The sequence below is a fragment of the Erigeron canadensis genome, chromosome 5, assembly GCF_010389155.1.
Source record: "Erigeron canadensis isolate Cc75 chromosome 5, C_canadensis_v1, whole genome shotgun sequence".
NCBI classification, from domain to species: Eukaryota; Viridiplantae; Streptophyta; class Magnoliopsida; order Asterales; family Asteraceae; genus Erigeron; species Erigeron canadensis.
The window spans coordinates 30,791,988-30,849,239 of record NC_057765.1 but is presented as its reverse complement, the minus strand read 5'-3'; the positions used below and the strand labels follow the sequence as shown (position 1 = coordinate 30,849,239).

The following is a 57,252-nucleotide window of genomic DNA, read 5'->3' as shown; positions in this document are numbered from 1 at the left end:
TTTAACAGGGAGTATAGATATTTATTTTTTAAAAATAAACTAAAAATACCACTATCTTCCACATGGTTTAATATAGTCAAATTTGGTTTGACTTAACATGAAGCAATCCTATTGGGGAGTGGTGACATAACATTTTGGTTTCATTTTCACTACTCTTTCCACTCTTTAGTCCTTTCTGATGGCAAAATCTTCGCCTAAATGTTGACAAGATATATTGAGGCTAAAAAATGTTATTATTGGACTTTCAATATGTTTGTCAATATCCTTGTTCGAAATTTTAGCGGAGGTATTGAAAACAATTTGTATAAGTGAGTCATGCTTTTTTTCAAAGTTTTTTTTTTTTTATGTATTCGTAATATATTTATAATAGTTTATGAGTTTTGTTAATGACAGTCCTTAGGGCTGTCAGTATTAGTTAATTTGATGCATTAAAATTTGTACTTTGTCTTGCGAAAATTCAGGGGGACGGTTATTGATATATAAAGTACTACTTTTTATGTATGTAATAAGCTGTTAATGACAACCCTTAGGACTGTCATTATCATTTTCCTTTATAATATACTAAAAACTTATGTGAATGTACAAGTATTTTATGCGTGAAATGTATAAGTTCTTATAACACATAAATACATAATATTTTTTACTATTCTTTCATTTTAACCCCTTAAACTTTCTATTTTTTAACTTTTGTCCCACATTAAAGTTTTCGTTTGTATTTTCTTGATACTAAATTTTGGATTCTCATATTTTTATCAAACAACTTTCACACAGTATGGTTTTACTTTAATTTTCATCTGCCTTTTTATATATCTAATGTTTTTAATATATTCCTAGAAGCCTATGTAAATGTACAAGTTCTTTATACATGAAATATACAAGTTTCTATAGTACATAATAATTTTTACCAGTTTTGAATTTAACCCCCTAAAGTTTCTATATTTTCACTTTGTCCCAAATCAAAATTTCATTTTTATTTTATTGATACTTAACTTTTTGGTTCTTATATTTTTACCAAGAAAACTTTCACACAATTATGGTTTTACTTTTAACTTTTATCCGTTTTTTTATATCTAACGTTTTTATTATATAATAAGTTTTATCATCTTTACGTTTTACGTTCATGTAATATTTAAAGCGTTCATATAACGCATAATAATATTTACCAATTTTCATTTCTCCCTAAGGTTTCTATCTTTTAATTTTTGTCCCACATCAAAGTTTTCGTTTCATTTTCTTGATACTTAACTTTGGGTTCTCATATTTTTATCAAACAACTTTTACACGTTCTACCTTTAAACATTTGATTTTTTATATTTTCATCCGTCTTTTTATATATAATACATTCATGTAACATTTAAAACATTAATATAATTATTGTTTATACTTTTATATATCTTATTATTAATTTTTGACATTTTTTTATTGTTATTGTTATATGTTTAGTTGTTTTTTTTAAATTTCGGTTTAAATATTTGACATAAATCCGGGTCTAAAATATTGTCGTGTAAAAGCGTATCCCGCAACAACGCGCGGGTTAAAAAACTAGTTGTTTTTAATATAATATGTATGATGATATGAAATGATAATGTTGATGTTTGATTACGATAGGCTGGGGTAACAGTAACATAAGGTCAATATATTGGTTAAATAGGCTAGTTCAATATACTGGTTAAATATGTTAGTTTAATAACATGTTTTTAAGATGACCGGTATAGTTGGAGAGTTTGATCCAATGGCTGGAGATGAAATCTTGCAATATTTATGACTCTATTTGAATTGTGGAAATCTTCATTTTTATAATATGTAGCACTTTAGATGATAAGAACGTGGACTTCGATCATGCCTTTAAAAACTATAGAACTTTTAAGTCATGAACGTGGAAAGATGACTTTAATAATAATTATATGATTAAAAAGGACTTGTCAGTTGTCACTGACCTACTACCTTTGTAGCAAATTAAGTCATTACAAGTTTACAACTAAAAAACAAATTTCGGATTTATTTTTTTCTACAAGTCGTAGCTCGATTATTGCGGTAACATATTTGTGAGGTTTTGTTAATTCAGACCCAACTATGATAATATATTATAAAACACGTGTTAAAGTAAAATAAATAAGATAAGATTTTGATTCTTATATCTTGATAAAATTGATGCATGAATATTCACGAAACACAAGTATATATATTGATGCACGATAATTTTTATGATACATTGTAACTTTCAATGAAAAAAACCTATTATTTTATTTATTTTACTTTAATACTTATTTTATTCTACCTAAAACGTATAGACATATATTCTATCATTATTGACACTTATCATTATATGGTGCTCAAATGCAACTTAAAGCCCATCTTTCTAAATAAAAAATACATTTATCTTTTTATATGTAAGATAAATTAAAAATAGAATTCAACAAAATCTTTATCCTTATATAATATAAAAGTTGAGTTATGAAATAATTCTAGAACTTAAATAAACTTTCTTCATAATTATTGTTATAGCTCTAATTATAAAGTTTACAAATGTATATAGCATGAGTATTAAATTATTCATTTGTTATGTGGTTTATTAGTGATATGTGCATTAATGGAAAAGTAGTAATTGATTATATTGATGATGATTAGGAAGTTGAAAGGGTGGAATGTGAAAGAAATGTTGGAAGAGTAGTATTATACTGATGATGTTTAGGAAGTTGAAAGGTTGGAATGTGAAAGAAATTAAATGATGTATATGTGTATGTAAAAAAACGTGAGGTTTGTGATAAATAGATATATATGTTTAATGAAAGTTTATTGATTTAAGGGTTATAGAATTTGTTTGGTTCCTGATTAGGGTCTATATATATATATATATATATATATGAGGAAGTCATCCTTCACTTCCCACTATGAATCTTCTCTCCTAAAAGCATTTAGTTTTCGTAAGTCTCTCTAAAGCAAAAAAAAAAAATACATGTTTAATTTGGGAAGAGTAATGATATTGTTGCAAAACAACCTAAGGAAAGGGATGTTATTTTATTAGATCAACTTCACAAAGAGTCTTCAGGCCCAATTGTTGTCATGATTTGTAGGCGTTGGGATGTGATCAGCGTGAAAAACAAGTACATGATTACCGACTTCATCATGTCTGATGAAATAGTTTGTAGGCAGTATTCTTTTCTATATAGATGTTTGTAAATGATATATTTTCCCAGGTTTTAATGTAATTATATTTTTGCGTTGGTAGGGGAATGTCCTTCATTGTTTTGTCAAGGCTGCGATTGCTTACCGATTTAAGCCACTTCTGGAAGAAGGCTCTCTGTAAATGCTGAAGGACTTTAGTGTGCTGCCGAATCATCAAAAATGCAGGATCATGAAACATGTTGAGTTCATAATCGGGCTTCATGGTTCAACCATAGTGAGAAAGGCAACTGATATAAAAAAGTTGAGTCATGAATCAACTCCAAAACTAAATTAATCATTCTTCATATTTGTTGTTATAGCTCTAATTGCATGGTTTATAAATGTGTGTGACATGTGTAGTAAATTATTGATTTGTTACGTGATTTATTAGTGGGTATGTGCATTATTGGAAAAGTTAATAATTGATTATCCATGTAAGAATTAATGTGAAGTTTTAAAATTACATTGATCATCCTATTGAGGATGATTAGGAAGTTGAAAGAATGAAATGTTACAGAGACTAATTAATTCTCAATTGATACCATATTTTTAGATATTATTTTATTCATATATAAGTACATTTAAAGATTACACTAAAAAACAATCAATAACAAATGTACACCAACTAGCGTATAAAGGGATGGCAAAAAAAAACCCCGACCTGATGGGGAAACCCGATACCCGATGAGGAAACCCGATACTTCGGGTCACGGAGTGGAACTGACCCGATATGATAAATTTATATGTTATTTATATTTATATCAATGTCAAAGTTAAAAGTAGTATACGATCTACGTGATATTATGATAATAAATAGTTATTATCAATACTGATGGTGTCCTTTATCATTTTTAGAGAACATACTCAGTTAGATGAATCAAGTAAGACATGTCTGCAAGTTCTTGTATAGTAAAACATATTGAAAAAGATATAAATTAAGCAACCATTTAAAATTAACCTTTGAATAGTTTAGAATCAGTCTTCGTTAGTATTGGAACACATTCACTTTTCGGGTCGGATTTCGGGTTTTGGGCAAAATTTTATTCCCGATGGGGTCCCCGATAAGATACCCGCCGGGTTTCGGGTCGGGTTCGGGGAACACTTTCCTTATCGGGTTCGGGTATGATACTATCCGTCCCGAACCCGACCCATTGCCATTCCTTGCGTATTACATACTTTTTGAAAATCAACAATAAACGCTAATTAACTTAATTAATTATTAGTAACAACATATTATACATATTATGGAAGTAACAAAAATTATAAATAAAAATGATTATCACCCTATAAATTAACCTAAAACTCATCTTAAAACTATTAAATGATGTCATGTGAAAAAATAAGTAATTAAACTCATCATATACAACATCAAGTCAATGCTCCATAACTTTTTTACACACAACTCAACATTGTTCTTCTATAAATTATTTTTAAACCACACACTAACAATCAAAATAATACTTTTTAAATACAATTATTACACAAAAACAAATATAATTCATCCCGGATGTACAACGCACGGGTCTTAAGACCTCATAATTTTAATAAATTACATCTATTAAGTTTTTTTTTGAAAGGTGAATTTCGCTGAAAACTTCGTGTCGTGATTCGACAGCGAGAGGTCTAGCATACGTTGTCTTAACCAGATCCGCGGTAGAGAGCTCCTTCGAAGTAGAAATGTCTATTTCAAATACCCGATGGGGGGAAAAGCCCCTACTAATCCGCCCGAAAGCACGACGATTAATAGGAGTAAACCCTGCCCCTTTAGATTTGAACCTGGGTTAACCCAAGCTAAACCCTCATAAAGAGACATCCTTATGTCTTCCCTAAAGCTTAAACACAAGACCTTATATATGGGGATGGTCTTTCAATCATTGAGCTAATGCAAAGGACAATTACATCTATCAAGTAATTCAATTATTAAAAAAGTTATGGCTGAACATACACGTCCATTTATTTAACTTATCTGTTTGTTTTGTTTATGTTGATTTGGGTAGACCACAAGCTTAGCATAGGTTGACTTTGCCTATTCTTTTATTGTTATTACTAGGATATATGGATCTCACATGACACACAGATATATTCACATTACCAATACATTATTATATAAACAATTTCTCTCAACTTAATCATACTCACTATAATTTCAAAATGAGAAAACTGGTTGCAAATATAGCATGTTTCTCTGCTTTCTTTCTTTGCCTGTTAGCTTGGAATGTAACAGGGCGCTATTTATACTACAATGCTGGTATTAAGCAGGTTTCAGATGGTTCTGACAAGACTAAAAAATCCAGCTTGATACGTCTGAAAGGATCAGATGGGTCTGAAGAGCAATGTGAGCAGATGTATGGATTTTTGCCATGTTCAAAAAATCTTCCAGGTCATCTGTTTCTCATTGTGGTATATGAATACCTGTTGTATCATGGAGAATCGTATGCTGGTGGTGACGGACGGATTTTTGGTGTTCTTGGCAATAATTTTTTCGGCGCAAGTGTTTTCCAGCTTCTTGATTCACTTCCAGAATCTTTGATTCTTCTAGGTATATACTTATATGTATATGTATATATATATATACGCGGTAGAGATCCAAATAGAAGGTTCTTCTAAGAGAAAAAAGGTCCGTTTTTTTTTTTCACTTTTTCATTCTTTTTTAATTAACTCGAGCCATAAAAATGTTTTTTAAAAAATTAAAAAAAAAAAATTCTAACATGAGTTAGGGAGTTAAACATGTAAGGGTACGGTACGGGCTTCGCCCTTAAGGATATTAATAAAGGGTAGCTAAGTGGGAGTGATAGGTCATAAAGGGTGATAAGTCGGGTGATCGGTGATGGGATGATCTACCAAACGGGTTTCGCCCTTAGCTATCATGGCTCCGCCATAGACTGAGAGGCTTCGTCTATAGCTTACGGGCTACGCCCTTTGAAAAAAAATATATTTTTAAAAGTTATATGGAATTAGTTAATTAAAGAGAGAACGAAAAAAGTGAAAAAAAAAAAAGTTCAAAAAATAAGCTAAAAAAAATAAAAAACGAACATTCTCTCCTCTCCTTGAGTACCTTCTCATTTGATCTTTATCCTATATATATATATATTCGCTTTGATATGCCGGTGGCATCGGTTGAAAAACAAAATTTATTTATCCAAGACCATCTTGTTTATTTTTTCTTCTTTCTTCTGCTGTTGACATAGGTCTAGTATTAAAGAGGCATGGGCCTAGTATTAAAGAGGCAATGATGGTGGATCCAAGTTTGAAATGTGATAGATATCTTGTTTTTTAAACAGTGATGATATATCCAAATTCGATATAGGACAAGTTTTAGAAAAATAGATATGTAACTTGGCTAGACAAAATAAAAAGATGGTAAAGTTAGAAGAATATGTGTTTTAGTAAAAAGTGATGAAATGAAGAGGTGTTGTTGACAGGTGTGTCAGATTTCTGACATGGCGGTGACATGGCAACATTGATGAAGGAAGTGACGAATTCATTGTTGGAACTTGGAAGTTGTTTTATAAACAAATATTTTCAATCTGTAAATCAAATAAATTTTAAAATTTAAACTGTTACCAGTAGAAAGATTTAAGATTAGGATTGGAACTTTGCAAAAGGTTTAAATAAAGGCTATTAAGTAATTTATATTCCCGGACAAAGCGAGTACTTTCTAAGTTCTCGAAATGTTTTTCTGTTATGCTATGGTGTAGAAATGTTTTTCTGTTTTCCTGTTTTACTTTTAGATAAGCTGGCTTGTTTACAATTATACTCTTAATCAACTGACTGCAGCATCTGGACTCTCAAGTAGTAAAGAAAAGGCTCAAGACTATGTTGTTACGGGTGTTGGGTTGCTAGCTGGATCTTCAATATTACTTCTCACCGTTCTATGGGGGGTATGCTTCATCTGTGGCAGAACAACATTCTATGTGAAACCCGGCTCTAAAGAGAAAAATAAAGTGCTGCAAATTTTTACTGGTTGGCATTATTAATTTCTCCTAACTATTATGATTAAAAGCAGTGGTTTTGTAAGATAGTTAGATATGTGATCACTAATTTACGAGTTTTATATCATTATATCTTTCCAGGTTCTGGTATTGTTACAGATGCAGAAACCAGTTATCATGCCAAAGTTATGTTCTTTTCTCTAATACCATTTTTAGTCATCCTACTACCGAGCGTATTTGGTTTATCATACTCTAGTCAAGCATACAAGAATGTTGTTCTTGTGTCACTTTGTGTTTCAGTTGTCTGCTTAATCTGTTACTTCTTTTATCAGGTATACATTAATTTCCTTTTCATAAAGTTTCAAAAAGTATATCATATGTCAACATTTGATCTTGACTTTCCCTTTTTTTTTAGCTTTTTGATTCAAGAATTCAGAAAAGAAGACTGGAGTATGCAGAAGTCGAAAGAAAAGTTGAACTGCATGTACCGTTTTATGAAGTTCAAGCACTTATGCTGGACAGGGAAAAACATCTCATGTTGAGACAGAAAGAGATGGAGAAAAAGATGAAATATCCAGAGGCAAACAATGACAAAACAATGACCAGGGACGATTTTTATAATACATTCACAGAGTGGCTTGATGTCACAAGACAATTAATGGATGATCCTTATTCGTTGGATAAATCAGGGACGGAGTACAATCAGGTTAGTGTAGCAAAATTAAAACTAGTCTGAATTTGTTCTATTTGAGCTCCGTTTCATTAATATCTCGTTTAAATTTGTTAGGTTGTTGTTCACCCTTTGACTTTAACATGTAAAAACCACTTAACTTTGCATTCATGATCGCAGAGGAACTCTGAAAATATTAGTATTTTTTACGCATATCCAGAAGACCAGAAAAATTACACGTATAGTATTTGTGGTTTAGAGCTGAATGTTGAATGTTTCAGGTTGCGGAACTGCTGCTTGAAGATAAAAATAAACTGATAGAACTAATATCCCTTATGATGGAACGGGCTTCAGGACAAAAATTGCTTAAAGAAGATGGAGCCCGAGATGAATCTGCCATAGATAGGTGAGACAAAGCTACTTTGAAATGCATTTATCAGGGTATACAATGATTATTGGGCTCTAACTTCATTTTTTTTTTAGATTCTTTGAAAGGATTGATTCCGACGACGATGGATTTATCACACGAACTGAACTGAAAAACTTTATTATGGAAGTCAACTATGATGAGATACTAATGGACGATGAGATAGCAGAGATCATAATGAGACATTTAGACATTGATGGAAATGGAGACATTGATAAACAAGAATTCAAATCTGGGGTTGCAAAATGGCTCAAAGAGATGGATTATGTAGTTTCACATAACCAGCAAAGGCAGTCACAGAACAACAACCGAGTAAGTCATATCATGATCACAATTTCAAGACTGTTGCTTTGTTCTATTGTAACAAAGGTCAACAATCTATATATTTTGTACAGGATGCAGATAGATACCAACGGGCTGAAGCAAAGGCAAAAGCGGAAGAAAAGTTCAAGGCAATAGTATTATTGATAGTCGGCATCTTTATGCTAACAGTCTTGGCCGAGCCTCTGGTGGAAAGTGTTCAACAATTTTCTGAATCTGCAAGGATTGAGCCTTTTTATGTGTCATTCATCTTAGTGCCATTGGCTACAAATGCAAGAACAGCCATTGCGGCCATTAATGCTGCAAGTCAGAAGAGGCATCTAACAACATCTTTAACTTTCTCCGAGGTTTGTCCCACCCTTTATTATGCATTTGTTACTACGAATGGAAAAATGATAAGGTCAAGAAGATTAACTAAAAGTTCAAGATAGATTGGAATCAGCCCCAAGTAACTTTATTATTGGTCAAAACAGGTCAGGTTGGGTTGACCGGGTAATTAATTTTCCATTTTTCATGAAATTTATTTAAAGAAAAATTAATTTATAAATTATGATTAGAATTATTTTACTATTGATACACTAACTATAATGTAATACTATCTCCGTCAAATTAAAATATTCTGGTTTGACTTTTTTGGTGTTTCTTTTTTAACTTTGACCGTAGATATATTTGTTTGTATTATATAATACTTGATGTAAATTATATGAACGGATTTGGTTTTAGATGTATATTCATTGATATAACTTTCATCAAGTATTATATAGACCAAACAAAATTATCTATGGTCAAAGTTGAAGAAAAGAGACTAAAAAGTCATACTGTCATATTAGGACATTTAAATTGGAATAGATAGAGTATACTTTCATAAGGAAATTTAAGAGGTTGTAAGTTTAACAAATCGTTGGGGGTCACTTTCAACCATTTCAACACGTTCCACTTTCACCGGGTTTTACGTTTTAACCCATTTGACTAAAATACAACCTGAACAACACATTCAATAAATGGGTTGTGATTGCAATCTCTTGTTTATACTATCCAAAAATTGTACTCTAATAGTAAATGACAAATTCAGTTTGCTTATATATGCAGATATACCACAAAGTGTTCATGAACAACATCCTGAGTTTTTCTGTTCTTGTCTCGGTTATCTACTTTCGCGGATTAACATGGCATTTCTCAGCTGAGATTTTAGTTGTGGTCATCATTTGCATCATTATGGGACTTCTTGCAAGTTTCAGATCCAAGTTTCCAAATTGGACATTGCTCATCGCTTTCCCTCTCTATCCATTATCTTTGGTAGTGTTTTACTTTGTTGATGATACTTTCCACTCCGCTTGAAACGTGAACTATATCTAGAATATGCATAATAATATCCTTGTCCATCCGATGGTTACACTTAGCAAAGGAATCAATTCCTAATGTTGTAATAGATTTTCAACTTCAATTACAAAAGCTGGTTTGATTGTAAGAAGCATGTTTTCTTAGCATACTATGCGGTGTATGAATTCCAAACAACGTCTAGATTGAGCAAAAGAGCCAATTGTGCTTGTATTGGTTGGTTCATTGGAAACTGTCTGTCTACGACTTCCATTGACTATTTTTGTATCATATTAAGGATCTTTTGTATATTTGTATCACATTATGTTGGAGAATCTTTTGTTAGAATTCATGTTATCTCATTTGGCAGTCCTATAGAGAATGATATTGCTACAACAATATTTAGCCATCTATAACAATACCTGCATTATACAGTTGTACATTGTACAATAAAACTTATACATTTGTTGTAGATGACTAATTAATGTTGTAGCAATATCACTCCCCGTCCATATATAACTTAAGACCTCACAAATTGGTATCTTGGTGAAAAATTGACTTATTCATTATAGTTTTGATTTATAGAAAGTTTTTCAATTTACATTATTTCATCGACTATTTGTGTGTCATATTATCACTGTGTGCATTATGTGAAATTTCTAATTAGCAATCAAAAATGAATCTTAAGGCAACAAACTAAATGCAAGCTCATTGGTGTTAGCCTGTTAGGTTAAGCATTAATTCGGCTTAATCGTTTGATGAGTGTTTCGATATTGGCTCAAGCTCGATCTGAGAGTCGAGGGATACCATCTTTTGATATGCCCTTTTTTTTTTTTCTGATTCCTCTCGCTACAAATGCTAGAAAAGTGGCAATACATACTACATCTTTATTTCATTATATTGTGGAAGACCGAAGTAACTCCAAAGTGTCAAAGTTCTCTAAAAACAAAAAATGTTATTCGAAGTCCTGAAAAAGTAGTTTATAAGGTCTTTTTTTAAGACTCTGTTAACACTATTGAGTGTTTGAAAGCTTTATAGTTGAGGTTTCATTTTCTGCAGGTTAAGAACTTTTAAGGTTCTGGAACCCTCCTACCTACAAATCTAGTCCAACAGTCAGCTTCCGAGAATCCTTCACACCTTCAAAAAAGAACCTCATTCATGATTGTAAAAACTGAGCCAAAAATAGCCATGGATCGTGACACTTCTCCTTGTTCTCACTTGGAGCTTATCTTTTGCTATTACTACTATATGTTTTGGATTCAGTTTCAGTTTCTTGTTCTTTGTTTTATAACTGAGATTCAGGTACCTTCAGCTCTCATTATATGATGTTGCTTTAAGCTCATTCTATCACTACTATATGTGGTTGCTTATAGGGGTTTACTTTTGTTAATCTTATCTAAACATTGTATGATCTTATTTAAGTTAATAATATCTTTTGTTATATATGGGATGTGTCATAATTTTCAGATTTTCTTTATAACATTGTTGTTTTACAAAGTTACTTTTGTTAATGCTAACTGGTTCTTAGAGTGTCACATACTTAGATGTTTCATAACTCTGCTTTCATATAATTGCTACATTTGATGCACCACAAGTTTTCCATGAAGTTATTAAACAGCTATGATAATTTGTGGTAGGTTTTTGCAACATTTCTTTGACACAAATGGGTGTTTGTGATTGCTTTAAGAGGATAAACTGCACTAAGAAAAAGAAGGTTAACACGCCCTTTAAATTCGAGGTAACGACTTATTTTCAGTTTTAACAGAGTTTCAGGCTAAAAATGAACGCAGTTTACGCTATACTTGTCTTACAGTCGTTAGCAACTCTCATCCTCCCTACATTAGTACATTTGGTCCTCCGATCCCAACTTTTTTATACTTCCTTTAAAATGGAAATACCTTTTGACTTTCAAGGTCAAACATCTAGTTTTCAAATTCAAATTTTATGTCACAGATTTAACATCTTTTTTCTATAATATAGCCTTTGTCTTACAGTTTCATGTAACTATAAACATCACCAAAAAGGATTATTATGAAGAAAGGAATTTCTATTACATTTATGTCGTCGTTGACCCCAAAAGTCAAAGCACAATTCCTCTTTTGGAGATATGTACAACTGATGCTCCATATATGATATATCATATTCAGGAGGATACGTATCACACCAACAACAATAGTGAATTTCTCTCCTCTAGTAGAGAAGTTTTTGTTCCTAGTTTGGAAACCGAGATAGTGGCTGCAATTCAAATCCAAACTGCATTTCGAGCATATAAGGTATTTATCTATGCTACATTTCCATTTTTGTAGTCCCATTTACTTGTAATGAAAATAGAATCCACAAGGTGTGAATGAGTAAGATTGAATTGTGTGTCATTCTTGATAGCTCATGTTTTTGTTAATGACCATATGATAGGCAAAAAAGAGACTACATTATCTCAGAGTAATTTCAAGATTTCAGGCACTGAATAGTAGGAATGCTCTTGCAATGCAAGCTTCATCAGCTCTTGATAAGTTACATTTTTGGAGCAAAATCCAGGCACAAATAGGTGCCCGGCGCCTCAGGATGAAGCAAATGAAGCTTGAAGATCGGTTGAAAGTCGAATCCAAGCTTAATGAACTTCAGGTATTCGTCATATATTACTCCGTATAACTTCCATGATCATATGGTGGTTCATTGAGCTACATCATTTTTGTATTATTACAAAAATGATACTCGTATTTGTTAGCAAATAAATTAAATCTTCTTCGGTAGCAAGTCAATTGTAATTAGCTTTTAATTAAGAAAGTCATTACTCTGAAATCTGAATATAATTATAAACTTGCATTAAAATTAATAAAATCTTTAGTTAGGTGGTGAATTAAGCGAATCGAATTGATTTGCCAACAGCTATAACTTTATGTGCTCTTTTCTTTTTAAAACTTTACTAGATTTTAGACCCGTGTCCAACACTGGACACGGGATTTATGATATTATCAATAGTAGATTTTCATACATTTAAGTCATTAAAGCTTATAAATTTGAAGATATACGATTCCAAGTGTTATACTTTACAATTTGTAGTACAATAATCATATGTTCGTCACTGTCATTATTAGTTGATACATATTGATGGAATTCTTTGTCGTAGTCATTCCACAAGGAACATGCTATAATAGTTTATCTATTATAGAATTTTTGAAACCATTTTACTCATAATGTGATATTATTATGAAAGATAATTAAGAATTAAAATATAAACATATTTGTGATCCTTTACCTGACATCAAGTATATGTATTTAATCATGATGCGGGGGTCATAAGACGAATTGGTTGATTTTCAATCAACTGTTCTATGATAATTAGATAACAATTAGGATTGTTTTCATATTATTTAATAACAATTATGACTCTTGATTTGAATGACAATTTTAACTTCAAACATTAAGACGCAAAACTAATATATAAAAAAAAGAAAATTATGTAGCTTTTTGATTGAGAGATAAAATGCTTCTTAAATGGAGTTAAATATTGGATAATGATTATTAGAATTTTTTAATTTATAATTAAATTAAATGATGACATAAGCGGGAGTCAATTGAGCGATTTGATTGGTTAATAAGTTATTAACTTTTGAAATAATTAATTTAATGATTATAAATTTTGTAAAATTCTCTCAAATTGATGGCTAAAAATAAATATAAATCAAGTATTTAGAGGTAAAAAATGTAAATTATTGATGGAAAACAAAAAAGTATAAATTAATGAGACTTTTTTCTACAAATTATTAATATAAATAGTAATATAATAATATATTTGGATAATGATTATTAGGATTTTTTATTTATAGTTAATCTAAATGATGACAAAAGCGAGAGGCAATTTGATGAAATCGGGCGATTTAATTGGTTAATAAACTATTAGTTTAACTGCCTTATATTATATATTAAGATAAAATATTTCTTGTGGTAGCACAAAAATAATAATAATAATAATAATCCAAGACAGACAAAATTAAAAAATCATTGGAATTTTTTTTTAAGATCAGGAAAATTTTAAAAATCCATGGGAAAAATTTTAAAAACCGTGGCAAAATTGGATTTTCCAGAGGCATTGACCGCTCTTGTCTCCATGTTTTTGGTATTATTTTTATGTCTTAGTTTAGTCTAAAGTTAACTAGCCCACCAACAATTCATAAATTCATATGGCCCGACCTCAATTATTAGCTACGCCACTACACACACAGCTTAGTTTAGTCACCATTCAGTGTTTCAGTCTCCTTAATGTTACATGAAAAATGAGACAACAAAACTTGTGAGCCCTAATGAACGGTTCTCATCAGATAAAACGGTGGAGTGAAAGTGAAACCGAGACAATAGAGGAAAATAAGTTGAAGAGGCAACAATTGGTGAAAGCAACTAACAAACGTGAACGAGCATTGGCATATGCATTCTCTCATCAAGTACATCTCACAACATTTTTAGATATTTCTTGTTTCGGGTTTAGTTAATTTAAAGTTTTAATTTTGGTTGTATGTCAAGTGGAGGGCAAATTCGAACCGGTATTTTGGTCAAGCTTATTATGATTTAAGCAAGGAAAGTTGGGGCTGGAACTGGATCGAGCAATGGATTGCAGTTTATCGACAGGAGGATCATGTTGTTGTCCGACCTGTGGTCTCGCCACGAGCTAGCCTGCCTAATGTAAAACAATAACAAAGAGTTGTACTTCCGTTTCAGCTACACACCAAATTGGCAAATTATTGTTCTTGTCAAGATATTTTGGACCATGTTCAATATTTTAATTTAATTTAATGATGTACTTTTTTTAATTCATTACAAATTTTCAATACGAGCACTGACCGTATTCTATTCATCTTTTTATCAACTAGCATTGTACCCGCGCGATGCGGCGACGGTTTGGTGGTAACGACGACGACTGGTGGTGGTGATGGTAACGAACTGTTGTTGGTGGTCGATGTAAGTAATTAACTTTTTAATGTAATTCATGTAATATATATTTTTGAAGACAAGGGATTGGTGATGTAAATTAATTTATAAATGGTAAAATAGTAATTTTTCATTTAACATTTTTATAAGAGAGAAAGTAATAATTATTATAATATAGAATAGATAAGTAGCACATATTAGCGTCACATCAAAATACCTCCTTTAACCATTAACCAAACACTAATCCCTTGAAGCATCCGTAATCCATCAGTAACCAACTACTAGACTTTGACTCACTTATGATCCATTATATATATTGTTTATGTGAGGGGAGAAAAAACAAACAGATTAAATGACATACACCTTTTCGTTTGTCGTCCCACTCGTGAATCCTTCAATATATTATGAGCCAACGACGAGTCATAACTAATGGTGTTGAGTTATCGTTCATTAGATGACATACCAAGGACGAGCCAATTACTAACTAATGTGAGGCTCAAATGTAACTTATTGTTAGAAAACAAAGTTGTTGAATTGACAAATAGATAATACCTTTAACTTGTAAGCAAATATGTTGTATAGAAAAAGTAAGCAAGTGATATCCGGTGCGTCTTTTACATTTACAACGTTGTATGGTGGAGGTTGAAATGTAGATAATCTAATTTTTTCTAGGTTCTACTTAAGGTAGAAAAAAATCTCCGGTCTTGCAAGGAGTATGGATCAAACTTTTGATCTTGGTCTTTAGAGAGTGAAATATTTAACACTTATCCAATGTTGTTGATTTAACTTCTATTGAAATGGGTTATCTTAAAGGTAAACATGGCCTAAAATGGAATAATGTACTTTAATATCATTTGTAAAAAAACAAACACTATTAGAAATTACTCGTATATAAAAGCTCTTGATATTTTAGTCTATACATGGAAATTGTAAAAATGTTTTTTTTTTTAATAAATAAATTTTAGAGAAAATATGCGGGGGCGGTACTAAAGGGGGGCAAGGGGGTCCAATGCCCTCCTCTAAATTTAAATTTTGTCATGTATGTTTAAATTTTTCATAAATTTTTATAAATTTTCTATAGGTTTTTAACATTTTGCCCCCTTTTAGATTTATTTTTCATAAGTTTTCTAAGTTTGTCCCCTTTGAAATTTTTTTCTAGTACCGCCTCTGAAAATATGTACATTGAATATAAGATAGGAAATGTGTTTCGTTATGTAAAAGAATTAACAACCACAATTTTAAAATGTTTCAATGATATGAAGACTGAACAAGTATGTATGCAAACATTGAAGATAGTCTTAAAACATAAGATAGATAATGTGTTTCATTATGTAAATTTTTAACAACAATATCTCTATTCTATTTTATTGGTTTCACATTTTTCTATTTTTTACTAAGATTACTTTTTTTGTTTGAATCTTTTCATGCTTCCTAATAGAGCCGGCAATTTTCGACACGGACCTGTTAGCACGACACGACCTGGTTTTTTCGTGTTTCGTGTCTTAACAGGCTCGGACCTATTAAAACACGATAAGACACGATAAGATAAGTAGTATAATATACGGACATGTTAAGACACGTTAAGGACCCGTTAAGGACACGATAAGACACGATAAGACACGTTAAAACACAATAAGATACGTTATCAGGTCTCTTAACAGGTCCCTTATCGTGTAACTTTTAACAAGTCCCTTAACAGGTCTCTTAACAGGTCCCTTATCGTGTAACATGTTAAAAATCATGTCGTGTTCGTGTTTAACCCTATCGTGTTCGTGTCTTATCGTGTTCATGTCTTATCTTGTCGTGTCGGACACGATATGCCAGCTCTACTTCTTAACAAAAGTTTCTTTTTTATTGGGTTTTCTACTTTTCCATTTGATGACATTCAAATTTACTTAAATTAGTCGTTTATACTCGTGTTCTTTTAACTTAATATACTACTAATTAATCGAATTTTCTTTCTTATAAACAAAAGTTTAATTCCTCATAAAATGTTCTGTACAAAGTACACATGCTGGCGACTAGAAGATATGTCCCTTTCAGTTGTACATAGTGGGCTGTGATTTATTTATGCCTTTTTTAATAATTTATTAGGCTTTATGTAATCAAATTTGATAGGTCTTGGAAATTTATTTCATAATTTTGTCAAGATTAGTGACATCGGAGATTTTATTCCTACTATTTATTTTTGCTATCCCGACCACCCTGCCTTTATCGCTGCTAAAATTATTGTACGAAACAACAGATCTGACATGTAATTTTGTTGAACTTTTGACTTTGACCCATACCTTTAGGAGCGATATCTAAAGAATTCCTCGGTTAAAACAACTTCTAATTAATATGCCACCAACCGATTCTTTACTACCCTTTTATCAAACCTTAAACCCCACCACAAGTTTCTTTTTATTAAACAAATATAAGCCTTCCTAAAACCGCACCACAAGTTTGTTTTTATTAAACAAAAATAAGCCTTCATATATCTTTTCATTGAGTAAGTGGCTTTTCCGGCGACACTTTTCCGATGAGCGTTCAGATGTGCCTTTAGCAACAATATTCAAGTATGTGTATATGTTATTATTAATATTTATTATACTTTTTTTTTTTTCTTCAAAATTGTTAATATATATTAGAAATGGGTCAATTGGACTTAGAAACAAAAATTATACACATAAACTATCCAAACTAACAAAACAATACCATATAAATTTTCAATAACAAGATTTCACTAATTAACTATACACTTACAATATACATTCAATATTACACAATGGTTTAAAAAACCTTTCAATCGGTCGGCGACAATGACCATGGTAGCGGGGATGCTATTGTGGTGGGGTTATTGGTGGTGGAAGTGGTGAATGAAAGGTTTTTTCGATGGTGAGGCTTTTTCCGGCGGTTGGATCTTCAGGCGACGGTGAGTCTATGGCCATACATTGTTTCGAGTTCGCGGTTTCTCGTAAAAGACGTGGAACCGAACAGGGGAAACCAGCTATTAAGGTTATGCGAAAAGTGGGTTATGTGATGAAGTTGTCAGGGTTGAAACCGAATCTTGTTACCTATAACGAGTCGGTGAAAGATATAAAGAAAGAAAAAAAGAGGGAAAGAATTGATTTGTTTTTCCTTTTTTTTTTTGTCTTCAATTGGGTTACTTTGTTGAATATTATGAAAGAAAGATGATTGTGAGAGGTTGGATGAAATGTATGTATGCTATGAAGTGAGATATGTGGGGGAGAGTGTGGAGACTCCTAATTGGCTGAATTATCATTATTTAAGTGTATAACAACATATTGACCTGTTAAAATCAAGAAAATTATGTTTTTTGTTTTGTGCATCCATCTTAGATGCATATTCTTCAAAATAATGCATCCACCAAAAAACATGATTTTTTCGATTTTGACGGATCAATGTGTTGTTAAACAGTTAAATAATGATAATTAGTTAAGCACTATGTTAGTTTTATGCGTTTTTTAAGTGTTCTCACCATTCTTATTTTAAAATTGTTCTTATTTGATTGTCCCCCAACGAATGCTCACTCTCAACTCTATTTGTACGTGATGTTTCGGTCAAAAATTACCTAAGATAATTTTAGAAAGGATTTTAGACAATTAGTACCGAAGATTTGTAAGTGCGGTTTGGTGTTTCAGGATCTTCAATTAAAAGTAAAGTTTTCTTAAATATAATCACTAAAACTAAGAGTTTTATCAAAAAGAGTTTGATAAAATCTTTTTGTTATAAAACATTTTAAGGGGGCTAGCAATCGAGTGTGTCTCAGATAATGAGGAACATATATTTGCTCAAATATTATTACCATTTGTTTTACATAAGAACACAAACTCAGAACCATGAATCACATGGATGATTTTAAACCTCACGGCATCCAAGTTTTGTACCACATGTCTCATCCATTTGTACATATCAATGCTGAATTAAGAGCATCCAGACCACCAAAACCTAAAACACCCACTTTTTTACCTGCCTTCCAGTCGATCCATTGCATTTCATTTTCTGAGTTCGACCCCCCTCCCCCCTTCTCCCTTACCCTTCCACAAACAAAAAATATGAAATTGTGATCTTTATTAATCGAATAAATAAAAATAATATATCCTAAATATTTTGAATTGTCGAGTTAGAATCGATCATAGGCAACACATTAGTATTGAGTTTAGATATTATTGTATAATAACTTTGCAAAATTTATGAAATATAACCATGGATGGAGTCCGACTCCAATTTTGGTACAATGTAAACTTTTTTAAGGGTATATTTTGTAATTTCGTTCCTACAAAATACTAATAAATAAAGAATACATACAAACGTTGACTTTGTTATCATAAGCTAACATTAGTCTTGAGATAAACCTTTCTATTGGTAGAGTAAAAATTTTGAGTTGTTTTGATTTTTAATAGAATAGGAAGGAAAAAAAAAGATGGAAAAATGTTTTTTTTTTTGTTTGGATAAATATATAGTACATTGATAATATAGTTGTTTGTTAATATGTTATTTTTTTTCAAATTCTTTTATAATAGTAATCACAATAATCACACATATTTACAAGCTAAGTTATATATCATTAATTTTGATAATTTATTTTATTTTGTCTAATAAAGCGCAACTTCTCTGTCACCACATGCTTCAAATTTGGAGATCAATGTTAAAGGTTGATATTCCCAAAGTTGTCACTCACATAAGCTAAAATCAGTCTTCTCAACATTGTCGTTGAGAATTTGACTAAACCGGAAATTATATTCACTTTTCTCATATAATATGTATATATATATATATAATATTGTAGATACATGGTGTTACGACATATAAATATTCAATTTTACTTTATTATGGTCTAAAATATAGCTTAGTATTTTTATCTGTAGAAAACTGATTTATATATTTTAAATGTAACATATCTTAAATATTTCAATTAAAATATGCTTTATTTTTTTTATATGATATTAATTATTATTCTATAAGATATAAGATAAATAGTATTATTTTCTTATCTCTAAATATATATTAAAAAAAAAGAAACATTAATTCATAATTGAAAAAGTATTAACCCTTAGATGAATTTTAACTTTTACTTAAAGGCATTAGATCAAATGATGATGTCATATACCTTATTTAACCTTTTTAGATTTAATTTCATTTTATTGAATTTAAGTTATTATTACTTCCTTATTTGAGTTTGTAGACATTAATAATTAACTTTTTTAGTGATATAATTATGAAAATTAATATTTTTATATTTTATATCATCTTTTATCTTTAAGATTAATTTGTAGTGTTATTACATAAAATTTTCCTTATTAATGTAATACGTTTCTATTAAGTTATATTTTTGTATATGATTTATATCATATAAAATAAAATTTGGTTATAAGAATTTTATATATGATTTTTATCATATAACGTTTTTATTAAATCAATGTTTTGAAAATTGGACCGGAGTCAAACCGGTCTTCTTAATAAAAAAAACAAATATGGAGTCTATAGTAAACTATCACAGTTATATATCAGAAAAATAAATGTATGAAAATTGCAATGATATTATGCATACTTTTAAGTTAGATTAACACAATATGCGATATATAGATTGATAGTTAAATTGCTTAGTGTATATCTAAATTATTCAAGCAAAACGTTAAAACACAAGTGCAATGACAATGCAGACATATCTGGATAAATGAAAGACATCTAAATAAACGAAACCTTACTTAGCGAGACCTCTAATAGTATCCATTTTTCAAAAAAAATTTCAAAAATGTGGTTAAATAACGCACAAATATATAAATGAGAAACAATGACTAACGTTTGTTACAAAAGCGAACTTCATGCCTAAAGCGAACTGTGTGGTCACTGTTAACCGGAACCTAATCGCCGACTAATGTAACATCATGTTTTCTATTGGTTTAATTCTTACCTGGTTAAATATTTGACAACTTATGATATTATAAAAATTTAACATGTCATTAATTATATATGTTTCATGCGTATTACGCGGGTATTAATCTAGTTAGGATATATATTAGCTATTACTCGTAATATATTGAATATACAATATTAACTATTATTCTATTATATATTTTTTTATTTCTTGATTAAAATTATTGGGTAAAAAGTGTAAATTTGTGATTGAAAACCAAAAAGTGTAAATTAAATTTAAAGGGGTATATATATATATATTAGCTACTATTTTACTTAGAGGTGGTGTATCCATTTTTCAAAACAGTGGTTAAATAACGCACAAATATATATGAGAAACAATGACTAAGGTTTTGCTCACACCAGGATTTGAGTCTAAGACCTCTCAATCTCATTCTAGTTTTATTTTACATGTTCTATAGTGATAAAAATGATTAACTTACGAGTATTAGTTATTTTTAATATTTCTAAATAAGACATAACAAAATTGCTATTTATCTATTTAACATTGGTTTCTCCATTGGTTTACAAAAAGAGAGAAGACTCTCCATCCCCATTATAATATTTTAGTAATACAATGTTAATATATTGATTTGTTTATTAACTAATTTTGTAAAACTTGAATAAGATACCAATACATATATGCTTTCCACTAAAAATAAACGTATATATATATTTCCAATACATAAAGTTAAATTTTGTCTAAATAATTACGTAGAAGGGCTAATGTTGTATTTAATTAAAAATAAATTTAGTAATGATACAATTATTTTGATCTAAGGGTTGTCAATAAAAGTTTAAAGTCATCTAACGGTTATTGTTTCTATATAAAAGAATTTAGCCTTAAAAAATTAAAGAATAAATAAATCTCGTTAAAGAGTATATTTAGAAAATAGATATAAGTTAAAAACTTAATAACTATCAAAATAAAGAAACAAATATATTCCAAACAATATGAGTTACCATATCATTTATCAAATTACAAAAACTTCCGAACAAATTATAGTGATGGTAATAATAATATATTTCTTAACCAATAGGCATATAAATACTATTCATTAAAAAATATATCATATATATTATTCGATGTAATTTTTTAAGATTAAATGTTTATAAAGTAGAAGGACTAATGTTGTATTTACTTAATAATAAATTTGGAAATAACATTATTATTTTGATCTAATGGTTGTAACTTAAAGTTTGAACTCATCCAACGGTATTTATTTCTTCATAAAAGAATTTAAGACCTTGTTATATATAGATTGGTAAATTCTAAATAAGTTTTTATTATCGGGTGGCAGTGTACTTTATATGGTCATATTTTATCAAGAGGATAACATCTATGCAGTCAACTGCATAAAACATCCATGCATTTACAGAAGATTTTAAAAAAACTAATTTTCATACTAACCCTTCAAGTTTTAAATATAATAGAATTGGTCGCCGTAAAATAACACAACTGCTGCTAATATTCATGCAGTTAACTGCTGAGATATTTTTCCCTTTGATCAAATAGCTAAAATTTTTATTGGAAACAACCTTTCTATTTGGGATGCAATCTGTACACCACCAGTTTACTAAAAATTTTTTTGGAAACAACCTTTCTATTTGGGATGTAATCTATACACCACCAGTTTTTGGTGATATACCACCAAATACATTTTATGATGTTGTACAATACAACACTGTAAAGCATAATTAGTGATGTATTGCCAAAAAATGGTGATGTACAAATTGTTTGTCTTTCTATTTTCGGATATAAAGACAAGGATATAACTATTAACATATCACATTCCGATGCTCTCTCTTTGAGATTGGATATCGACTTTTATTATTATCGTCTTTGCTCCATCAAAATCACTAATTAGTGCTCTTAATCAATCATGCTCTCTCTTTGAGATGGGATATCGACTTTTATTATCGTCTTTGCTCTATCAAAATCACTAATTAGTGCTCTTAGTCGATCATATCATGTAGAAAGTATCAACATGCCAATACCCATCAAGCAAGTTGTTCCAACTCAAAGAAAAAGAAGTGAAATCCTAAGTAAAAGAAAACAAAAGTCCTCCTCATCGCCATAATGACAAACAATTTCCTGGTAGTCGGTACAACTTCCTATTGCACATTCGTCTCCCCTTTCTCACCAAGAGTCCTCAACAATCAACATCTACTTTAATCATGGATGATGGATCAAAGGTCTTGAGAGTTGAGATCCCTGTAATGTAGTTGTGGGTGTTTGTTTGACACCGTTTATATCGATGGACCACAAAACACCGCGTGCCGAGTTTGCTGTCACCACGATATGGGACCGGTTCGATTATCTCTCATGAAACGAAATCTAAGGTATATGACATTATGAAGTCTTGAAGACATGTTCACTAATGCACTTTAAAGGGTATTCAGAATTGACAAGGTAACTAAATCTAACAAATAGTAAAATGGGTCTTTTGGCAAAAAGCACAAGATGTAGTATACTAGCCCTTTCAAGGTTTAAACTTGGGCTAACTAAGCTAAAAACAAGTGAAAATATGCCAAACGAAACATTCAAAGATGGAGGAAAAATGCAAATCGTAGCTACAAAATCACGAAAACGACGCCTTGCAAAATGGAATAAACCATCTTCGATCTTTCTTCGTCTCATTCTTTTTGTAGGTCATGATCATCTTCACAAAATTCCTTCAATCACATGTTAAGCAACACTTGCAAAAAGAACATTTTAACAAAGATTCCAAATAAACACAACTTTCTTTTTCAGTTCTTCAATAACTGTACTTTAGGGATCCAAATCACCAATCATTGAATTAAGGGTAAGTGGATAACCCCACTTAATCACATCAACTTTAATCAACCAAAGAAACACTAAATTTGTGTTGGGCATAAACAAAAATAGTTAAACACATTTTCAATCACACTAATTCCCCGGTTTTACCTAGGTATGAATTTCAACCCAACCCAACCAACATACATTAACTAAAAACAGGACAGATAATTGAGTTCGAAAACATAATAGTTAATACTAACATAAAAGCTAAATCTTGAAGCTATGTAGCAACGGCAGTGGACTCAGTTATGCGAAATTTAATCTTCTCATTCTTTTGCTTTCGCTGAAACAGCAATCGATCCTGTAGGTATTCCAGCATTCATTAAAATCAAATTAGCTTTAAGAGAAAGGGAATTAGGGCGTGTTTGGGATTCACCTATTTTTAAAGTGTTTATCTACTGATATAGTCATTGGTTATAGAATAATAACTAGATATTAGTAAATACTTTTATAAGATAGGCAAATAAGCAATCACAATTAACCCCTTGATTAAAAAAAATGAGTTCAGAAGTGTTAACCTTATCTAAGAGAAGATTATGCGAATCCAAGACCAATCAATGGCGAGAATCAGAGGAACCGGATGACAGTTTATCCGACATGGATAAACCGTCGGGTTCTTCTTGCTCACCTTCTATTCGTGTCGGAAACATAAACCCTGGAAACCCACCAAACCCGGAGCTAAACCCGGGGTGATCAATGGTAGCTCCGGGATACGTTGGTGGGTCCATCCAAGCACGAATGGAAGGTGTGTTACTGGACTGAAGGGGTTCCCTTTGTGAATTGTTACTAAACATATGATTACTCATTGTTTGACCAAACAACATTTGCTGAAACGGTGTCGTTTGTGCCACCGGTGAACTAAACAAAAACCCACCCGAAACGGCGTCATTTGTATCTCCATTTCCATTTCCATTTCCACTTCCATTCCCACCACCCCAACCCACCATTCTTTCCGGCCAACTTAACCCACCATTCTCTCCGGCCAACCTAAGTCTTAAATATTCCGGGGGTGGGTAACTCCGGTGAAACCCCATTGCCGGAGACTCAACGTTGACCGGCGTTGACCCAGTACCCATCGGGAAAAAAGACTTAATAGTATCAGAAATTGCATCGGAATCCAAAGAACCGGGCAAAAAACTCGAATTCTGATCAACACCCATTTCATTATCTTCATTTTCCTGATCTGGGGTGTGCTCAAAATTCAATCTTGATGAGTTTACGGTGGCGGTTGGTTTCCATGCCGGAAGCTCAGCAAGCTCATCAATGGCGGATTTTGCTTTTTTTATCAACCAATCAACAGCTTTGCTTGGGCGGTCATACCCCAAACGATCTTGCACATCATAGAACTGAATAGCAGTGTGTGCTGACAGCCGTACACGGCGGTCTCTTGGTCCTTTTGAGGTACAAACCTTACTGTGTCTATCTTTCCGGTTAATTGACCGTACAATATGACCACCGTTAACTTCCACTATTTCACCGCCAGTAACCTTTGACCGCTTCATTTGCGGCGGCGCACTTACTCCGCCGTGAAACAAACGGTGGCCGGATAACTTATCATTCTCGTTTTCTTGAAAATAAAGATGGTTTTTTGGAGAATCCAGAGTGTGACACTTTTTGTAACAAAAGATAAAAGCTCAACAACAACAACAACAACAAAAATTTGATAATTGAAGATTTTAATATGAAATGTGACACTGGTAGTAAAAATAAAAATGTAGAAGATTAACTTTTGGCATAATATAGAAAAGAGTGTCTACCCCAAAATGGACTTTCATTTTGTTGGCAATAAATCAAATGCCATAAAATAACAAGATACAAGTAATTAATAAGGCCTAAAAATGTAGACCAGCCTAAAAAAACTTATAAGTAGACTAACCCATCTGTTTCACTAAAGATAGCTTTAAAAAAGAGCAGGCCTTAATTTTGAGGGTCTATATTGTGTGATTAATAATTGAGTTTTGAGATGTCCAATTCTGACACTAGACAGTGTTAGTAGTAGTAGAAAAATAAATATTAAGTTTTGTATTTAAAGAAGTAGACACACCTAAACTTTAAAAAGAAATTTGTGGTGATTGTGATGATGGGTGGTGGAAGGTGGTGGTGTTGTGGTGGAAAAGATTGGGTTTGGAAAGGAGAGAAGGGTTGATGAGATGAGATGACAAAAGGTGGCAGTGAATTCAGAATAAAGAGATCATTAAAGGTTCTCGTGATCCCTCTGTCGGCGTGTAGAGCCACAACTAGATAGTACTTCTATAAAACCATTAAATCTCTTTTGGTCATACGATTTTTTAATTTTTTATAACAGAATAAAAAAAATCAACTAAAATCTTATCTTTTTTTTTGCGACATATTCCTTTTTTTTTGTTTTTTATTAACCACCAACAAAAATATTTATTATTGACAAAAGTTAAGATACGAATAGCAGATAACTAATTATTGTATCGGTACGTTACACCGGAATACGCCTTTTACATGTTTACACTCAACTTTATGTCAAATTATTCGAACCTAAATTTTTAAAAATAGCTTTTTTTTTTTTAAAAAGTAAACTTTTATTCACAATCACCCTGACAAGACGTTAGCGGTATATTTACAACAATTTACATAATCTTAAAATTACACCAATCAACCAAAGTAATGCTTTTATATCTAGTTCTATTCCTATACCACAAATACCCAAGAGCTTTTATATCTTGAATTATTCCCACGACGTTTCGGTTTTTCCTTTCAAATTTGATTTCATTTCTAACTTTCCATATACACCAGCAACTCGTCATAACAACTCCTTTGATAGCCAACTTTTCCATTTTGCTTTTTCCTTGCACTTCATGGTACTCCAGGAGGTCTTTTATGCCAAAAACAAAAAATGGAGGAGATTTGCACCAGTCGCTAACAAATTGCCAAACTCTCGCCGCTGTGATACACTCGCAAAACAAGTGATCCACAGTCTCCACACCTTCCCCACAGAAGACACAATCCGTGTCATCGAAGTAGCAATTACGGGCTTGAAGGGCAGTCATGGTTGGAATCCGATCCATAGCGGCTCTCCACATAAAAATGTTGCACTTCTTTGGAATCCACTTACACCATTCAAAGACATACCTGTTTGTAAAATCTCTATTACCATTGAGTAACTCTTTAACGCAGCTAACCGTCATAACCTTATCTTTGGCTCCCATCCATATCCACCTGTCGCGTTTGTTAGAGAGATCCAGCCCAGCAAGCAGATTTATCAAACTATAAAGCTCGTCCAACTCCTCCATCTTCAGCGGTTGTCTGATCCAGCTCCATGACCCATTAAACGTCCTATCACCCAAGCTGAACCGATCCACAGCACGGGCCTTCTTGTCCCTTTCTAATTTGAATAGCAATGGGTACCTCTCTTTAAGCGGTTCATCGACTACCCAATTATCGATCCAAAACTTTATATCATTCTCATCCCCCAAATCCCCCTTCAGGAAAATAGCTAAACGTGTAGCAATAACAATAAAATAAATGTAATAGAATAATAAGATATATAAAACATAAACAATAACTATATTAATGTTTTAAATGTTACATGAATGTAAAACGTAATGATTATGAAAGTTATTATATGTTAAAAACGCTCTATATATAAAAGACGGATGAAAATAATCAAAACAAAATGTTTAAAAGTAAAATTATAACTGTGTGAAAGTTGTTTGTTGAAAACAAAACATGAGAATCCAAAAATTTAGTGTCAACAAAATAAAATGAAACTTTGGTGTGGGTAAAAGTTAAAAGATAAAAACTTTAAGGGGTTAAAATGAAAATTGGTAAGAATTATTATATCTGGGTGTAAAACCCCTCACATACTAATTTTTTAATATATCTGTAAATGTTTGGCCCCCATGCTTTTTATGGATTAAAAAAACAAGATGTGAGGGGTTCTACACCTAAGCTTGGGTGTCTAACAGCCACATAAACCCTAACCTCGTATATATATATATATATATATATATATATTATAGTAGGGGTTGGGTATTGGAAAACAAGTATTAAAGTAAAACAAATAAGACAAGATCTTGACTATTAGATCATGGTGAAATTGATGCACGAAGATTCACGTGGCAATTGATGTACGATAGTTTTCATGATTCACGTTGATTATCATTGAATAAAAATCTATTGTTTTATTTGTTTTATTTTAATAGCTGTTTTATTTTACCTAAAACCATATTATATATGTATAAAGACGAATGAAAATAACCAAAACCATATATTCAAAAGTAAAACCATAACTATGTGAAAGTTGTTTGATTAAAACATAAGAACTCAAAAGTTTTGTGTCAAGAAAATGAAAACGAAAATTTTGATGTGGGGCAGAAGATAAAGATAAAAACTTTAAAGGATTAAAATAAAAACTGATAAAATTTTTATGTGTTATAAGAACTTGTAGATGTGATAACTATTTAGTATACAACGATACATATATAGTAGACCATTGATCATACAAGCACCATGATAGACCATTGATCATACAAGCACCATGATATTGAAGCAACCCAGTGTAAAAAATGCCAAGTTATAGCCCAGTACTTGATATGTCAAAGACTTTTCATTAAACCGATAAAATTGTCTCCAATCTCTTACCCATAAAGTCATTATGGTTAGTTATGATTTCGTTCCTTGTTCGACAAATAACTCATGCAATGGAGATGATTATCGCATGTAATAGCTTTCTTCACTTTGTTGACGCTGCAAAAAAATAGAGATTGTATCAAATACAAGTATTTAATATCAAATAGGGTAGGTTCTGAAATTTTGGACTAGTTTGCAATAAAACGCATGTCTCCTATGCCATACTACACGAGACAGAAAGATGCTCAATAGTCTCAACATATGACCCGCAAAAGATGCAACATGTTAAGGTAACGGTGCCATGACTTCTAACTATGAGAAAAAATTTCTTTCGCCACTCAGGGTTATTTTCATCCACTTTACCTTTTCTCGCAGTTATGAATGATACTTAATGAGGTTTAATGTATTTCTGTCATATTTGTTTTGATTCATCTTATATTTTGTACTTATATATGTATTCTCAGTCTAGTGACTTGCTAGCAATCGTTCTACTCATTCAATCTTCTACCTCATAAAAAAATCAACTCCACTTTAAAGTTAAAAAGAACGGCAAAAGCTGTCTCAATTGCCCGCTGTGTCGTCTCATTCAGTCATTTGGCCCAACTAATACTTTCGGTTTTTGAGTATGACCAAATTTATATTGAAAAGTAGACATAATTAAATGTCTAGTAGATCAATATACAAAAGCTTATCTATAATACTTATAAAATAATAACCCATTTTTTAAAATCTCAATTTAAGAATTGAATTACCTTAAATACCCCTTTCATTTATTTATTAATTTAAAAATCTCATATAATATACGTATAATACTTTTAATAAATTAATTTACAACATAAATCTCTCAATTCTTAAAATAGCTACACTACTTCCTTTAATATTAATTACTTTACATTCATCATTATTGTCGTCCCACCACCTGTCGCCACCGCCGTCGTTGCCATCAACCCGCGTTATTACCATCATTGTATTCGCATTGTGCGGGTATATGATTCGTATATGGTAAGTTTCTTTTGGTGGAAAAATTTACCTTTGTAATAATAAGTGATAAAACTAATTTATAAGTTGCAAATAATAAATATGGATTAGTTTCCTAAAATGTAACTATCTTTGACTGAATGTTTATAGTATGAAAAAACTAAAGTTGTGTGCATTGTATGTAAGTAACTCGAAAAAATGTTTATTGTATGTAAGAAAACATACGTGGCAACCATATACATGTGCCAATTGTCAGATTTTAATTGCTTGAAACGAAATTTTTACATACAATAAACATTATTTCGAGTTGTTTACATACAATACACACAACTTTAGTTATTTCTTATTATAGACATTCGTTCAAAGTTTTTTACATTCCCGGAAAATATCCCTAATAAATAAATATTAATAAAAATCAATGATGCGATATTTGGTCCAGATGGAGCGATCGTGAGTGGGGTTGGAGTCTTGGGGAGATGGGGGCAAATGTTGCGACATGTATTATTCCTTTTGGGTTAGGTCTAAATAGAAACATTGAGAGTCATGTTTTGTCATTAGAAAAACATAAGATTGTATACAGTGGCTTTTGATGTCGCCCATTAGAAACAAAAAAAAAAAAAAAAAAAAAGCTAAAGTTTAAAACTAATATCCAAATCAAATTGGTTCACTTTGAGAGTATATGAGATAGGCCGAACTTTTCGAAACAAGATTGGCCGAACTTGGGAATAACCAATTTTTTTATATAAATTTTTATCTATTTATCTAATATACTAGTCTTAATACTCGTACATCGTGTACCTATATAAATTGTATCATAAAAAAAAATTAAATATGCCTCATATAAAATTCGTGAGTATTAAATAAGTTGTAGTTAAACTAAATCGATGTGTGAAACTAAAATATAATAAACAGTAATGATAACTATAATATATGTTTATTTACCTTAAATTTTTAGAATCACATCAAAATCGGAACTTGTAAGCATAGTGAATGATGACAAATAGCCATGTTCAGATGGTAAACTCAAAATTTTGAAGTATTCGTGTTAATAACTTACGATAATTAGGAGTTAATGGTTTTGATTCGAGTAAGTTTTATTCCGTATATTTTGGTTGTATTTTAATTTTCTATATTTATTGTATCATATTTGTCTAAAAGTGATATTTGTTTCCATGTATAATTATATAAGGTTTTACAAAAGATGATACTTTCTTTATCAATCTGATTGGTTTATATATTATAAACAAAACTGATATTTTAGTTATTTATATGATTTTGATTTAACATTTATTTTTTAGCTAAAGGGTCCAAAATTGTGCTGTATAGTTGAAATTTTTTTTGATACACATATAATATTTGATTAAATATTAATTATCACATACGTATAATTTTATTTTATTTTTTACCAAAAATCTTCCTTATGTTATTCATTAACTACATTTTGTTTGATTTTGTTTTTTTTTTGTTTTTTTTATGAGTTTTAAATTTAGGTAACTTTTTTCCCATAATATTGAATATTTTGTGAACATGCTTGTACTAAGGTATGATAGGTTGCATCCTATTCTTACCTACTCGTGATATAGTCAGACGATACTTAACAGACCTGTATGATTACTACACTCTTTACACTTCATACTCTTTAGTCTTTACACTTTTGGAAAGAGGCCTTTTTAAAAATAGTCTCTCTACCCCTAATTAGAAATAAAACTGTCTACGTTTCATTTCCACATATCTCACTTACCGAAAATGAGTATTGTTATTGTTGTCGAATATTTTTGAACAAGTCATTATGCAATTATATTATATGTTATCATATTTAGTTAAGTGAGATTTTATAATTAATCATAATGTTTCAAAACATATTAAAACAAAATTTAAAAGATATATATTTTGAATTCATCTATATATCGGACGGATCGAATATAGTATTTGTTAAAAAAATATAAAACCATATAAGGAAAGTAAAAATAACGCGTCAATAAAAGTGATTAACCGCCTTATTATACGATGGGCCCATACAGTCAGAAACATATGTATATATTAACAACAAGGCGCGTCACGCGTGTGATATAAAATCGTATATCCACCCACCCACCCACTACTCGCACCTCTCATCAGTAAAACTATATCCATACACTTCGGATCTCATACACATCCACCCCCAAATTTTCCCAAACCCTAATTTTTCTTTTCTATTTTCCCCCCCAATTTCCTTTTATTTTTTTTAATTAAAAAATAATTTTTATTTTCCTTTTTATTTTTCTTTATTTTAATTTTAATTTTAATTTTTTTTTCAAGATCGCCGTCACACCACCGCCTGCAACAACAACAAAAAAACCCTAATTCCCTTTCGATTTCAATCTGTGTTTTCCTTCAAATCAATCTGTTTTTCATCAGATCTGGTCATTATTGTTCGATTTCTTCGGTCAATTTTGATTGTTAGGGTTTGATTTTGATTTTTAGGGTTCGATTTTTTTTTCAATTCTTGGGTTTTCTTTGAAACCCTAGCTTCGATATCATCGAAGAAATCGGAGATCTTTCATAAAGTTTGTTTTTTTCCTTCTGGGTTTCGATGAATACATCTGGGTTTCAAATCTTTTGAAGTTTTATTAGATATAGGGTAGGGGTACGTATAATCGTATGTGTATGGCTTCAGGAATAACGTTAGATGCGGATAAGATTAATAAAGAAAAAAGAAAGTGGGAACCTGGCAATAAAGTTTATACAAGAAGACCCAAAAAAGTATTAATTACCGCCACCGAAACCGATGCCGCCGTAGCCGTCCCGGTTGTCGAGGCGAATAACGATGAAACCCGCCCGGAGATATCGAAAGATTTACCCGGGGTAGGTTTACGGAACGGAGAGGTGGAGAGAGAGACGGTGAATAGAGTTGTTAGACCGTTTGTTAGCCGAGTCGATAATAGGGTAAAGATTTGTTTAGTAGCTACTACTCCTAAAAATGAGATTAAGGGGCTTGAGGAGAAGTTGAAAGGGGAGTTGGAACAAGTTAGGGGCTTAGTTAAAAGGCTTGAGGATAAAGAAACCGAGATTGCTCATCATTCGACGGTTTTAGGTACTACTTCTAATAATAATAATAATGATGGGAGTTATAGTCAGTTACAGGGTTTGCAGTATCCGACGGTTTTAGGTACTACTAATAATAATAATGATGGGAGTTATAGTCAGTTACAGGGGTTGCAGTATGCGGGTGATGTTACGACAGATGGGAGATCGTTGCTTAGGGATAATTCGGAAATGGCGACAGATTACATGGATAGAAGGGCTTTAACTAGGGTTTATTCTGAGATGGGTTCGGGAACAGATAGGAGAGCGTTAACGAGAGTTAATTCTGAGATGGTGTCGGTTCCAAATCAAGATATGAATAGGCTTAGACAGCTGAGTGTATCTGTTGGTGGTGATTATGCTGAGAAAGAGAAGAGGACGCCGAAGGCTAATCAGTATTATCAGAATTCTGATTTCCTTCTTGGAAAAGATAGATTACCTCCTGAGAGTAACAAGAAGCCAAAGCTTAATGGAGCCAGTAAGTCGGAATACTCTGTTGCTCTTGAACGACACAAGAAACAGGCGTTTAGGAGTTGTAATACTTTGCTTCAGAGGTTGATGAAGCACAAAAATGGTTGGGTGTTCAATGAGCCTGTTAATGCAAAATTACTCGGACTTCATGATTATCATGATTTTATTAAACATCCAATGGATTTGGGAACGGTCAAGAGTCGGTTATCTCAGAACTTTTACAAGACGCCTGTTGAATTTGCAGAGGATGTGAGACTCACGTTTCGTAATGCTATGACGTATAATCCTAGAGGGCATGATGTCCATGCTATGGCCGAGCAGCTATTAAATATATTTGAAGAAAGATGGGCAGTGATCGAGTATGACTGGAGGAATGGAGCATTTCATGATGCAGGCATGCCTACTCCAACTTCAGGAAAGGTTACTAATCATAGGACTTTTGATAGGTCACAGTCTATGGCTTTGCCTTTCATGGCTAGGCCGAAGCCTGCCACGTTTGCCCCGGTGACTAGGACTCCGGTCCCAAAGAAACCAAAAGCTAAGGATCCCAATAAGAGAGACATGACCTATGATGAGAAGCAAAAGCTCAGTGCAAATCTCCAGAACTTGCCTTCGGAAAAGCTTGATAACATCGTGCAGATCATTAAGAAAAGTAATACCTCGCTTTCCCAAAATGATGAAGAGATCGAAGTTGACATCGACAGTATTGATGTTGAAACTCTATGGGAACTTGATAGGTTTGTTACCAATTACAAAAAGAATTTGAGCAAGCATAAAAGGAGAGCTGAACTCTCTCAACAGGCAAGAGAACTAGCTGTAAATACTAATCCACCGGTGCTTGAGGTACAATTTATATCCAATTTATATTGCTGTTCATAATTTATATTTAAGTTGCATGGTTGTGATTATATGATATTATTGCAGAACCCTACAGCTCTCATACCAGAGGTACCAATACAGAAGAGAGCAGGTAACTAAATTTAAAGATGTTTTTATATGCGCTATATTTGGAAGAATTTCAGTGTGCGAATATATACCAAATGTGTGTATCTATACAGCAGATGAGAAGATTCCTGCTACTGGTCCACCCAACCAAGGGGAGAACCGTGGGGATAATGTCAGTAGGTCAAGTAGTTCAAGCAGTTCAAGTAGCGACTCTGGAACCTCTTCAAGCGGTAATTGGTTATATATGTATAGTTTTTTTTCTTATGTTATATTGCAGTTAATATTGCTGGCGTTATCATTGATAGTGTATATAATAAGGTTGCATTGTGGTGCTTTCCATGCAGATTCAGACAGCGACAGTTCATCTTCAGATGAGGGGCACTCACCTAGGACTTGAAAGGAGCAGCAAACTGAGTTAGATTGCAGAGCACACTACATAAATGTATGTATATGCAAGTGAATGTTAACTCATTTTTTTTTTGTACTAATTTACTAATTTTGGATGATATTGCTTGCACTTGTCTTCTTTGGTTTTATAAATGCTCATATGGCTTGAACTAGTATGCATGCATTGTGGCTCTTCTCTTTGATTTTGTTTTGGTGATTTGGTTTGTGTTTAAAGTTTGGTTGTGGCTTCTAGCAATAATTGTGATGGTTACCAAGATCTCTACTTATTCACTTGATTGCTTTTGAGGGTCAGTCAATTGCTATGGCTTTTGTTTCTTTGGTTTGTGTTAGTGATGGTTGTTGCATTTCAGAAGGGTTATCACTGTTAGCTATATGTTTTAAAGAATTTTATGTTCATGTTGGATGGTTATTCTTCATTGAAGTATTATTAATTTTCTCGTTACATGTATGAATCTCTCTAAGACAGTGAGTGCAAAAAAATTATCTTTCTGATTATGACCTTTCTAAGAGTATTATCTGCAGTGATGTTCCTTGTATCTCTCTTGTTTATTAATTTTTTTCCCTTGGAATTGTGGAAGAAGTCATATATTTTAACTCAATAGTTATAGCACTGGATATAAGTCTGGAAATTTTGACAGTCAAGAAAGGGGGCAAATTAGATATCTTTGCTAAGGACTTCTGAGTTCATTGCATTATATTTGATTATGGAAACATTATTCTTCTGATCTCTTCTTCTGGTTCTGTTCATAATAATTACTGGTCTGATGGAATCTCTTTAATCCTTAATCTGCAGATTATTGCAGTTTTTCAGTATAATGATGCTATCGTGTGAAATTTCAAAAATGCTTTTGATGTGCCATATATGTGTGCATGATGGCTGAACGAGAGCATTATTTTCAGGAGTTTCAACTGCAAAGTGCTCGGGATTTTTGGAAGGTGAATTGATGCTGCACATTTTGATTGGAATATGTTTGGTATGTTGATGCGGTGGAACTTGCTAGGTATTTAGGGTGTATGAAATAGATTCTTTTAGGGATATGGGAACTCCTTGATGTAGCAAATGTAGGTTACCAAAATTTGCTACCAGTTTTAGTCATGAGGTGCCCGTGCTAGGTTTTGAGTTATGTTCTTGGTTCAATTTGAATAGGGTAGACCAAATGCCAGATTGTTTTCATAAGTTGGATAAGTGCTGTTTTGCTTTCATTATAAGTCGTTAAATTCTTTGTAACGCTTATGAAATTATGTCAAATGAAAAATGTAGGTAGCTTGTACAGTTATTTTCCTCTTAGATTTATCTACTTTATCTCCCATTGGCTTTGCTTCTGCTGTTCTTTTCTCTTATTTTTGTCACTTCTGCATATATGTTGTGTTCTGCTTCTGGTTGTTCTTAATTATTGGTTTAATAAATGTGTTTGGTTGTGGTGTGATAAAACATCAGTGATAAAACATTAGAGTTAGAACGAATTGTATTTTTGGTCCCTGTGTTATCACACCATTTGCAAGTTTGATACAAAAATGTGAAAAGTCACGAAACGTATCCCTGTCATATCATACCTGTTGCAATTTTGGTCCAAAAGTAACGTACCGTTAGAATTCAGCCGTTAATGCCCCCATGTGCTCGTCACATGGGGGGTAGTTTCGTCCATTTATTGGTCATAGGACCAATTCTGCAAAATAAACAAATAAATAAACAACAAAAAACTAATTATACATATATATATATATATATAATATATATATAGGGTAACACTACAGTGAGAACAGTCTTAAAATAAGAACGGTGAGAACACTTAAAAAACATCATTTTGATGCATTAAAAGTTCATAAAACTAACATAGTGCTTAACTAATTATCATTATTTTAGTGTATAACAACAAATTGGCCTGTCAAAATCAAGAAAATCATGTTTTTTGTTTTGTGCATCCATCTTGGATGCATATTTTTCAAAATAATGCATCCACCAAAAAACATGATTTTTTCGATTTTGACGGATCAATGTATTGTTAAATAGTTAAATAATGATAATTAGTTAAGCACTATGTTAGTTTTATGCGTTTTTTAAGTGTTCTCACCGTTCTTATTTTAAAATTGTTTTTATTTGATTCTCCCCTATATATAATTAAATTTAACAACTAAACACAAAATCATTTCTAATTATCTGATTTTCTCTAATCTTCAAACCTGATTCTCTCATATCAAGATAAACCCAAATTCATTAAAAAAACATATGAACAAGTTTTGTGACTAACAACATGTAAACCCAGATCCATAAAAAAACATATGATAAGTTTTGTGACTGACAGCATCTTGTCTAATCAAATCACTGGCCCATTTGGTAAATATCAAAGAAAATAATCTACAAAAATCAAGTAATCTAAAATCACAAATTATCATAAGCGTGCTGAACCACTATCTCCTCTAGCAAATTGCCTTCCCCAATTGATGAAGAACTTTACGCCCAAGATCACAATTGTTACTCTAGTTGTCTTCCAAAGTATGTTTGTTCAATTTTGCATTCATTGAACGCCTCCCTCTTTTCATGATATCAACAAAAAAAAAAATAATCCCTGAAAGTTGTTTCAAAACGTTTACATCAACAAAAAAATATTGGTGGCCGAAAATCTCGAAGATCTTGAATCTCGCCGGAGTTTCTTCCCGTTCAACGTTGAAATCTGGCCGGAGTTTCTTCCTTCCCCTATTGTTCAGAGATATAGACATGTAATTCTTGATTTCTTCTTACAAGGTTTCGGAAATCAATTAATCCTGTTTCCTGTTCTTGTTTCCAGATCTATATATCTCAAAAACAATTCCAGATTTGCACAGGGTGGTGGCTACGACTAGGAGAAGAATGACGGCGGTGGTCAGGGAGAGAGTGGCTGTGGTGGTTTGATGGAGAAGTTAGAGAAAATTTATGATCACATCCTTTAATCTAGTAAGATTTCTGATCTGATTCTGACACGAACTTAGAGAAGATAGATAGATGATTGTCATCAAGTTTAGAAAAAGTATTGAATGGAGGAGGTGGTTGTTGTATTTGATTTGTTTAACAGATCAGGTAATGAGCAATGTTTCAATATTTGATTTCATAATCTAGAGAAGATGTGTATATAATTGTAGTTAATGATTGATATTTGCGTAAAATTGTAAAAATTTGTAAATGAATATGGGTTTATTTTGAATTTGGGTTTATTTTATAAAAATTTTGTTGTTTATTTTTTCTTTTTTTTTTTCTTCCAAAAATGGTCCTATGAGCAATAAATAAACGAAACTACCCCCATGTGACAAGCACATGGGGGCATTAACGGTTGAATTCTAATGGTACGTTACTTTTGGGCCAAAATTGCAACATGTGTGATATGACAGGGATACGTTTCGCGACTTTTCACATTTTTGTATAAAACTTGCAAAAAGTATAATAACACAGGGACCAAAAATGCAATTCATTCTTAGAGTTAAAATATGATAAGATACATTCTATTTTTGCATCTTCTTGGTTTTATATTGACTAAAAGTGCGCAATCAACCATGTATAGCTTTCCGAAAATTGTATCAAAAACAGCTCCATTGTCGTTCCTGGTGTTGCTGCAAGCAGTAGCACTGGTTGCAGCCAAGCGTTACAAGCACATATTGTTTTTGACTCTTTTCCCTAAAGCAGTTGGAGGTTTGACTCTGTATTTTTTTTTACCACAAATGCACAATCAACCATCTATAGCTTTCAGGAAATGGTGACAGAAACACAAAAGAACTCGCATGGATATGGCAAGCAGTCAAGCATAGATCAAGAAGAAAAACTGGTCTAAAATTTAAATCAGTATTACTTAGAAGTATCCAATAAAAAAGTTAACACTTAAGTTGATAATAACAATGCAGGGTATCAAGTACAAATGCATTTGGTGAGCAATTTGCTTCTTTTTTATTGTGCAATTAACCAAACTAGAGTCTCATGATGATCGAGGTACAACAAACTTCAAACCATATGCAAAATTTGTCCATGCTACTCATTGCCAGCCAGTTTTAACTTTGGTTGGCAAACTTTATTCCCTTATCGATAGATGACTTCAATTCGGGGATAAGAGCTTCCAATCCTTGTTTCTCATTGTCTGAAAGCGGCCCTAGGCCAAGCACTTCTTCCACACCATTTTTCCCAAGTCTCACCTGCAGGACAGAGGAATTACTTGAAAATGTTCATAAATTTGGCACATGATTGCTTCATTTTCTAGTTATTGATGATTACGTTTTTTTAGATGCAGATTATTTGTCCACTAACTGAATTATGGAAATTCTAAAAAACAGTTACAAAAGCCAAATTATCTTTGGATTTAAAATGTGGGATATCAAGTTTTTTGTGTCACAATCTTTCTTTCATGCAAGTTCAAGTGACATATAGCAACAATATCAAAATAATAAACTAGTTTTAAAGCACAGTACCTTTGAGGCAAAGAATGGCAATTCAGTAACGTTTGATTCCACAAATGAGCATTCAACAACATCAGGTACCCCATTAAGTCCTTTCAAGCATGCATCAGCAAATAGGGCTCCGGCGTAACTGTAAAAAATGGCTCGGGTTAGATATTATCTTTACCTGACGAAGAAGATATCATCTACAAAGATGTTACAGCTGGTAAGAGTAGATGAACTTTTGTTTATTTAGTGAAAAATGGATGAATTAAATTTCACACAAATTCAGTGTTTAAAAGGGAATAAAGATCAAAAAAGCATAAATGATGTACACATAAATTTCAGATTCGTGTTCCAAAATATCTGCACTAATTACTTGAATGTTCTATTGCATAGACAGAGTTAAAAGACAAGTGTATGGTGCTCAGAACATTGTAGATAAAACAAAATGAACGAGAAAAGATGAACTTAAACTTACGCCATTGAGAGTGTGGCAGAACCCTTTCCAGCCTTTGCCTCCACAACCTCTGTTCCACCATCTTGTGTTCGCTTGGTTAAAGCAGTAATCTCTTCTTCTGACAAGCTATCTGCTTTTGGTGTGGCCTTTATTCAAAGCCATATATCAGTTCACAAAACTATATTCAACTTACACGGAACAGTAAATAAGTAATACCTGCGAAAACAACGGCAGAATGGTAATGCCAGCATGGCCACCGACAACAGGTACGTTGACAGCTGAAACATCGAAAATTCAATTTGACTTTAAAAGGGAAATCATGTGAATGATAAGTTCAAAAAAGAGAAAAAAAAAAAAAAATCCAAAATGAGCAATCATACCAGAAACCGGAACCTGAGCTTTTGCAGCATAAAAAGTCTTCGCCCTAACAACATCAAGTGTAGTCACACCAAACAGCCGTCTCTCATCATAAGTACCCGCTTTTTTGAAAACCTCAGAAGCAATGGGCACAGTGGAATTGACAGGGTTGCTGATTATATTAACAAGTGCCTGTTTTTCATAGAGTAAATATGGTCACAACATAAACACACAGTCATCAAAAAACATAAAATAAAACTGATTCCAAACTTCGGTGAAGTATACTCACATGAGGGCAGTACTTGGCAATTGCAGTGCATAGACCCTTAACAATTCCAGCATTGATATTGAAAAGATCATCACGGGTCATTCCCGGCTTCCTTGGAATACCAGCTGGAATGATGACTAGATCGGCTCCCTCCAACGCCTTCCCAAGATTTCCTTCACCCATATAGCCAACCACCTATACATATAAAACATCAATACATTTTTCATGCCATTAAAGCAAACCTACCAATCATATTTTACTAACAATGCCTTGAATTGTAATTATAAAATTATACACCATGTAAAAAACAGAATTCTGAAATTTCAAATTAGCAGATCATCGTCTATTGAGAAAAAAACTAGCTGCCACAAGTGAACTCTGCAGTAAGCTTAGACATAGTAGTAACAAACTACAGAGTTGTTACAAGTAGCATAAATACCAGTGCATTTTATGCAAAATAGAACTTAGCAATATCCCGTGGTAACCGATAACAAAACATACAACTTAACTTAAATATGTATAGTATTAACTAACTGGACAAAATAAAAGTTTGTTATATCAAAAGCATAATAATAATAATAATTTCTGCGGGCTGAATCCTTTTCGACTTGTAGAACTGTTTTTATTTAATAAATTCCCGTTCAAAAACTAGCATAAACTAACACATCATATATCCATAACTCAAACCATGTACGTACAAACTATTAAAAATCAGAGTTTAATAAAGAAATGTAGGTTATAACCAAGAGTTATATACGTATCGATGATCAGTATATATATATACCTGGGATCTGGTGTTAGCATGGCTAAGATCAGAAGTGACACCTGGAGTGCCAACGATATCATAAAGAGAAAGCATAGATACAAGTGGATTTAGTTTCATGAGAAGTGAAAGAGGCTGCCCGATACCCCCGGCTGCTCCCAGCACGACCACTTTACGTGCCGGCGGGACACATTCTGATGATGATGAATAATTATTCCTACGTAGTATATTATTATAAGATGACAATGATGATTGCTTTTTAAGGATGGATCTGATCAACATTGTAGATGAAAAAGAAGAAATCATATTTGTTGTGTTGTATTGATAAATGATCGATGTAGAAACTATATATGCGACTTTAGAGGCCTCTTCTTGTTAACCTGGCCAATTATACAACCCATTTTATCTTTTTTTTTTTTGTTATATATGGGTTATATTTGGGTTGGGTTAGTTGGATTTGGATTGGGTTCGAATAGAGGTTCTGTTTTGTATTTTATGCATTTTTAATCAGAGCCCGAATAACTATTTATTTGTTAATAGAATGGAATTTTTAGTAAACAAATTAACAAATCTTTAAGGCTTTGATACAACTCTAATTCAGTTGGGTGTCCAAGCAGTTTAGTATTTGGTAACTAAAACCAAGATTATGAGGAAATTAAAAGTGAATTATGAGGAATGGGTAAAGGTAAATGATATGGGTTAAACATTGAATGAGTACGTCCATTATTTGATCCTAGTTTAGTCCTCTAACTTGTGACTCAGACTATTGTGATGATGATGCAGGGATCGAAACACACCTAGGTGACAATGATTAAAAGAGGATTTGCAAGAATATATGTAAATAACCATTGAAGGTGAAGGCCTTAAGATAGTCGGTTGTCTTAACCAGACCTCGTCACATACAACGTTAGTAGCCATCCAAAGAGAAACGACCAAAGGCCCACACACACCTTGAATTCTATTTGACGTTGTATTTCTCTCTATGACAACAACTTGTGTGACATTTAGTTTACATCAAACCCATTAATAAGTTTTTTCTTTTTGACAACTTTTACTTCTTTTGGTAACACAATGGCCGGATGAACTAAAGTGGAGACTTCATATTGATAATTGAAACTTTAGGTTGAAAGCGGCTACTTCAGATGAAGATTAGTGTTTGAAAAAGTAAATCATCGGTTAGTCATTTTATCCGATGAAGATATGAATACAAACTTTCTAAAGGATAAAGTTTTAAATACATACAATACTACTATTTGTGTAATACAAATATATTTATATTAAATCTTTAAACCTATATTAAAAAAAGGCAACAAATCATGTATTTATAATAACAAGAGAAAGTTCACGCATTGCGGCGGTAAGATAGTAGGGATGATAAATCATAGGAGGTGATATGTCATAAAGTGTGTTAGTGGGCTCTGCCATCGAATTTAAAAATTCGTCATCAAAAGTATATCGAATGACATATCTAATGGAAAAAAAATAAAATTTTAAAAACACCCATAAAATTTTTATAATTTATCGGTATATGGTTTTTGTGATAAAAGATTTTGAATAAATTAGAGGAATAAAATGGTTTATGAAGGAGAAAAAAAATGAGTGGCTGAGATTTAAAAAAAGAGAAGTAATTTTAGGTAATTCAAAGTTGTAATTTGAGATTTAAAAAAAAGGTTTATATTATAGAAGTAAATATAAATATACGTATAAAAACAAAATAGAAACTATTAGGCCTATTGGCAGGAGCTAAACACCCTTTGCCCCCTTTCTTCTCTCCACTGGTCTAGAGTTGTACTCTCGTAGTCTCGTATATTGATAATTGGCCTTTAGTATGTTAGTAGTTGGTCATTTATTTAATACAATTAATCTCTCATTCAAAATAAAGAAAACGGAAAACGTAACCCAAAGAGAAAATGTAGCTAACTTAATCAGGAAGGGAAAAAAAACTAAATTAAAAACATAAATAAAAACGTACACTATAGTCTGATCAAGTGATATATAAATTTCTCTTGTTATTTATTACGACTCATACCATGAAAATTAAGAACAGCAAATTACAACATATAAAAATATCCTATATTTTGTATTACGTATCATAAAACGAAACAAAAATGAAAACTATAAGGTCGTGTTTGTTTCACAGAATTTGATGGAATCTGATGGAATTAGAATTGAATTCCATTCCTTAGTACGTTTGGTTGTTCAAAGAATGAGGAATCTCATTCCGTAGGAATGTAAACATTCTATTATTTGATGGAATCTCCATTCCATGGGGATGAAGGAAGGAATTCATTCCTTCTGTTACTTGAATTCTCAAAAAATCAAAAACATTCCGTCAAATTCCATTTCTTCAGATTCCAATTCCTTCTAAAGATTCCATTCCTTCCAAAAACATTCTGTGAACCAAACGCGCCCTAAATACATATGAATTATTACGCATGCATTTGGGTTTACCTTTAACATCAACTAAACTTATGTCCGTGCGATGCGGCGGCGCTAGGGGTAGTGATGGTGAGGCGGCAATGGGGACGGTGATGAGGCGCCGATGGTGATGAATATAAAAATAGTCGATGTTAAAGGTGTCATCGTACATATTTTAAGAGTTCTAGATAGTGGAATATGAGATGCGCAAAGTTGCTTCATAATTAATATCTTTTCCTGGAGACGATTCATAGCGCGCATTTCATTTTGTTTTATCACTTAATGTAATGTAATATGTTAAAAGAACTCATACCAACTTAAAAAAGGTTCATAAAAAAAGTTACTAAATCATTTTACATTTAATTAATTATCCCTTCAGTTTACTAATTAATTAATGATGTGTCGTTGGCCTAGCTTTGTGAACCACTGATTTTACCAACAACTGGCCCTAGCTAATTAGTAACGAGACTGCAGTTAATACAATTAGACATAAATGATCGATCAAATTGTCAATTCATCTATCTATAAATATATAATAACATGACCAATACTTGATTATCAACCCAGCATCGATCTTTTTCACTAACCAACTAAACAATCAATAATGGAAATAGTAACCAGCTGCAAACATGAACGACGACATGTTGCCGTTTTCACATTCCCTTTTTCCTCACATCCTCCTCTCCTCCTCGCTCTCGTACGTAGACTAGCCTCCGCTTGTCCTTGGGTCGTTTTCTCGTTCTTTGGCACCGAAAAATCAAACCGGGCTTTGTTTTCCAATCTAGTGATCAGTTGCGATAACATACTGCCATATAACGTATCGGATGGCGTACCGGACGATTACGTATTTGTGGGTAAGCCTCAAGAGGGGATTAACTTGTTTCTTGAGGTGGCAAAAGAGGAGTTGAACAAGGGTGTTAAAATGGCCGAGGAAGATATCGGGCTGAAAGTTAGTTGCCTCGTGGTTGATATTTTTCTTTGGTTTTCGGCTGATATAGCCCACGAAATGAACGTTCCTTGGGTGGCCTTTTGGACAGCTGCAGCTGGGTCTCTCTCGGCACATTTTTATACTGATCACATTAGGCAGAAATGTGCTCAACTCAAAGGTACGTAATTAATTAACCATTACTATAATTTACATTAGGCAGAAATGTGCTCAATTCAAATGTCACGTAAAGCGATAAAGTTATTTAACTCCATTAGCCAACCTTTACGGCGTGCATTTTTAAAGTGTCATTAAAAGATAGTCATGTTACTTTTGAAGTAAAATGTGTTACTAAAACGTCAAATCTTATGTATACATTACCCACATTATTATTATTATTTTAAAAAAGTGTGGTTAATTGGTTTCGGTGTGTCACCGCAACCACAGTCATTAAATGGCATTTACCTACAGTGTTGACAGCTGTCTGGTTTGGTTAAACATTTGTCTAAATATAAGTCTAGTCATGTTCCAGAGTCTGCAGTCACGGATTTCACTTCAAACTTTTAAGAAAATTAAAATAGATTTAATTCCCGCGTAAAACGTGGGCATGATGAATAAAATTACTTTGAGTATATGTATTATCAATAAATAATTACAGTAACATTTGACTATTATCTATAAAAGTTTTAAGTAAAATAAAAAATTATTAACGTAAAACAAATAAAACAATAAATTTTTCTATAGCGATAATCACCATGCATCATAAAAATCATCGTACATCAATTGCTTCGTGAATCTTCGTGCATCAATTTAACCATGATCTAAAGGATCAAAATCTTGTCTTATTTATTTTACTTTAATACTTGTTTTACAATACCCAATTCCAATGTATTAATTTTTGTATCCGGATATTTTTCTTTTTATTTGCCCCATTAATGACACCAACGAGTTACAAAATAATAGAATTTGTAACGGAAATAGAGTTTTAGCTGGAAAACATCAAAATTTCGGTAGGTTTTTTTTTTTTTTTTTTTCTGTTGGGTTTTTTTTCTTTAAAACATATATATAACACATATAACATATGATATATATACATACACAAATATTATTAAAAAAATAAAAAAGATAAAATTTTGGTTAGGGAATCTGACATCATGATAATATAAGAAAAACATTGTTAGTCATGCATGCTATGACAACTCAGTTTTTTTTTTGTCATCAGTATTCCGCTTTTAGTAGTGTCCGGAAATAGAATTTTGGGTCCAATTTTACACTCCATAGGTAATATCGAGGTAAACATAAACTATGACAATAGTTACAAGATACATGAAATAACACTAGCTGGATACCTCATAATGCAGTAGGATATACAAAAAAAAAAGAAAAGAAAAAGGTTTCTATGATGGTTATTAAAGATGAAAAAATGATATAATACTAAATCGACAAACTCAAGTTTTGTATATAAAAGTTATTAACAGATTAATTAGATGGAAAATTCGAGTTATAGATAATTAATCTATTATATTTTATATGTTTTTAAACTACCTAATAACTTTAGTTTTAATTAAACATGATTATATACATAAATGACTTTTTATGATCAAAATTATAAACATATATAGTAAGTAATATATAGATAAAAATAATTATGAATGCTACTAATTAAATTGATTGTTAAATGTACAATTAAAACAGGGTCCGTAGGTCCTGATGACGAAATGGAAGACTTGATCCCCGGACTCCCAGTAGTTCGACTAGGTGACTTGCCACGCGGAGTTGTCCTTGGAGACCTTACATCACCATTTTCAACCTTGCTACTTGAAATGGGGAGAAATCTAGCCCGGGCAGCCGCTGTCGGAATAAACTCATTCAAAGAACTCGAGCCTGATGTCACTGAAGACCTCTCTTCAAAATTGAAACGTGTCCTCAACGTTGGTCCTTTGAACCTCATATCCGCACCAAAATCATCGTCAATCCATGATGATGGATATTCTTGCATCTCTTGGTTAGAGGATAAATCGCCAAGATCAGTGGCCTACATTGCCTTTGGCACGGTGTGTAATCTTCCACCGCAAGAGCTAGTTGCGTTGGCTGAAGCGCTGGAAGATACAAAAATATCATTTATGTGGTCTATAAAAAATGATTCCAAGAAGTATTTCCCTAAAGGATTCTTGGAGAGAATAAGCACCAATGGAATGGGAAAAATTATACCATGGGCACCACAGGTACAAGTATTAGAGCATTCTGCGATTGCGGCGTTTGTGACACACTGTGGATGGAAGTCGGTGATTGAGAGTATCGGAGCTGGGGTTCCAATGATATGTAGGCCGTTCTTCGGGGATCAACAAATGAATACTTGGATGGTTGAGAAAGTTTGGGGAATTGGAGTGCGAGTTCAAGGTGGGAGCTTAACAAAACATGGTATGATTCATGCTCTGGAACAAGTTTTATCGTTAGATGGATCGTCGAAAAGTAGGCTAATGGAGAGAGTTGAAGCGTTAAAAGATCTTGCACATAAGGCTGTTGGACCAGACGGGAGTTCTAGCCAAAACTTCAAGACTTTGGTGGATGTGGTCATGGGTGCCACAGTTTGATCTACTACTATAGTTGAATTTGTGTCATGAATCGTACTAGGGAAATTTAAATATTTAATGTTTAGTTTATGTTAAATAATATGTACTAGATTTAAACCTGCGAGATTGATTGAGAACAAATAACTAATATATGTATGATATATATGTTATACATGTGTAATATATATGTATGTATGTGTTTGAACCTAAATTAATTGGCTCAGTGACAAATAAGGGTTATTATGCAATTATTACTCTCCTGAAAAATCAGTGCAAATCTAACAAACTCTTGGCGAGTTTAAGGTGGAATGATTGAGTAATAAATATGATATTAATTTGATTGTTATGATTGAATCCTGATTGATTGTAAGTATTGAATATGAATTGAATGTGTTGTTTGACAGACATTCAATTGAGGTTTTATAGGAGTATATTTGGAAGGGTGACAAACATTTTTCAAGGATTCTAATGTTGTCAGTTTCCTTTCTGTCGTAAAGACTGTAGCATGTAAATAAATATATATATATATTTAGCTCATGCCTGTCAAGCTACATAACTAAAATATATAAGTAGTATATATGGATACGCATTCGAACAAGAGAAAACATTTTCTAGTAATATAAGTTCATAACTCATTTCGGCCTATATAGACCCATTAAAGAGAATCAGGCCGGCCCATGTATTATTAGATACAAAAATTGATGCCTAGCTCCATTTAGCATTGCTCGAGCACCTCATGCTATGCTACTCGAGCACTTGATAGATGAGCAAAGGAGGTCATAGCTCGAGCTCTGGCATATGTTACTCGAGATCCTGGTATTAGGATAAGGGAGGTCAAACCCATACTTATTTTAAATAGTCCAGCCCATTAGATATAATTAGTTGTATATATACCCTAGCAAGGGTTTCTTGGCCTTGCTTGTTATATCTCGAGCCCCACACATCCATAGCATACCTCGAGCCTTTCCTATCTCGAGTAGCCCTTCCTATCTCTAATTTATGTAAGTCGAGCTTTCTAATCTTCTGAAAATAAATATATATATTTCGAGCATTGCCATCTCGAGTATTGTTATCTCGAGCAAGTGAGTTTTAGCATAGAATAAGAGCTGCAACTCGGCCCATTAGGTTAAATAAAGCCGATCCATTCCTTCTATACCTCGCCGCATAGTAGCTCGAGTAAGGAGATGTTATCTCGAGCCCCTGCATTTCGAGTCCTTGTTTGCATCTCCCTGTAAGTCGAGCTCCTCTTTATTTATACAAGTCGAGCCCTCTTTATTTGTATAGGTCGAGCCTCTCATTACTTATATATAAGTCGAATAGGTCGTCTCTCATGTTCTTATATCTAGGGCATGCCTCTGGTATCAAATCTTGTTTCTATTATTCTTGTCTCGAGCCTTCCTACTTATCTCGAGCTCCCCTGTCTTTGTCCATCTCGAACCCCTCTTAAGTTCCTTCAAGCTCGTTATACCTCATGCCTGTAACTCGAGTACCTATGTCTGAAGTCCCATCCATCCTTTATTAGTTGCTATTATCCAGTGGTTTAATGCTTCAATATACATGTTTTAGTCTTGTGGATATCTATACACGATCAGTATGTATGGCCGTTGTGGTCATGTTTGGCTCTTCATAGTCACGTTAATTATGGCCCGTTTTGGTCACGTTTGTCTCTTCATAGTCACGTTATGGCTAGTCATAGTCACGTTTTGGATTGTTGAATTTACGTTATGGGTATGTTTGTACTCACGTTATGGGTTGTTGAAATCATGTTATATGGATTGTTAATCCACGTATTACCGAACGATATTACTAATATATATTGTATGATTGGTTGTTGTTAATCGTTGAATGTACGATACGTTACGTGATCCTACGGACTCACCAACCTAGATGACGTTTTGAGTATTTTTTTCAGGTATAAGAGAAATCGCTTGCAAGCTAGGGGCTGATGCCTATAGATGGACCTAAGGATCGTTTGATTGCATTTTAGATCTTTAGACTCGGGCACGATGCTCGGTTGTTTTTCCCTTTCATGGGATTTGTATGTTGTATTTTGACTCGTGTATGACAACTTGTTTTAAATGGACATCATATACTTTCTCTATATAATATTCATTTGCAACCTCTTTTCAATTACATCTCACGTTTCTGTCACGGGGGGTGTTACATGTATAATATATGTTCTATCGCATTATTATTATTATTTATTATTATTATTATTATTATTATTATTATTATTATTATTATTATTATTATTATTATTATTATTATTATTACATGTAGCTTTGTGTTTTAGTGAATATTATTTTTCAAACTAAATACTCATTTTATTAACTTAAATTATCTAATGGTATAGTATATATTCTAATGCATTATTGTTTAATTATGAATACAATATTTTATTTCTCTCTTCAACCTATCTTAATTAAACGGTTTTTTTTCTATATAACTGAAAGATGATATATTTTCACTTAGTTGACAATTATAAGAGTATGTCATGTAAGATTTTTATGATGTTTCATTTTTCCATTAAATTCTTAATTTTAAGCCCCCATGTCTTTTAGATTATTTCTAATCATTAAATTAATCATCATTAATTAATAATAAAAATAAAAAAAATTATAAAGTAAAAGGATTCCAGATAACAAATCAGTTAGATGATAATAATTGTAAAAGCCAAAAAAGACTAGGTAGTAACCCATAAAATATCTATATTGTTTGATACAAAGGTAGTTTAAACACACATGTGTGGGCATACTTTGTCTTAACTAGTTTCGCGCTAAAGAGTTCTCTCGAAATAAAAATTTCTATTTCAAATACCCGATAAGAGAAAACCCCTACTAATCCGCCTAAAAACACGACAGGTAAACTCTGACCCTCAGACTTGAACTTGATATTTTTAACAATACTTATTCTGCTGATGTTACATGATGAGATATGGGAAGACGTTATTATCTACTTACAAGAATATATTTAATTAAGAAGTTAGTATAATAATTTTGTGCATTGTATATTTTTTTAGGAATTGTGAATGAATTTGATTTGTATATTTTCCACCTTCACAAGAATAGAAAGCATTTATCTTTTCTTGACATTGTCATAGCTTATGTTTGTGGATGTCATCATTTATTTATTCATAAATAAAATAAAATAAAATAAAATAATAGAATGAGAGTCTGTTGCCATTTACACGTATGAAATTTCTATATAAAAAGTCATTAGTTTTGATGATTTTGATTTATTTATTTGTGGATTACACTAGAGATGGTAAACCTTCCTTCCTTTATTTTTAGGTGTTTTATCTCATCAAACACTTGTTAAGTCATTATTTCTCAGTTTTAAAGCATTCACGTCATGTAATAGCATTGGAGATGGTTTTAACCGTAAAAGTAATGAGTTTTAAACTTCTAGATTAGCGATCGGATTAAAGTTGCCAATTACATTCGCACATTGCGCAGGTAAAATAGTTAGTTTAGTATAAATATTTATGAACAATATCAAATATGCATTTGGTTTACCTTTAACATCAATTTAAATTAAATAAACAAATACGAAGGGGTCGTTTTTTTTTTTAGTCATTAAGTACTGAATGTATTAAATGACTGAATGTATAAATAAAGTCTATATGTATTAAGTAAAAAATAGATAATTGACGGTTATCTTTGTTTATTAAATAAAAAAAAACATAAAACTTAATTAAATGCATTAAGTGTCTATTAAATATAAAAAAAAACAACAAGTAAATAATTGTTTCAGTATATACGTTATCCAATCAAAGGAGAGCCCATTGGGCCACTTCCAAGTTACTGTAAAACCTATAATATAAACTTTTGGAGTAAAAACCTCTGACAGAACCCTCTTCTTCTTCTTGTTCCTCTGCTTTTTGTTTTGTAAGTTATTTTTCCTTTTATTATATACTCCGTATATTATATACATATATTTAATCAATGGTTATATTTAATTTTTTGTTTAATTTGTTTTATCGATATTAACTGATTATATTCTATAACTGTTTATTATAACTTTTCCTTTTAGTTCATATTTTGTTTTATCTGTGGGATTTTTTAGTTTTTGTGTATGTATTAATTTTCCCTTTGTTTCCATCATTATAATAAACTCTAGTAATAACAATGTAGGGATGACTCATTAGGGTTTTATTAAATTGCACATCAGGTGTTTGATAAAAAGTGTCTTCCAACATGTTTTGGGTTTGTTGCATTGTTTTTCGGTAAATTGACATCAGGTGTTTGATGAAATGCTTCATCGAATTTTTCAAGTAGTGTGTCGGTAGGGTGTTTTTGGGATGCCATCTTTTTTTTCGACTTTTAAAAGTTGGGTTTAAAATACGTTGCACCTTGCGCTTTAAAATAAGTTATGCGTTTACTTGTTGAGATGATGATTAACATTTTTATTATCTCTGTGGAAACAAAACTATAGGAATATCGCTGTTGCATAATGTCTGATTATATACCGCAAGAGTTGGTTGTTAAAATCTTCATAAAGCTGCCGGTCAAGTCCCTTCTTCGGTTTAGGTCTGTCTCCAAATTATGGTTCGCTCTTATTTCCAGCCCTGATTTTATCCGCAAGTACACTCTGGGGATTGGACAAAACTACTCAAAAAGTCCTCATCACGAATGATGTTATGAGTGGAAAAGATATCCATACCTTGCATCGGGAAGACCAATTGCCATTGTCTTCTGAAGGATACTTGGGTGTTACAGCAGTTGAGTTCCCTAGAGTCGGATTTCAAATCGCTGGTTCATGTAATGGAATTCTGTGTCTCTGTAATATATCTCTCACTATGTATCTATGGAACTTTTCAGTTCGGCGCCAACTAATGATTCCTATGGTTCCTTTGCGGGGTAATTGTATTGGGGATGTTACAGTCGGATCTGGTTTTGACCCAATCACCAAGGATTACAAGATTCTGACTATACATTATGGAGATAATATTGGGGATGCACTTGAAGTATATCTTTACCCCCTTAACACAGCTGAGATTGCCCCCCCTGCTACTACATTTTATCATCTGAGCTGTGACTCATGTTTGGTCAATGAAACATTGTATTAGGTCGCAAGTGAGTCACCAAACGTACACCATCGTGTTATCGTGACATTCAATCTGAGCAGTCATGTTTTTGGCAGAATTTCATTGCCGAAAGCCAGCTGGAAATTCAGACATCTAGCCTCATAATGGTTCTCTGGCTCTGATGTGTGCTAAAGGTAATGATATTTGGATCTGGGTGAGGACAGAGTCTAATCATGTTCCAACTTGGTCTGTGTTTCTCAAACTTGCATCCCCCAAATTTCATGCTGGCAAAATTTTGCAACCGACCTTCAAGGGTGATTTGCTTATCCGCACATTTCCTAATTTTCAAACTGATTCTGATATTAGAGTTTATAATACTAGAACCGGCATCCTCTCAACACTTTTGAGGTTCGAAGCTTATTGTAATATTTGGATGAATACATATGTGGAAAGCCTTGAGTTGCTTGACAGAGGAACTCCCTGCGGTGAAACAATCAAGTGGACTGAACCGAAGAAACTTGAAGATTGGGACTTAGAGTAGCATGTTCCACTATGTCATGCTTATTTAGTATCAAACTTCATAATGGTATAAGTTGGTTACTATCAATAGATTGTTGTGGGTATCACAATCTGGTATATGAGATGCTAAGTTGCTTCAGAGATATCTTTTCCTGGAGACGATTCATAACATTTCATTTTGTTTTATGTATCTGTATTTCAAGATGTTTTAGAACTTTATTGAATGCTTTCAATTCAGGTGCTTCACTTTTATGTTTGCTAATTCATGGCTTCAGCTAGCATTGATTTTGTGTGTAAAAAGCAGCAGACCTACATGATATAGCAAATGATGGTTTTATAAACGAAGGCAAAAGGTTACACAACCGTTTGATATAGTTTATATATGATTTAGCATTTTAATTTGGGTTTGTTTTACTTTTGTATACGTGGTTACATATGTATATGAGTTGTGTAGTTTCAGACTTTTAGTCACAATCATATTACAAATCCCACTTTGGTTAACGAGTTATGTCCTTTGCTTAATACCTTATGCTAGGAATGATACGGCTCAAATAATAGAACAATTTTCGGTCAATTGTCTATTGTTATGGACCTTGTGTGGCATCAATCATGAATAATTTACAATACTGAACTGCTTCTGACAAGGTAATCTCAAAATAGCCACAATTATGCCCTTAACTATTGAAAAGATGACCATAAATTAGATATTAGAAGGCAGGCATAATCTTTGTGCAAAGTCGCATATACTGAACACAGAAAATAACTGTAGACAATATATATGTTTTATTAATTTGTATGCAAAGTCGCATATCATGCTTCTAGAGTATAACTAGTGGGAATCAGGTGAAACCAAGCTCTCAACAAAGGTAATTGCATTACTCCATTCCTCAAAGCTTTGAATCTCTGAGACAGAAAGACTCTTCGGATCATACAGAACCAAATTTGACCCGAATTGTACCAAAACTTTCCCATCATCTGAAATACACAAAGGCGCAGAAAATACATCCCAACTTCTCATGGGTGGATATTGTATGGAAAACAATTGAACCCAAGAGGTTGTCACTCCATATTCCTTCATCACCCACACATCCCCATGCTTTTCCATATAAGTACACACCACACAGAACCATTCTCCTAAAACTCCAAGTTTCAGATCATGCAGCGTATCACTATCACTTTTACCATCATACGGAGGTGCGGAAATTTTGACATAAGACTCCGTCGATAAATCAAAAGAAACTACACTGCTCAAATACTGCCCATCAGTTTTGTATTTACCACCCAACCAATGAAGAGCTCCGTTCAAGAAGGTACCGGTACCGCCAGTACTACCTTCCACACGAAGACCTTGAGGAAACGGACTAAAGTTCTTCCGATTTCTAGATTTCAATGAATACATGTTTGTGCACCAAATCGCGCTAGGGTTAGAAAAGGGGTTTGAGGGGTTTTGGACTATTCGTTGGCGATTCCCATATGGTAGAGTGTAAGCCTCTTTACGCCAATTGAATAGGGTTTGTGGTGTAGCCAATTAAGATCGAACTATATATATGAATGACTGACCGTGTTTATGAACATGATCTTATGCCATTGATGTTTACGGTCAGAAGTATGTATATTTGTTGAGTGATCGATTGTATCTCCCTTTGTCAAGGTTTTGGGTCTCCTTATATAGGAGATGTGTGATTAGGAGGAAGGAGAGTCTTTAAGGAAACTTCCTCCTCATTGAGTTTATCCGTTAATTATAGATCGGATTACCTTTCTTTATTAGCTGTAACCGATTGTCCTTATTTTAGGGAAGAAGAGATTTAGGTGATCTCTTCCTTATTTGGGTATTATTTCCAGTTGGGCGCCTTTCCCACGCAGGTTCCTTCGTAACGCTGCGGGTTAGCACTTATCCGTTTGGCAGGCCTTTCGTAGTATAATATGGATACGCCATCAAGCCCCCTAGTCCAAGGGGATGATTTTTGCCAAATAAGCATTCCCTTGGACTATACTTGAAATATACTTCATCATGAAATGACATGTTACAGTTAATGGGAACCAAAAAGTCGCTGCACGTATCCCTAGGTGTGTAATCGACGGTTGGGACTTTTTCTCTTCTGTGCCAAAATATTTGGCTGCGCAGAAATATTTATTGCTTCAATTGAACTTCTGCCTTCAGTCTTTTCGCTGCTCCCTCCCCATAGGTCACTGTTTCTACTTTTTCTTTCATATACCTCCATCTTGTTTTATTTTTGTTTCTTCAAAAATCTCTGTCTTCGTTTTTCTCTCAAGACTTAAGAGCCATGTCAAAGAGAAAGATTACCGACGTCGATGATGACTCTGTCTTGGATAAGGGGAAGGGTCCTGCTGCTTTTCCTCCCATCTCCTTTTCTGGTGATTCTTCTCGAAAATTCATGGAGGAGGAACACTTATCTGATAACATGAGTGAACAAAAAAATCTCTTGGTCCGTGGTATGTGTCGAGAATATGAGTATTCTCAGGATATGTTGAAGGAGTCCCAGCTTGTCATCACTAGTTTATTTGATCGGGTTGCCTACTTAGAGAAGCGCTTATCTGAGCAAGATGTGGAGATGAAGGTGTTGCGTGCAGGCTTAAAGAGGCGTCATGATGAGCTTTTGGAAAAGGATCTGGACAATGTTGAACTTCCCCGGGAGGTAAAAGTGTTTGTGAAAGAAGTAATTCCCCATATTTGTGAAACTCTTGCTGCAGGGTCGGAGGCTATTGCTTTGGTTGATGCCGTCGTGAATGCTTCAAAGAAGAAGGGGATGGCTTTTGCTCAGCATTTCGATCAGTCTCCTGAATATCTCCAGGCTATACAGGTGTTTGACCAAGCTATCTCTAAACTGGCAAATTACCAGAGTAACTATGTTCATGATCTTACCCACCTACACAATACTGGGGCGCACAGTTTCCTAGTCGTGAAACCCCGATTTGATTAACTATATATATGTTATGAAATAAATATTTTAAGACTTATTTTGGTATGTACCTTTTAATCTGTTTTGATTTCAAACTATGGTACTTATATGTATGTTTAACAGATGTTTTAATTTCTTGTTTTGCTTATAACATATGATGTTTTTATATGACTATATTCTGTGTTTTTAGAAACATCATTGTATAGCAAATTTTATTATTTTTGGCTTGAGAACCATTTTTTAGAAGTAGTTAAAACTTGCTTCTCTTACGTAATCACGTGTATAAGGTTAGCTTGTCCAGGCGTCCCTGTTAGCTTGTTCCCTTTTTACGAGGGTAGCGACCCAGCCGTACGGGACTTTCTATGGTTTTTCATTTTTATATATATATGGCCATTTTATATATATTTTGTTTGCACTTTCCCGTAGGATTTTATGCTTAAATGAGGCACTTGGCCCAATACATGTATGATCAGAATTGCTTACAGGCATTTTTATTTAGTACTACATATATTTTTAAAAAAGAAAGGAATTTTAACAGTATAATTTACGCAAATTTGAGCCATTCCATGTTCTGTCAACCGGAGCTCCTTCGGGCGTTTCCAGCTCGTATGCTCCTTTTCCAAATGCTCTCCTTACCCTGTATGGGCCCTCCCAAGTAGGTCCCATTTTGCCAGTGTATTCTTTTTCGCTCGTGCTATTCAACCGCAGCACGTAGTCACCGACTTTGAATGTTGTTGGGTTTACCCTTTTGTTGTAATACCCTTCAATCTTTTTCTTAAACGCAGCTTCTCTGATGGCGGCGATTTCTCGTCGTTCTTCCAGCAAGTCCAGATCTATCCTTAGTTCGTCTTCGTTCCTTTCGGTGTTTATCATCCTGTGGGTAGAGACTTGGAATTCTGCTGGGACTACAGCCTTCGTTCCGAATGCTAGACTGAAAGGGGTTTCTCCGTTGCTTCGTTTTGGCGTTGTCCTGTTGGCCCAGAGGACTAGTGGTAGTTCGTCCATCCATCCCCTGTGGTTTCGCCCTAAGCGTTTCTCCATTCCTTTGATTATTTCTCTGATGGTTACCTCCACCTGCCCGTTCCCTTGGGGGTGGTAAACGGATGTGAAGGATTGTTGAATTTGCAATTGCTTGCAGAATTCTGGGAAGACGCCTTTGGCAAATTGTGGGACATTGTCCGAGACGATTGTATGAGGTATTCCAAACCTGCATATGATGTGCTCCCATACAAACTTCTTCATTTGGTCTCCGTTTGTCGTGGCCAGCGGCTTTGCCTCCACCCACTAGGTGAAGTAATCGATGGCGACAACCAGGAATTTTTTCTTGTTTTGGGCTTCGGGAAGTGGTCCCACAATGTCGATACCCCATTGTATGAAGGGCCATGCCGACATTACGGAGGTCATATCATTCTTAGGTTGTCCCGGGACATTGGCACGTATCTGGCATGACTCTCAGTTTTTCAGTAATGCTGTAGAGTCCTGATGCATTGTCGGCCAAAAATATCCTAGCCTCATAGCCTTCGTTGCGACGGATCTTGCTCCCGCATGTGCTCCGCAGATTCCTTCATGTATCTCTCGGATGATCATTTTTGCTTGGTTTGGGCCTACGCATCGGAGCCATGGCGTGACGAAGCCTTTCTTGTACAGCTTTTTATCTTGGATTTTATATTGCGGGGCTTTTACTCTTATCTTTCGGGCTTCATCCTTGTCTGCGGGGAGTATCCCGCTTACTAGATACTCGTAAATGGGGGTCATCCAATTTTTGCCCTCTTCCTCCACAAGGTCAGAGACTTGTTTTTCTTCAATCGATCTTTCCTTGAGGACTTCTACCAGTACTTGTTTCCCTAGGTGTCTGAATGTGAGTGAAGCTAGCTTGCTCAGGGCGTCTGCTTTTTTGTTTTGGTTCCTTCGGATGTGCTCTATTTCGAAGTGACTGAAACATTCCATCAACTCCCGCACCTTTTGTAGGTATAGTTTTGTAGTATTCTGCTTGGCTTCGTAGTCCCCTTTTACTTGATTTGCGACCAATTGGGAATCGACATATACCTGTAGGTTGCGGATCTTCATATCTCTGGCAATCCGAAGCCCTGCTAGCAATGCTTCGTACTCGGCTTCGTTATTTGTTACTTCAAACTCAAATCTCAGAGCATAGGTAAACTCTTTGCCTTCGGGATTGATTAGCATCAGACCGGCTCCACAACCATCGGAGCTTGCGGCTCCATCGGTGTACAACTTCCATAAATCATTTTCGACGTTTCCCAACACCTCGAGTGACACAGAGTGTGTCATCGAGTTTTCGCCTTCGTGGACTTCGCTGATGAAATCGGCTAATACTTGCCCCTTAATTGCATTCCTGGCCCTGAACTCAATGTCGTGCTCCCCAAATTCGATGGCCCACTTGGCCACCCGTCCCGACTTTTCTGGCTTAAGCAATATCTGCTTTATTGGCTTATCAGATAATACAACGATGGGGTGCGCTTGAAAGTACCTTCGCAACCTACGTGTCGCGTGGACAAGGGCCAAGGTCAGCTTTTCTAACTCGGGATAGTTGGCTTCTGCGCCTTGTAGGACTCTGCTCACGAAGTAAATGGGTATCTGTTGTTTTTCCCTTTCTGCCACAAGCACAGCGCTAACGCATTCGAGTGAGGCAGCCAAATACACATAG

General features: G+C 33.2%; 6 protein-coding genes and 1 long non-coding RNA gene across 9 annotated transcripts; 4 read left to right on the top strand and 3 right to left on the bottom strand.

Moving 5' to 3' along the window:
- The first annotated feature begins 5,265 nt into the window (after positions 1 to 5,265).
- Positions 5,266 to 9,983, top strand: LOC122600547 (sodium/calcium exchanger NCL2-like). The gene is made up of 8 exons (XM_043773279.1): positions 5,266 to 5,704; positions 6,943 to 7,128; positions 7,239 to 7,429; positions 7,513 to 7,803; positions 8,049 to 8,173; positions 8,251 to 8,506; positions 8,590 to 8,862; positions 9,605 to 9,983. The coding sequence occupies exons 1-8, from the start codon at positions 5,317 to 5,319 to the stop codon at positions 9,851 to 9,853; spliced, it is 1,959 nt and encodes a 652-aa protein (XP_043629214.1). The 5' UTR covers positions 5,266 to 5,316; the 3' UTR covers positions 9,854 to 9,983.
- Positions 9,984 to 23,470: 13,487 nt separating this feature from the next.
- LOC122600347 (transcription factor TCP4-like) lies at positions 23,471 to 25,729 on the bottom strand. The gene is made up of 2 exons (XM_043773056.1): positions 24,014 to 25,729; positions 23,471 to 23,796 (listed from the first exon to the last, which is right to left on the bottom strand). Exon 1 carries the CDS (start codon positions 24,995 to 24,997, stop codon positions 24,050 to 24,052), a length of 948 nt encoding a protein of 315 aa, XP_043628991.1. The 5' UTR covers positions 24,998 to 25,729; the 3' UTR covers positions 23,471 to 23,796; positions 24,014 to 24,049.
- Positions 25,730 to 31,385: 5,656 nt separating this feature from the next.
- Positions 31,386 to 35,239, top strand: LOC122600254 (transcription factor GTE3, chloroplastic-like). Of its 3 annotated transcripts, none has more exons than XM_043772947.1 (5): positions 31,386 to 33,452; positions 33,534 to 33,579; positions 33,671 to 33,784; positions 33,899 to 33,996; positions 34,756 to 35,239. In XM_043772947.1, the coding sequence occupies exons 1-4, from the start codon at positions 31,716 to 31,718 to the stop codon at positions 33,949 to 33,951; spliced, it is 1,950 nt and encodes a 649-aa protein (XP_043628882.1). In that variant the 5' UTR covers positions 31,386 to 31,715; the 3' UTR covers positions 33,952 to 33,996; positions 34,756 to 35,239. The 3 variants fall into 3 exon arrangements, with proteins under 3 accessions (XP_043628882.1, XP_043628880.1, XP_043628879.1); XM_043772945.1 differs by having other exon boundaries at positions 33,668 to 33,784; positions 34,863 to 35,239; XM_043772944.1 differs by having other exon boundaries at positions 33,668 to 33,784.
- Positions 35,240 to 36,134: 895 nt separating this feature from the next.
- On the top strand, positions 36,135 to 37,162 carry LOC122600625. The gene is made up of 2 exons (XR_006324079.1): positions 36,135 to 36,680; positions 36,749 to 37,162. It is a non-coding gene; the product is annotated as an uncharacterized LOC122600625 (long non-coding RNA).
- A 633-nt stretch (positions 37,163 to 37,795) lies between these two features.
- Positions 37,796 to 40,544, bottom strand: LOC122600536 (malate dehydrogenase 1, mitochondrial-like). Its single transcript, XM_043773266.1, has 7 exons — positions 40,227 to 40,544; positions 39,464 to 39,637; positions 39,198 to 39,366; positions 39,034 to 39,095; positions 38,839 to 38,963; positions 38,391 to 38,508; positions 37,796 to 38,117 (listed from the first exon to the last, which is right to left on the bottom strand). Exons 1-7 carry the CDS (start codon positions 40,509 to 40,511, stop codon positions 37,977 to 37,979), a joined length of 1,074 nt encoding a protein of 357 aa, XP_043629201.1. The 5' UTR covers positions 40,512 to 40,544; the 3' UTR covers positions 37,796 to 37,976.
- Positions 40,545 to 43,200: 2,656 nt separating this feature from the next.
- LOC122600896 (kaempferol 3-O-beta-D-galactosyltransferase-like) lies at positions 43,201 to 46,304 on the top strand. Its single transcript, XM_043773675.1, has 2 exons — positions 43,201 to 43,729; positions 45,244 to 46,304. Exons 1-2 carry the CDS (start codon positions 43,228 to 43,230, stop codon positions 46,140 to 46,142), a joined length of 1,401 nt encoding a protein of 466 aa, XP_043629610.1. The 5' UTR covers positions 43,201 to 43,227; the 3' UTR covers positions 46,143 to 46,304.
- Positions 46,305 to 52,495: 6,191 nt separating this feature from the next.
- Positions 52,496 to 53,065, bottom strand: LOC122601557 (F-box/kelch-repeat protein At3g06240-like). The gene has a single exon (XM_043774309.1). It carries the CDS (start codon positions 53,063 to 53,065, stop codon positions 52,496 to 52,498), a length of 570 nt encoding a protein of 189 aa, XP_043630244.1.
- Between the last annotated feature and the right edge of the window lie 4,187 nt (positions 53,066 to 57,252).

Coding starts and splice junctions, on each gene's coding strand:
- LOC122600547 (XM_043773279.1), top strand. CDS start 5,317: ATGAGAAAACTGGTTGCAAATATAGCATGTTTCTCTGCTTTCTTTCTT. Junction 7,430..7,512: donor TCTGTTACTTCTTTTATCAG/GTATACATTAAT, acceptor CTTTTTTTTTAG/CTTTTTGATTCAAGAATTCA. Junction 8,507..8,589: donor AGTCACAGAACAACAACCGA/GTAAGTCATATC, acceptor TATTTTGTACAG/GATGCAGATAGATACCAACG.
- LOC122600347 (XM_043773056.1), bottom strand. CDS start 24,997: ATGAAGCGGTCAAAGGTTACTGGCGGTGAAATAGTGGAAGTTAACGGT.
- LOC122600254 (XM_043772945.1), top strand. CDS start 31,716: ATGTGTATGGCTTCAGGAATAACGTTAGATGCGGATAAGATTAATAAA. Junction 33,453..33,533: donor CTAATCCACCGGTGCTTGAG/GTACAATTTATA, acceptor ATATTATTGCAG/AACCCTACAGCTCTCATACC. Junction 33,785..33,898: donor CTCTGGAACCTCTTCAAGCG/GTAATTGGTTAT, acceptor CTTTCCATGCAG/ATTCAGACAGCGACAGTTCA.
- LOC122600536 (XM_043773266.1), bottom strand. CDS start 40,511: ATGATTTCTTCTTTTTCATCTACAATGTTGATCAGATCCATCCTTAAA. Junction 38,509..38,838: donor TCTGCCACACTCTCAATGGC/GTAAGTTTAAGT, acceptor CATTTTTTACAG/TTACGCCGGAGCCCTATTTG. Junction 38,118..38,390: donor TGCCATTCTTTGCCTCAAAG/GTACTGTGCTTT, acceptor TCTGTCCTGCAG/GTGAGACTTGGGAAAAATGG.
- LOC122600896 (XM_043773675.1), top strand. CDS start 43,228: ATGGAAATAGTAACCAGCTGCAAACATGAACGACGACATGTTGCCGTT. Junction 43,730..45,243: donor GAAATGTGCTCAACTCAAAG/GTACGTAATTAA, acceptor CAATTAAAACAG/GGTCCGTAGGTCCTGATGAC.
- LOC122601557 (XM_043774309.1), bottom strand. CDS start 53,065: ATGTATTCATTGAAATCTAGAAATCGGAAGAACTTTAGTCCGTTTCCT.